The sequence below is a fragment of the Cupressus sempervirens genome, chromosome 3 (genome assembly GCF_028749045.1).
Source record: "Cupressus sempervirens isolate cs-2001-9-10 chromosome 3, ASM2874904v1, whole genome shotgun sequence".
Lineage (NCBI taxonomy): Eukaryota > Viridiplantae > Streptophyta > Pinopsida > Cupressales > Cupressaceae > Cupressus > Cupressus sempervirens.
In genome coordinates, this window is record NC_143120.1 from 44,566,797 (window position 1) to 44,638,885 (window position 72,089).

The 72,089-nt window shown below is 36.6% G+C and overlaps 1 protein-coding gene across 1 annotated transcript; it reads right to left on the reverse strand.

Moving 5' to 3' along the window:
• Positions 1 to 8,855: 8,855 nt before the first annotated feature.
• On the reverse strand, positions 8,856 to 47,071 carry LOC149564718 (isopentenyl-diphosphate Delta-isomerase I-like). The gene is made up of 6 exons (XM_089818265.1): positions 46,806 to 47,071; positions 35,663 to 35,718; positions 21,528 to 21,619; positions 9,875 to 9,977; positions 9,625 to 9,762; positions 8,856 to 9,419 (listed from the first exon to the last, which is right to left on the reverse strand). The coding sequence occupies exons 1-6, from the start codon at positions 47,018 to 47,020 to the stop codon at positions 9,169 to 9,171; spliced, it is 855 nt and encodes a 284-aa protein (XP_089674391.1). The 5' UTR covers positions 47,021 to 47,071; the 3' UTR covers positions 8,856 to 9,168.
• Between the last annotated feature and the right edge of the window lie 25,018 nt (positions 47,072 to 72,089).

The window sequence follows — 72,089 nt, forward strand, 5'->3', positions numbered from 1 at the left end:
CCATCCTCCACCTTCCCCAAAACTTTCTGCCAATCCCCAATAACCCCCTAGCCAAAGAGCCAGCAGCCATATTGGTCAATGTTGTTGTCTGTCTTGTTTTTTCCATTTTTTTGTGTAATCTCTAGTTACAAGGTTATATTTTTTCTAGGGGATTCCTTTTTCCTTGACTACATCAATTTGGCTTACTAATGGATGCTTCTCTTTGATTTAGAACACTTGTAGGCTTTTTAAACTTGTTTTGTCCCTTCCAAATCTTTTCCTTTATGGCTTTAGATCCACGTTGTATCTCTTTTCAATTGTATTTATATGCTTCAAATATCCCTCTTTGCATTGAAAACTCTAACATTTATGGCATCAAATTACCTTATTGTCTAAGGAAAAAACTTATTGTTCTCATATAGTGATGCTAAATCTTATGACTTTAGATGTTGATGCTTAAATTCGTTTACTTGAAAATAATGATTTATGATAATCTTTGCACCTTTCTCCCTTTAGCTTTTAGTATTCATTTGTGTATGTTGGTGCTATTGAATATATATGTATCTATGATATACTGATTTTTTTCACTAATGTTCTAGAGCCTTCACTTTACATGCTATTGTTGGCAACTGGATGTTTCTTTTTGTATTTATATATGAGTTGCTATTGTAGAATATCTAAAGATAGTGAATCAAATAGAATGAATCTTTTGTAAATATTCTGTGTGGTGATATTGATAACCTCATGCTTATAGCAACACCATATTTATACCTTGATCTTAGTATTAATGTTGTTGAGTTATTTTTTCAATACATATTTCGTGGGATTACTTTATTTATTTATTACCATTTTTTGGCAAGTGAGTGTTAGGTGAGTGATTGGATGCTGTGATTGATGGAAACATATCTCAATTTATTGATTGCTTGGATTGACAATCCATTTTGTTGTGATAAGTATGTCAAAAATGCCCAAGTCCAAGAAGGAAATGTAGGATACAATCAAACAATTTTGGTCAACAATGACAACAAAATTAGCAAATGAGGCTACAACTTTGGGAACATGGTTTATAAAGTATGTATAAGCTATTGGTATGTATTATCATGTTATTATGATGAATAACACATATTTTGGTGATGTGAAGCAAAGCATGTCCAATATTACAAAGTTTCAAGACAATTTATGAGATTGGGTATTTTGGCTAAGCAAATTGAATTGCCATGTCAATTAAATTGCTTAGCAATAATGGGATGACATGTAAGGACTTAACTCTTGGAAATTGTGGTCCAATTTTTTATTTTGGTAATTGTAAGACATATTTTGTGTAGGGTTAGTACAGTCGACTGATTTAATAAATCATAAGGGTATAAAGGAAAGATCTTTTGGCATGCTAGCATATATAGATGGAATGTGATGTGATGTTGATGTAATGTGTGAGCCTTGATGTTGAATTACAAATTAGAGCAAATGCAAGATTCAGTGGAACTTGTAATCACTCAAAAATGGTTTAATAAACTATAAGCTCCCTTTTTAGCATTTTTAAATCTCTATGCTAGACTACATCTTATGCTTGACCAATCTTGCATTATTTATCAATCATTTATCTGTTAGAGTAAATAATTAATTATTAATTATTTATTCTACTTACTTAAACCTACTTAGGTTAATGCATTTATTTAATATTTAGTAGTTAATTAGTGTAATGATGAGTTGCTGACAACACGGGAGTTTGTTCCCTTCTAGCATGTTCCACTTTTTTGTAGATGCTTGGTTGTCAACCTTATCTTCTACCACTTTCCAGCTTGTTCTATAAGCTTCCATGAGGCCTTTATATTTAGGCTCTCTCATTGTATTTTCTCAACTCATTGTAAATACAATTTCATTGTTTTGCAATATGTTCTCTCTCATGTCCGTTTAGGGTTTTTCCAAGCTCTACCTCTTCCTTCTTGGTTTCCCTTCGACGGGTTATTTGCATGTAGGTGATCTTGGTGTTTTATGGAGTTGGATTTCATCAACTCTTACATGGTATCAAAGCCTCCTTGTTGCTGCTTGGTTGAAGGTTTTTTGAAGCCACAATTCAAAGACACAAACCCTAATTTGTTTGTGCTTTTTTCTCCAATCCGGGGGAAGAGCATTTTTTCGAAGCACTTTGGGCCCAAACAGACATTGCCATTGGATCCAGAAGGCCATTTACAGTCAGGATTCATATAAAACTTTTTTATTTTGGAGACAGAGCCTCCTGTTCGGGGGGCTTCTGTACAGTCGTACGGACGATTTTGTGGCAAAAAAATAAATAAATAAAAGAACGTTGTCAAGCGGCCACCCGCACTCCACTTGCCACCCACCACAGCCGACTGAGCCGTCGTAGGGCAACCTTGGCCCAGCTGCCGTTGGCAGACTACCTCGCCACCACCAACCCACCTCCACAGCCGATGGTGCCCCAAAACTCTTAGCTCTACCGGTGATCTTCGCCCGCTCCCCACTCTGGGTCTGCCTGCTCTGTCAGCGTGTACTTCTGCCTGCATGTTAGCTTCTACACTGCCGCATGGAGGGTTCTTGCACAGTCTGCGTGTGACATGTGGCAGGGCTACCACGTGGCATCTTTTTTGCATTAACGATTGGCAAGCCATCAATTTTAAGATAGCTTTTTGCTGACATCACACTACATCACCACCAACACCTCTTCAAGGTCATTTTGGACCTACCTTTGATTTTTTGGCCATAACTTGCGCATACGGAAGTATTTTTCCGATTCGAAAGAAGCACCAGAAAGCTAGTTCTAAGGCAGAGACATTGGTGCAAGTATTTTCAGGTTTTGATTCAGTTTTATTGTCTTTTTTTAGTTGAAGTTTGAAGTTGTTTTTTTGACTTCAGCATGCATATCTTTTGCATCCCATGTTAGTTTTTTGAAAATGTTATATTTTTGGAAAGCTGGTTTTGTCACCTTTTCAAAAATGTGGTTTTTTTCCTTTGATTCTAGCCCATGCTCTTTCTATCATATTTTTGGTGTTTCTGCTCTATGGTGGATATCTTAGGTGTTTCAGGTCCGAAGATCATTTTCCTGGCATGGTTTCTTTTGTTTTAGGCTGTATTTTCTTTTGTGTCAGCTTTTTCCCTTTTCTGATCATTGTAGACATCATTTGTAAGCACTTTTTGTATACGCACTGAGATAAAGTGTCACTCTTGCATTTCGGGTTTATGAACATTATTTTTTGAGACAGTTGTACTTGCACTATTTTTATAAAGCACCATAGGGGGATAGTTGTTGCCATTTTTTGGTCTTCTTCCTTTGTCAAGTGAGTGTCCCTTCCACGACATTAGTCCCATGTAGCGTCAATGTGACCGTGTCTTTATAGGTGTTTGTACCTCTTCCTCTCTCGTCGTCTTGGTTCTGTTTGCAGAGGATTTTGGCCCACCTTCTCAGTTGCCTGTCATCTCACCCCATCTACATTAAGGGGGGGTTATGTTGTTGTTCTAATGCATCCTTGGTTTGATAGTTCGATAGTGTGAGCTATGTATTCAGTGGTTGATCCTATATATGAGGCGATTGCAGTTGTTGGCTACCTATACATTTTGGTGAGATGGATCATCTACCATATAGACACGCTCGGTTCATGCCTTCTTCCATGGAGGTTCTTCATATCAGCAATTTCTTTCTGATGGTAGATTTTGCAACTTCTTCATGCTTCAATGATGTCCTTCATAATCACTCCTTGTTCCTATTTTATGGGAACATTCCCCTAGTTGGAGGCTTCTTCAGTTCTTCACTAGGTTCTTAGCTCTTTTTGGAGGAGAGTTTTTCCAATGTGGTTTTCTCTCTTTCCCCATTTTCAAAGGTTGCATCTCTTTGCATTATACATGGGTACCTAACATGGCCTTGTTGACGGGACCCATTCTACATTTTCATCTTAGTTTTGTGAGCTTAAAGCATTTCCCTAAGTTGCACTTGGGGGGCGGGGGTGTTAGAGTAAATAATTAATTATTAATTATTTATTCTATTTACTTAAGCTTACTTAGGTTAATGAATTTATTTAATATTTAGTAGTTAATTGTTATGGTGATGAGTTGCTAACAACACGGGAGTTTGTTCCCTTCTAGCATGTTCCACCTTTTTTGTGGATGCTTGGTTGTCAACCTTATCTTCTACCACTTTCTAGCTTGTTCTACAAACTTCCATGAGTCCTTTATATTCAAGCTCTCTCGTTGTATTTTTTTAACTCATTATCATTCTCATTGTAAATACAATTTCATTGTTTTGCGATATGTTCTCTCTCATGTCCGTTTAAGGTTTTTCCAAACTCCACCTCTTCCTTCTTGGTTTCCCTTCAATAGGTTATTTGCATACAGGTGATCTTGGTGAGTTGTGGAGTTGGATTTCATCAACTCCTACATTATCTTTGATTAAATCATATCATTTAATCGTCTATTTGATTTTATCCTAAAGTTTGACCACCTTATTCTAAGTCTTTATTTAATTAAATGAACTTGCTCTATTTTAATTAAATAAAATCCCTTTTATCCTATGTGCATACATGAAAAAGGAATTTCCTAATTTTAAAAAAAAAAAAAAAAAAATCAATTTTGTCTACACATTAAATGTGCACTTTCCAAGGTGAGTGGATTCTCTTTTGCCACTTAATCTCCTCCACTCATTTTTCCTCTTATACATAGACTTTGATTTTACCTCTTGAGAATCTTGAGCTCAAAGTCCAAATAGGAATATTTCTCCACCATTATTTTGCCTCTTAATCTCCAACCGTCCAAATCACTTTAAAAGAAGGCTCTCGCCTCACTCCCATCATCTTTGGAGTTCCTGTTATTGTAGTTGCTTTGATTTTTTATTTCTTGAGCACTTTCTTTGTACTTGCATTCTTGCATCTTAGACTAGTATTTTCTTTATTGCAATTAGCTTAGATCACATAGCTTAATTCAGAAGATTTGTAATCTTGGTCTTGTTAGCTTAGATTTTCTTTCCTTGTACTTGCACTTTCATTCTTAGCTATTTTGCATTGCATTTTCATTTAAAGTTCTTGGATACAAGCATTTTTGCTCTTATTACTTGAATCTTCCATTCTATGGTGCACCATACAAGGGTCTCCATCATTTGGTTCATTTAAGAGCCACCATCACTTTGATTCTTGAATGTCATGGATGGGAAGCTATAAGCCACCATTCAAGACTCTATCTCCATTGGATATCTTGGATATAAAGGTTTATAAAAATGTGTCTACTTTTGAACATACATTTTTAGAGCCCACCGTGGGGCTGGAAACAAGTTTCTAACTCCATTTCTTTGCATTTTCAGATTTTATTGTCGCAAGTCTGTCATTTTTATTTTTTCAGGCTGAAATATCATATGATGTTTTTTTATGTGGAGGGCGATATTTCTTTCTATTGCGGACGATATTTTGCAGTTTCTGCATTATCATATGTTTGTAGCCTAACATAATATTGTTTTGGTCTAATTCTTTTGTCGCCTAGCTTCTAGAATAATATCATATGATATTTTGGTGAGCTATAGTTTGCCGTATAGACTTGCTGATTTGCATATTCTGAATCTGGTAGCTTAATTTGCTTTGATCTAACTTGCATTTCTAAATTTATAGTTGTGGTTTTGCAGGAACCACTTGTCAAAGTACTGCAGTACCAAGATTTCTAATAAGTGGTTTTGTAGTTTGCCTTGAAGATATAAATAAACATTGTGTTTGTGTTTGTGCTTTAGTTTTCATTTCATTTCCTAGGCACTTAATAACTCATGAGTAAGGGTTCATATTGATGGCAGGAGAGTATGCTCGTCTTTCTAAGACAATCACAAATCTCGACTCATTGATGTGAATCAAGAAAGTGAATGGAGAGGTCACTCTTAAGGCCTTAATTAACCCTTGTTTGGTGTTTTTGGGAGAAGCATTTGGAGTAGGAGAGTATGTTCTTTGCCTCTTTGAAGAAATTTTAGCCTCCTTATGTTATCAATTTTTTGTTCATCTCCTTGTGAGATTGTCTATCTTTAGAGGGTCTGTCATTGTGGGAATAATCTCACAGGAATGACCTAAGTGGGAACAAGCAACCCCGACTACTCCAACCCACTATAATCACAAAGCCATTGGAAAAGACTATAGTCTTGGAGGGACATAGTAGGCAATGACTAAGCTGGTCAATTTCATTTAACTTCAGCCATGTATCCTAAGACACAAGAGAAACAAGCAGAAATGATGGGAGTTTCACACTATTCAACTGTAGGCAATCTTTTGTATGCTATGGCGAGCACTTGCCCAGACTTTGCCCATGCAATGGGAGTGGTAAATAGAATTATGAATAACCCAAGTAAACCACATTGAAATGTAGTCAAATGTATATTGAGGTATGTCAAAGGAACTTCCGATTTTGTGTTGCATTTTGGTTGCAAGTATGAATCATCAAAAAGTTTTACTAATTCTGATATAACTGAATTTAGACAATAGAAGACCCACTACTGTTATGCATTTACTTTTGCTGCTGAAGTAGCAATCAGTTAGTCGATTGCAACAGGTAGCATCTCTTTCTACAATAGAAGTTGAATATATGCTCTCACTGAAGGAGCAAAAGAGATGATTTGCTTGCACCATTTATCTGGTGATTTAGATTATCCTCATCATGATTCCCCCTTGTTTTGTGAAAGCAATAGTGCTATTCACTTAGCAAAGAACATTGCCTTTCATAGTCAGACTAAACATATTGAAGTATGGTTCCATTTCATTCAAAGCATGCTTGAAAAGGGCAAACATCAAGTTGAGAAGATGAACACCAAAGAGCATCCAGCTGATGCACTCACAGATTGTCTTGCAAAAGAAGTCTGAGTAATGATCGTCAAGAAGTAACAGTAGGGACACAAAAGAGGAAGGTGTCTGGCATTTCAGCAGTCCTTGGAATTCAAGTGGAAGTTTGTTGGGTGTCTGAAGCCCATCAGTCATCATTGTTTTTCCCTCCAATTACTGCGTCTCATCATTTCCTTTTGAGACTTTTTATATATTGATGTTTGGAGATGACTTATTCATTCTATGATCGATAGCTAGAGCAAGTTACTGTGACTTAAACAAAAACTCAAGAAATTATAAGAGACTTCTCCTACTAAAAGTGGATGTAGCCAACTTGGTGAACCACTTTAAATCTGTGTTTATCTGTCTTCACTCTGTTTTCTTTAGTTCTGATTTCTGTATCTTTTTTTTTTTTCACACTTCAGTTTCTTCCCAGTCAAAGCTCATCAACCCCTTCCAGCAAAGCAGCTTGTTTACTTGCAATACCAGATATGGATCATCTTGGTTTTAGCTTTGAATTTGAGTCTTCTTGGTAATTCGAATACAAGGATAAATTTGTTTTGGTTTTGGTTTTGGTTTTGGTCTTACCAAGAATTTAAGATTTGGAGTCTTAATTGATATAAAATCTAGTCTTTGTTGGAATAGCATGCACATAGGTGGAAGCGTACATACCATGTTTTAAGGTTGTTAATTATTCCAGGAAAACACATCATGTGGTGAATTAATGAATTATACAATAAGCCTTTGATAAATTGTAATAACTGAACCTTTTTTATTAGCACCACAATTACAGTTTGTTTGACAAGATGAAATTGCATTCTGCTTTCAAACAGCATATTTCATGGAGTAAACGGTCTGTGGAGAGAACTGTATATTGCAACATACTTGGTGATTTGGGAAAAGACTGTACTTTGTAGTGTATTTTAATGATTCTTTGTACAAAAATATGCACGTTTAGCCCTTTCGGATCCAAGAGTTCCAAAACAAAAAGGAAATGTTTTAAACAGATTATTTAAATTATGCACGATTGTATTTTAGTTGAATATAATCCTCTGCATTGTGATTCATCCAATTTGTTGCTCATACCAATCTTTTTCATATGAGGAATTCTGCCACGCATTCATATTATCCCTGGCAAATTTGGCCATTTTGTCTGTGAAGCATGCTTGGACTTTCTTTTTAGGTGTTTTTATGGGCTAGTCTCAGATCTTTCTTGGAATATTTATTAAAAACAGGGAAGTAGGCATGTCATCAATAGCAGAACCATTTTTCAAATGCTACCTTGTAAGCACAAGCCTATCTATTAGATAACAAATGTCTCTGCATCAAGACACAAAGGAAAATCATTTCATAATTTAAATTATATGACAGGTACCCCATACTTGTAGCATCCCTATTCCCTTGAAAGAAAGCGAAATGTGTAGCCAAGCATATTTGCTTTCAGAGAACTTGCAACAAACATTTTCCATGATGAGAATGGCTACCAAAGAAGATTAAACATAAGAATGGCTTTCTAAGGAGAGATGTTCAATTCACGATGCTTCATGTTTATAATCTTCTGTAAAATCATGAAAGAATTTTTTTCCAAGTTGCATACAGGACTTTTCATTGAGGAGAATTTTACAGTTCAAGATGACCTTCTAGATGGCTATCCAAAAACAAACATAAGCGTCGCTTTCAAAGGAGAGTCTTGATGTTTACATCAGAATGCTGCATATTTATAATAACCTTCGAGAAAAAAAGTGACAGAATTTGTTGTTATTGTACAGATGTTTCAAAATTGCATACAGGACTCATCAAAGGGGAATATTTTACAGTTTTCCAGATGATCTTCCCAAACTTTGTAAGTATATTGAATGTTTTAATCTATGACTTGTAAGTAAGCCGTCATACTTTTCTTGACAACACATGTTCCTGTCTCCCAGCAGTGTCAGCAAAGAGAGGACAACAAAAAGCTGCAGAAACTCAAACATATTATAGACATGCTCAGATTCTGTATGTATGTGGAAACAAGACCCTAATAAAAAAATCACAGGATAAGACTACAAAAACACATGCAAGAACCAGAAAACAGAAGTACAGAGTCCATTAGAAGAAACAAAGAAAATAACATTAGAAACCAGATCTGATTTTCAAGTTGCCTGTTATCCATGTTGCAAGACAATTGAATAATGGTCCATGTTGCAATAAAATTTCTTTGGAACACTGGATTTTAACCAGATCATGGACATGTGTACGTGACATATAAAAGTTTGCATTAGAAGACATTAAAGTGCCTCCAATTGAACCACGTCTGTCCTACAACATTTATTCATAACTTGGTCCTTAAATCAAAACATGTCACTACTCAAACTTGAGGATCATAAAAAATGTAGAAAGTCTTGCACATTTTACAGCGAAGCTATGTCAAGTTATGTATATTCATGTTGACTGCTTCTGCAAGAGTATTGTTTTCCACCTTCTCCCACCAATCAAACAAGAAATTGTCAACAACAAGACGAAACCAAGGGGAAAGCTTAATTCCATCTTCACCAGCATCTGCTTTCCTTACAATCTCTTTTAGCTGTTCTTTGTTCACATATTTTATGTCAGCAACCTCTTCTGGATTAGGATGCACGGTAACATCCCCAACAATAAAAACAAGGTAATCCACTGCAATTAAAAAGGAAGAATAGTAAATAGGAATAAATATTTCAATATAAATAACAAATTTGGCACATAAGTCATTAAGATTCTATGGCCACGATATAAAAATGCAAATGTTGGAACTGCTCACTCTGTACAGAACGGAAGGAATTATTTGAAAATGAAAAAACAAATTCCACAAGAAATTGAGAAAAATGAAGTTTCTCCATACATTCATGCTCCCCCCACTTGCCATCAGAAGGGGCCTTGTAGAGTATGCGACCAAGGGGCACAAATTGGTCGACAGGGACATCTGTTGCTGCAATTCCTAATTCATCATAAAGCTTTCTCTGGGCAGCATTTTTTACCCCTGTGTATCAGTGACAAGCATCAGCTGCTTCTGCCTTGTGCCACTATCAAATTATTGACAACATTATTAAACAAGCAACACAACTAGAAATAAATGTGACAATTAACAATACCTAAAGTGTTCTCCTCGATGAGCTCAGACTCCCGGTAAAGAGGATGACTACAGCAAGTATTTGTCCATACTGAAGGGAATGTCACCTTTGTGGCAGAACGTTGCTGCAAATCACCAGGTAGAGGTCAACAATAATAAATGTTTTCAGCAGTTACCAAGAGTCTTAACAATGCAACGATTACTTAATTGTATCAACATACAACTCTGTTTCAACTCTAAGCATGAGAGAAAATTTGTCTCAAAGGCTCATACATCAACATATTGTTTACAGTTCTCTTGGTGTAAAATTACTAGCTTCCTTCTAGTTTATCATAGAGATCAGAGTTTTGTGCTTTGGTTTAGTTGGAGCTCAGTTCCCTGATTCGACATAATGAAGGATAATACAAGGATCGTTGAGAAGGTTCAATCTCATCATAAGCACTACACCATGCAAAGAATCACTTATAATTTTGTTCCAGCAATGTCATGAATAATACTCCAAAGCACCTTATTACAGTGATGGTTGTAACATGAAACTACTTTACAAAATTCCAATGCAGCAATCACTGGTATTGAAGCAAGCAGATACACATCAATTGCACCTTCAAAATAGAAACAATCAGATTGCAACTTCCAAATTAGAAAATTATTCTTTAATTGAAGCATAGATAGGCTACAGACATAGCACCAAAGTTGCCAGGCACAAAACTTCTCTCAGATGCTGCAAGCTTCTGTTTTGCATCCATTAATTTATACACAATACAAGCAGCAGCTTCCAGGATCTTTCTAGTTCTTTAACAGGCTGCAGTTTATCTTGGAGGCAAGAGCAGAACGGTAATCTTCCTAAGTATTTTAGTGAGAATAAAGAACACATGGACAAGTTGTGAGTGGTTAGAAGCATTATAAAACTATTGTGAACCAATAAGCACCAGGGATGTTTAAAAATCAAATTATTGAGAAACTGGGGCCATGGTAAATTGGTTAGTGTCTACAGTCTGAGCACAGAATCATTATTTATCAGGTACAAAAAAACATATTGTCAGCCCAAAAACACAAACTGTGTTTACAAACCAAGGTAAGCACTTCAATCTTAAATATCAAAAGATAGAAGTGAACTTCTCAGTAAATTGAATTTCTGCACTTATTGACAGGTAAGCATACAAAATACAAGGAGATCAAAGTTCAAAAGAACCAAGTTCCTGATTTTAAGAACCAACACATAGCAATCAAAGAGGAGACATTTCAATGCAAAGTAACAGATTGCTTAAAGAGTTATCCTTCTCACAGAATTAAAAAATAATATCACAACCATAAGAGCTAATTCAATGCAATGGAGGCATGGTGGCATTAATGATACCTGATTTGAAAAGCCGCTTGGATCTTATATTTGTTATCCAAGAAAAAGAGTAAAATGCACAAATTTTATCCTGAAAAGATTTGTCAGCAATTTACCACCCAGCTGTACAGTGAAATGGGAAATTGCATGGTATTCTATAAACTGCAGTCAAATGGTACTAAAATATTTAACACAAAACGTGATAACAATTGAGGAATGGCAGAGGAATATAACTATGGGCAGAACTTGAATGAATTGAATGAATGAACAAGATGTTTATTTATAGTTTACAGAGATGATGTTTCCATTACAAAACTATTGTTGAATTAGAAACATTCTAATAACAAAAGAATCATTATAATTAGAAAAAATCTAATATTGACAAGATTTACAATATTGACCATTAAATAATAATAAACAAGCTTTTACAGATGTTATTCTAATACCCTCTCTTAATGGTCAATTTGTCTACTACACCAAGGAGCCCCCTAAACAAACTTCTTTGGAAGTAGGGACTTGGAGAGAATATCTGCAGTCTGGTCCATTGTAGGAACATACTGCGAATCCACAGATCCATCTTCAGCCAGTTGGCAGATGAAGGCCCTATTTGAGACATTTGAATGTTTGAAAGTATCCTTTGAAGACAAACTGCCTCACGAGCTGCTTTGACTGTTCCCTGATATTCATCTTTTGTCATGGTAAGAGATATGACTTGTTACTTCTTACTAGTCCAAGTGATAGCACTTGTGCCCAAACTGCAGGCATACCCAGAAGTGGACTTTATGTCATCAACAGAACCTCCCCAATCCAAATCTGTGTACTTGATGAATCTGGGATTTTTGGTTCATCCATAGAGAATACCAAAGTTTGATGTGCACTTGACATAGCACAGGGTGTGCAGCCCAATAATCTGAAGTAGGAGTTGTCGTGAAGAGGGATATGTAACTCACTGAAAAGATCAAATCAAGTCTAGTGGCTGTGAGATAAATTAAACTGCCCGCTAGTTGCCTGAATGTGGGTTCATTGTCAATTGGAAAGCCAGATGTGGTTGATAATTTTAGATCAAATTCGTATAGATGCAAGTTTTCAGTCCTGCATTCTGAATTTGTCTAGCAGAGCTCCTGCATACATAGACTAAGAGACGAAGATACCATGAAATTGTCATCAAACCTCAATACCTAGGCATTAGTGCAGAAGCCCAAGGTCGGTCATGTCAAAAGACTGAAATAAATTTCGATTGATTCCATAAACTAAAGATGCCAAATTGTCAATGATTGTCAGATCATCAACATATATAACCAAATGGATGATATCATCGCCAATGTATTGACATACAAATTTGAGTCTGAAGGACTCCTCTCGAAACCTTTATTTGTGAGGTACTCATCAACTTTCATGTACCATGCTCAAGGAGCCTATTTTTGGCCAGAGTGCTTTCAGCAGTTAAAGTACCTAGTGTTCTTTACTGGCAACTTTGAATTCAGGAGGTTGTGTCATATAGAAATGTTCCTATAACTCCCCATTCTGGAAAGCACTCTTGATGTCCATTTGATGGACCTTCCAGCCACACTAAGTTGTCTTGGCTAGGACTAATCTAATGGTGCTCGTCTTTGTTGTGGAAGCAAAGATCTCCTCGTAACCTATTCCTTTATGCTAAGAGAAGTCTTTGGCAACAAGACGAGCCTTGTACTTATCTAAAGTACCATAAGCCTTGTATTCAATCTTATAGACCCATCTGCATTCAATGGGTTTCTTCCTTGGAGGAAGATCTTATAGAATCCAAATGTTAATTTTTCAAAAAGCTATGGTGCTCAGTGTCCATAGCTTTTCCCACTCAAGTATCCCTTTTGCTTTTGTGTATGTTTGAGGCTCATACACTATGAATGTTGGCCATGAGAACAAAATTTGTAAAAAGGTTTACTGTTCTTCCGAGCAGTTTTACCATCGAGGTGCTCATCATCATGAAGATCACCAATCATCTTAGCGCACCATTTAGGCCGAAGAGTAGAAGTGACAACATCAAATGCAAGAGGTGCAATAGGATCAAGTTCATCAAACAGAAGATTGGATGAATCTTGAGGAAAATTAGGTGGTGCATCTGCAAGTCTAGGTGACCCCACAAGAGAAGGAACTAGTGAAGGTGCAAGAATAGGAACAACTAAAGCCCTCCTATTAGGTGAACCTAAATGGAAGACGGACAACCAAGTCTTGAGCCTCAAGAGGTTGATCTTCGGAATTCAAAATGAGAAGAGAGGGTTGAAATGGCCCTTGTTCCTCATCAAAGACTACATCATGACTAAAGATGAAACGATTTGTCTCGATGTCAACAAGTTAATAGGCTTTGTGATTATCATTGTAGTAAGTTAGTATGCTTTTTTGGCTCTTAGCATCCAACTTGGTGCACTTAGCATCAGGGATCTAGACAAAAGAAGTGGAGTCAAAAAAATTGAGATGATTGATTCTGGGCTTACAACCTTGACTAGGCCTCTTTTGAAGTCTTCTTCTTGACAACTACTGTAGGTGAGTAGTTGAGAAGATAGACACCAGTGTAGATTGCTTCAGCCCAACATTTCTTTGGAACACTCTTGTGTTCAAGCATAGAGCTGGCCATTTGAGTGATCATGTAGTTTCTCCGCTTAATGCCACCATTTTGCTAAGGGATATAGGGTGTTGTTAACTGCCATTTTATGCCATGTTGTTCATAGAAATGAAAGAAGATGAAGGACAAAATTCACCCCCATTGTCAATTCTAAGAGTAACAATATGTTGACCAAACTCTCTTTCTACAAATGCTTTGAACTTTTGAAACAAAACAAACAACTCTATTTTTTTATGAAGGAAATACGCCCACATTTTATGACTGGAATTGTCAACAAAATGTAAGAAATACTTGGACCCAATAATAGTAGTCGTAGGACCACAAATATCAGCATGGACCAGTTGTAATACCTTAGAAGCTCTCTAGGAGTCATCATCTAAAAATGGAGTTCGATGTTGCATCCCAACCTAACATGCTCTGTAAGTTTCAAGGTTATGGGCTTGAATCTTCGATAGTCCAATGACAAGATCTTCCTAAACAAGCTAAGAAAGATAGGGCACATTTACCCACACCATTGATGCCAAAGTGTACTAATTGAGGAGTGATTGGCTGCCATGGCAAGCTTTGGAGAATCACCGAAGTCAATAAGTCAGAAAGACTATGATCCTCAAGACCCACAATGATAGTCGACTGAGTCTCCTGATCAATGATATTGCACTAATGTGAACTAAAGGTCATGTCTAGCCAAGGAGGATGTCTCAAAATTTGACTAATTGAGAGAAAGTTGGATTTAAATCCTAGAGCATAATACACACCGAGGAAAATCAACTAGTTTTCTCCTTGCAAACTAAATATGTATATTGCCCTTTCCAACAACAATGTACTCTTCCTCCAAAAATAATTGAATCTGGGAATAGATGAAAATCTATGAATCAATCCCAACGATGAGTGAAGTGGCATGATGCACCTAAATCAATGCACCAGGCAGAAGACTTTAACATGATTTGCCAGTATTTTAACGATGAAGTTAAGTGGCGGGATGCACCTAAATCAATGCACCAAGCAGAAGACTTAACATGATTTGCGGGTATTTTAACCATGAAGGTGTTGATTCCCGAAACCGCAGATTCGGAATCCAAGAGCCTGCCATTTCTCTAATAGGATTCTGCAATCAATTCTGACCAACAAATGAGAATCACCTTAATTCCCCTGCACTTCAAGCTCCGCTACACCTAGGCGGATATACCTTCTCCTCAAACCTGATCACTTGGTTCAGAGTTTTTCTAAAGCGAATTTAAGCTTTTGGACAGTTCTTTAGCTGACAAGGTCCTCAAACTCAATTAAAATAAAATTGAATGCTAAGTGCTTGAATTGAATGTTTTGTATAAGGTCTTGTTAATAATGGATTTGATGCTTGTAGAAAGGATGTTAAAAAAATTTTGACTTCAAATATAAATCTAGTAGACCAGTGCTAACTTATTTGGGCAACAGAGTCAACTTCAGTGAATTTTCATGTACAGCTCTATAAGGTTCTTATGCACTTGAACTATCAACAATTTAACAATCAAGATGAGATAGACCAAATATTATGCAATCTTAAATTAGTCCAGACTGAATTTTAACTCCTTTGGTAGGGAGGCAAACTAGACATAGATACGGAAACAACTATATATTCCACAATATTTGTGATGATCCAATTTAAAATACTAAATGACCATGTCCACTTATCTGACATTAAAATTGCTTACCACTTATCTGACATTAAAATTGCTTAGAGAATTTTAAAATAATAATTATGAAGGACGATTCACCTACAATTTTTAAATCTCCATGTCTTCAAAAATAAACAACAGGCCTTTTATTTTATTATTAAAATAAAATTATTGAATTTATATTACAAAGTCATATTATAGCCCTTATTCCTCCATACAAGTAGATATAAAATAATCCTTGAGATATGTTTTTTGAAGATGCCTTGTGTTTTCAAGTAAAAGAATCTCTTATTTATAAGAAGGCAAAAGGATGAAAGGTTGCCTCTAAGCAACATACCGCTCCATAGTAAATAATTGATTGATAATTATATTAATCCGGGCTCTTAAACTTAGTTTATAATATAATCTATACTTTGTTTTGAGTCCAGAAACCAAAATGTTTAATTTGCGAGCACTCTTTTATTATTGAGTGAACATAATCGAATTCCCTGTGTTCAGTAATGGATATAGACATCAGTCGAACACCGTGGAATAGTTTTGAAGTCGCACATACTCTCCATCAATGTGTTTTCAGGCTGGTGCCATATGCAAATTATTGTTGTGTAACATCCTCGTAATTCATTTTGCAATCAACTTCATACTTTGTCCTTAATTCGGGGCTCTTTATTGCCTTGGTATTTAAAGTGGTTCACCATATCCAACTTCATACATATTACTATCGGTTTGAGTGCATTTCCCTGCACCTAGGGCTTTGAATTGCAATCGATAAGGTGTGAAGACATCATCATCGTGCACTCCATACCTACACAAGCCCATTGTGTCTGGAGTATTTGATACCCAAATTCAAACCTTTGCATCATTATTCATATGTATTTCTGAATTGTGTTGTGTATGGGCATTAGGTGTGAGTTCAATGAATATTTGATCGTTCTTTCGATGACAATATCGCACCAACACATGCAAATAGTCGAGCCTTCATATATAACGACTTCAATATCTTCTCATAAATGTTAGGTTTTTGTTGTTGTAATAACCGGATTTTAATGTATCTATTATAACTCTCCAACATTGCATATATTAATCACTGTTTCTATGCCTTTTCACTGCTCATGGCTATTTTACCTGTGACATTTATAAAACTCAGGAGTTGCACAATGTGGTCCTGTAGTCAACTCCAGAATATTTTGGTTACTACTCTCGAAAAAGTCCATGTCCATACTTATCAGCATTCCAAGTATTTACCAAGTTGCTATGGCACTCATAAATACCCAGGAACAAGCTATTCATTGATGCTTCTGTGGATTATTTGTTTATCTTTCCAATTGTGTTTTTCAGAAATTTGGCTGGGAGTGAAATGCTACAGGTGAGACTTGTTTTAACAAGTAAATGGCATAATGGACAGTTTGATGTTAAGTATATCTGTTGGTAGCAAGTTTCTTATAATTGAATGTGTAGGTCCAAGCTTGACACACTTAGAAATGCGAATATTGTCCCTGCTGATATCTTTATTCTGCAAACCTACAAATACATACATATACATATATTGTATCTGCAAGGATATTTATATTGTGTACTCCTTCTGTAACCACCCAATGCCTTTTGCTTAACAAAGGGTCCACCAAATGATCAAATGAGTCTCATAGGTTTTGTTTATAATCTATGTATAAAAGATCACCAGGTAAAAGAAACACATTGTGCTTGAAATTCTATATATTGAACCTGTCCACTCTCTCGAGGTATCAAAAGCACCAACTTATTATGTTCATTCACTCTCCAAAAATGGAGACTCAAATTTAGGTTCCATCAGAAGGCATAAAAGGTAGACTCACTATGCTTAATGTGCTTTGCGACATTTTCTTTAGGCTGTGAACCACTTTGCTTGGCCTGTGCAGGCAAGCGTTTATGACATTCAAGTTTCATATGACCAAACTTATGGCAGAAGTTGCAATGAGTGTTCCTCCGCTTTGAGTCTGTTGATGTTGGAGCTAGGAATGTTTGTGGAGCAGTGAATGTTTGTTGAGAAGACTAAGAAGGAGAGATGCCTGCGAAGGTTTATTCTCTGGAAAATGAACTAGTACCACTGCCAAAATGTTATTTTCAGTGATCTTTTTGTAAAAGCATTGTATAAAGATCGAAAAACCTCAAGTCAATATTAGTTGAAGCAATGTTGAGAGTCTCAACAAAGTGCTCATAGGAAGCCAATAGACTTTTTAGGGTGATCATCACAATGTCTTCTTCCATTTTGTGTCCAATTACTTCTAACTGATCTCGAATGTCCTTGATTTTATTGAGATGATCCAGCAAGGACACCTGTTTATCCATAATGATTGTAAAGGGCATGCTTTTTTAAAAGAACATGGATCTTAGCAGAGGTTTCATGTGATTCCTTTAGATGCAACCAAATTTTTGCAATTGTTTTGCTAGAAGAAACCTATGGCAGTTGATCATCAGTGACTAAAGAGTTTAATGAGCATAACAACTTCCTGATTTTGCTCATCAAATTTGTCTTGCTCCTTGCCTTCATCTGCAGGACAATTAGCCTTGCCCAAATTAATTTTGTCAAGACATCTATATTCAAAGATCATCACCATACGCTACTTCTAGGTATTGTAGTTTTAGTCATTGAATTTCGTACTTCCCTCAAGCATAATATTTGTCAGAGATGCTATTGTAGAAAACTAAGGTCAAAGGTGGTTGACCAAATGGCGACACTTATATCAGGGTAGAATATGATCAATGCATGAAAATCGCTTATTGAACAGACTGAGGGAAAAAACAGGCACAGGTTTTAAGGCTAAACATCAAACTTTTGGGCACAAATCCCACTACAAGAATTTCATAAGACCAAAAAAGTACATAAAAAATTTAACAAGAATTTGTAAATGAATTATGAAGATGACCCAAAAACAAGGGGTTTTAATAAAAAGCCTAACTAGCGGGGACTTGAAGGTCGACAATTGCAAAAAAAAACTTGAACAAAAGGCACACAAACTATTGCAAGCCATAAATATGGACAGTGGCGCAAAAAGAATCCACAAAACATTCGAGGGTTGCAAAGATGGCAACCAAACAATGGTCGTCAAAGTAGAAACAAATCATGCCCGCAAATAAAATTTGAGAAAACGACAACTCCCCATCAACTCGCAAAAAGGCGAACAAAAGACCAAGAAAAGGCAAAAAATATTGTGTTGATGTCAATAAAAGAAAACTCCTTGATTGACAATTGTTCCACGTAGAAAAAGTTAAAACGCGGGAAAAGTAATCCTAACAATTGCAGAGGACCAAAAATTTGTAGTTTTGACAGATCGTGTCCATAGAGAGTTGTGTGAGCTTGAAAACGACGTCATTTGCAAAAAAGACTAAGGGTATGGTTGTTTAGGTTAAAAACCAAGGACTTTGAAAGGAAATGAGCCACAAAAAACCCTTATTGTGAACAAAAATGCCCACGAGTCGCAGACCAAAACAATTCCAAAAAAGGCATTTATATGGACACAAAACCTTCACCAGTCTCCTGCGAATCTCTAACACATTACTCCCAAAAGATGCACTAGCCTTGCCACTTTTGTTCCTATTATTTTATCTGCCCTCAAATCTCTTGTTCGTCTTCTCTTCAATCTCCAATGTCATCTAATAAGCATCTCCAATGGTTGTCATTTGCACTGTAATTAACTCCTCTTGAATACTAGGTCTTAAACCAAAAATGTACCTAGCAACCTTCTCTTTATCAAATTTAAAATGAGAAGTGCTAATCATGGTCCGATAGAACTCTTCAATATACTCTTGTACTGACTTGTCATCTTGCTTCAACCCCTACATCTTCTTGAACATTTCCAATTCATAATCCATCAAAATGATTGTTTTTTCAACTTTTCAACCATTTGATCCCACTTAGTGATCTTTTCCTTTCCTCTCTTATTTCTTTCCAATTGAACTTGTCTCCACCAAACAATTGTATGTCCTTTAAGCTTGGTTTTTAAAAAACAAACCTGATCAGGATCCTACACTTCTTCATACTCCAAGTATTCTTCCATCTCATTAATCCAATCAACCAATTCTTCTAGCCTAAGGCTATCAACAAATGTAGAAACTTCAACTTTCGGTCTCTTTCCTATCTTAGACATAGCTTTCAGAAATATGGCCTCTTACAGATCTTTGACGTCTTCTATAGCTTTTTCAAATTCGTTTTCTTCCTTAGATTCTTCATCACTGTCTTGACCAACTTGTGATGCAGTTCTACTTAGTAATTCATCTTGTAAGGCTTGTACTTGTCTCTACAAAGCCCTAAAACCCTCACCAATAACACCTCTAACTCTTCTCAAAGGCATCTCTAATCTCTTCAAATTTCATGAGCAAATCCTTTGACTTGTGGGTCAGATCCACTCCCTACCACCCCACAACAAATCAATTCAAGATGTTGCCCCCGGAAAATCCTATCTACCTTCCAAGGAATGAACCTTGCTTTGATATCACTTGATGCAACTCAAGAATAGAGAATCCCCAAACGAGATGTCCAAACCTCACAACGAAGAATAACCAAACACAAACAACAAGGATACAATCAATGAACAACAATTGGTTATCTGAATGCAATCGAATTACATCAATTTGACATCAAATAAGTCAAGTTCTAAGGCCTTCCCAGTTGCAGCCCAATACAAAGAACACCAAACTCACATCACTCTCACTACTTGTCAAGACCTAGAGCTAACCTTTCTCTCTATAGCTCCTTCTCCTCTTACTCTCACAACTTAAATGGAACAAACCCTAAAGAGCTTTCCCAATATTAGGAAAATGTGTTACAACAAATAGAACAAACCCTAAGGATAAAGATCAGTGGTTGATCCACTGAGCACATAGAGATGTGTGAATCAAGAAATTGGTCCACACATGATCCAAGAATCACCATGAAGAGCCTCAAACCATCGCACACACAAATCGCACAATGAAATTCTACTAATCCGTCAACGTGCCAACGAAACGCTGCCTAAGAGAAAAACAATGATAACTCTTCAAATAGGAATCCAAATGATGTGTGATCATGAAAGAATGATCCAAATTAGGTCCTCAATAAGCTACCAATAATGCACACACAACGATGCAAGCACGGACGCATAATCTTCCAGCCAATAAAAGAAAACATAAATTGTTTTTGGGTCATGCAAGATTGTTAGATACCCAAGGATGCTCCAACATCAATTCCATGTCTTCTATGATTGGAATTCACATATAATTGAAGTATTTTGAAATGATGAAGATTACATAGAGATATATTTGTATGTTGGCATTGTGTTCATTTGGTGAATGCAAGATTCAAGTTGTGGATCACATAATTAAGTAACTGTTTATTTGACAAACATTAACATTAATATGTTGCAATTGTTATTTTATGGAAAAATCTAGGGCAAATTAAGAAGGGGACATTAAATGTTGGCATAAAATTGATGAGACTAACTTTCATGCCAATCATGTAGTGCTATATTGGGTGACTTCAATAGGACTGTATGTTATTTTTAGTTGTGTATTGAAAGGGAAAAATCAATTGTCAAAACTTAAAATTAAGTCTATGCAGTTCATCTCGTGAGCTGAATTTATTGAGAGATTTCAAAGTAACCTCTCAATTCAATATATCCTGAAGTAGGAGAGGGGAAAATTTGGTATTTCAATTCCAATTTCTCTACGATATGCATAAATGTTGTATTTTTAAAATAATTAAATTCCATCAGTGAAGAATGATCAGATGATAATATCTGGTCCATGTGGCATTCAAATTTAAAATACTCCTCAGTATGATCCTATGAACTGTAAGTCTGTAACAACATACTTGTAAAGTAGTAGTGATGTATAATACTAGCAAATAATGGAGTCTTGTATGACATGTCCTCCCATAATTTGAGAATAACTACAAAGTGTTGAAGACAGGTCAGCTGATTCTGTAAGTACCAAGCCCACACAAAGATAATAATAAAACCTTTAAAAACATCTTAAAACAGCTAGATTCTTAGAAGAATTATGATCCGGTATTTCTCCTCCAACAAGTACATAACAAGATCTCAATTGCTGTGACTTCAAGGATTAGCTATTCTCATACCTGAAGGAGCAATTCATATTTTGTATTAAACAGAAAGACACTGAAAGCTCTATGCAATAAGTTCTCTGACTCTATTTTCTCCATCAAGTGACCTGTTGATTCATGGCCAAGAAATCAGTTCATAATAAACTTCAGCACATCAAAACATCAATAATCTTGAGCAAATAGAAGACACTTCATGCTAGTCCAGCAAGATTTTTCAAGTAATGTGGAAAATTTCCATTTTATTTAGTGTTTAAAAGTAAAATAAATAAATGAAAGAAAGTACATTTATATTCATTACTGGCCCAAAATTGTCAATGCAATTAATAAATATGGCATTTATGAAAGAAGAGGAGGGGAGCTGCACACCAGAACCAACTATGAACAAAGAACAAGAAATAAAGAATGCTGCAAAGCAAATTAAATTCTCTAGCAATGATTTCATCGTTTGTTCCAGTGACAGTGAGCTTCATGTTATGGGATTTATATTAGAAGAATCAAACTACCAAACTGAAAGGGATGCATTGCAGACGTCAGGTTTACAGGTAGGCTTCTATGTCTTGAATTGAGAGAAATTCATTACAACTTACAAATATCAAACAACATGTTTCTCATCATTCAGAAGAGATGCAAGCATCAACTGATCATAAACACAAACAGATAGGTGCATTTCAAAGGAAAATCATTCTTGTAAGTAATTTTATGTTTTTCCCAAAACATTGTTTTGATCAGCAAGAATCAGTTACAAAATTTTCAGAAACTAACCAAGTTGCAATTCTCACTCAGCACTCTCACCTCCATAATGTGAAGATGATTCATTTGAGATGTGCAAATCCAAGTTACAATAAAGCTTTAACACATATAGAACTTAATACAGATGAATTACTTTTCTAATTTCAAGATGATATTACTCATTTGTAAGGGATGTAAAGAAGACCTCCTATGCATCAATTGAGAATCGACGAAAAGGATATGTGGTACACCCAAACAGCATTCCACACAATGGAACATGCACTTTTGTCATTTCAAGATGATATTGATCATTTGTAAGGGATACAAAGAGGACCTCATATGCATCAATTGAAAATCAACAAAAAGGATATGTGGTACACCCAAACAGCATTCCCGACAAGGAACATGCAATAAAATTCTCTGTCTTTCCAGTTAATTTATGCACCTGCCAGCTTCATTAACATTATGAATAGCTTCTTCAAGTACTTCCTGCATTAGTTTATTTTAGCCTTTCTTGATGATGTCTTAAATGACTCCCCAAAACCAGAAGCATTAGAAGTGTTTACATATTGTTTTGAGAAAATACAAAGTTTGGAAAGCTGGACAAGTTTTCATTCTTTCAGGATCAGATCCAGCTAAAGATCAAAGCAATACTTGCATGGCCAACCTCTAAAATGTACCAAATGTTAAATCTGTAACATTGATAACCATACTGGTCTGACTGTGCAGATCGCACAAGCATTATATGCATGAAATGCCTTATCTAGACATGATCAGCGGCTTCTTGAGATAACTATGGTTAAGTATTAACTTAACTAAACTTAGTTAAGTTTGCCTTCAAACCTTTGTCTTCTTTAAATCGCTGATTATGAGAATGCAAAGTGGGCTGACCTAGGAAGGGTGATGTCCCTTAGAGGGACTTGCCCTTTGGTTGATGTATTAATATACAGTGTGGTTGAAGTTTAGGGACATACAAAATTACAATAGTCTGCTCCTTGATCACTACTGCCCTAGATGAATACTTGCAGAATAGAAAACATTTTCTGAATTATATTTTTCAATTCAATCCAGTCTAAACATTGGAGATCATAAGAGCAAGCATAAGGATTGAACATATAATCCAAATCTGATCTATAACAGAATTTGCAGAAATTTTACATGGTATCAGAGCTCTGGTAGTCGAACCTAGGCCTGCAAATTAAACGATCAGACTTGATATATCTAGCATCATTCTTCTATCTTCAACGGCATACACAATGAGACCCACAATCAGACCCAAGGACAGGTTTGATGGGAAAGAACACTTCAATGCTTGGAAATTCATAACCATGATGATTCTTGAAGAAAATGATTTGAAACAGTTTGTTGATTCAGCATCCAAACAACCTGTTATTGAACCTAATAAAACTATCTGGAGTAAAGGAAACAGGAAAGCCATGCAGATCATATTAGATGGAGTGAAAAATGAAATAGTACCCATGCTAACGAAACATCAAACAACATTTCATATGATGAATGCATTATTAAATGCATATGAGGTCAAAAATGCAACTAGAGTCCTCACACTAAAAAGGAAACTAAATCATATACAGATAAAGAAGGGAGAATCAATGAATTCTTACTTCCTAAGGGTTGTCAATCTAAGAGATGAACTTGCAAGTATAGGAACCATAATTGATGACAAGGAACTAACACTGATGGCTATAGATGGATTACCAGATTCATGGGAAACGTTCACACGAGGAGTAAGTGCTAGAGACAATCTTCCTAACTTCAATAGACTTAAGGGAGATTGTCTTCAAGAAGAATACAGAAAACTTAAGAAAGGGGGAAAGTTGAAAACTGAAGATGAAGAATTTCATGTTCTCAACACAAATTCCTATAAAGGTAAGAAGAATCACTTCAAGAAGAAAAAGGGTAATCAAAAGAATGACAAACCTAAGAAAGATCTATCCAAAATAAAAAGCTTCAAATGTGAAAAATTTGGACACTATAGATCTAATTGCCTTGAGAATTCTAAGCAGCAAGTAAACTGTACAAACATTACTAGGAAAGAAGATAACTATGATCCTGAGAATCGTGTATTGTATTCGGCTCTATCAAATGAAGCCTCAAGAGAAGTATGGATGATTGATAGTGGATCATCTCGACATATTACAGGATACAAAGAAGCACTAGACTCTATATCAGAAAAAGTTAATGGCGAAGTCACCATCAATGATAATTCAGCACATTCCGTCAAAGGAATTGGAAATTGCACCCTAAAACTGAAGTCGGGTAGTGTTCTATATCTCAAAGGAGTACTCTATGTACCAAGAATAAAAAGAAACCTAATCTTTGTCACAACACTTAGAAGATGATGAACATAATATTGCATTCATGGACGGTAAAGTATTGACCTGGTCTAAGAATTCTTCATTTAAGAAATCAAAGTTGATTGTTCAAAGAAAGGGGTAATTGTATCAATTAAATACAAAATCTAGTCGACCTATTCAAGCGTTATTTCATAAAGCTGCTGATATAAATGAAATATGGCACAAAAGGTTAGGTCATCTAAATTTCAAAACCTTATCAACTATGGAAAAGATGGTAACTGGTTTATCTAAGTTGAATAAAGATCACTCAAGCATATGCAAAGGATGCGCTTTGGGTAAGAACACCAAAAGTCCATTTCATGATAGCATTAGAAACACTAACAATGTTTTGCAATTAATCCACTCAGATTTATGTGGACCTATGTTTCTTCCTTCTCTTGGAGGATTCTGGTACTATATACTTTTTATAAATGACTTCTCTGGGAAAACTTGGATTTACTTCTTAAAGTGTAAAGAATCAGAAGAAATCCTTAAGAGATTTAAAGAATCCAAAACCTTAATTGAAAACTTATCAGGACACAAAATTAAAACTCTTACAACTGATAATGGAGGGGAATACACTTCGAACTTATTTAAAGAATTTTGTAAAGAAGCAAGAATTAAAAGGGAGTATACCGTTCCTTATAACCCACAACAAAACAAGGTAGCAAAAAGAAAAAATAAAACAATTATAGAAGCAGCAAGAGCTATGATATTTGATCGATATTTAGAATATTATCTTTGGGCGGAAGCCTCTTGTGTTGTTGTCTATATTCAAAACAAAGTCCTCATTCCTACCTTAAAGATAAAACACCTGAAGAAATTTTTACTAAAGTTAAACCTAATATAAGTCATCTTAGGATTTTTGGGTGCACTATATATAGACATGTTCCTAAAGAAAAAAGAACCAAGTTAGAACCCTCTAGGAGGAAAGGTATTTTTGTTGGGTATAGTGAAACATCTAAAGCATATAGGATTATCATACGTGGTCAAGAAAACATTGAACTTAGTAGGGATGTAATATTTGAAGAAGATTTAGCATTCAAAAGAGCCCTAACTTTTGCAGATCCCTCTCCCTTACTTAGTTCTGAAGAAAATACTGAATCTGAGTTTTAGAGGGAGAACATTGAAGAAATTGAAGATGAAATTCAAAATCTAAATCTTGAGGAAACTCAAAATTCGAAAAAAAGACCACTTTGGGCCATTAAGACAATATAGGAAGCACAAGACTTCGCTACACCATCTAGAACCTCTAGAGAAAACAAAAACCCCAAAAGATTTTTTAGTTATACAACAAACATGAGTGATTTGTCTAAATCAGAACCGACCAATGTTTCAAATGCTAATAAATATACAGCTTGAAAGGATGCCATGACGAAAGAATACCAATCCATTATGAAGAATGATGTTTGGAAAATTGTTCCAAGACCTAAAGGAAAATCTGTTGTTTCTTCTAAATGGATATTTAAAATCAAGCATGCTACTGACGGTAGCATTGAAAAATATAAAGCCAGATTCGTAGCCAGAGGATTCTCTCAAAAAGAGGGAATTGATTATGAAGAAACCTTTGCTCTTGTTGCCAGATACACCTCTGTAAGAGCAATCCTAGCTATTGCAGCATCGAGAGATGGAAAGTACATCAAATGGATGTAAAAACAACATTTCTGAATGGAAAGATTACAGAAGAGGTATATTTGGAGCAACCTAAAGGATTTGAAACTCATAACCCTAAAAATTTTGTTTGCAGGCTCAAGAAAGCTCTCTATGAACTTGAACAGGCTCCAAGGGCATAGTATGAAAGAATTGATAAGTATCTCACCGGCTTAGGATTTTCCAAGAATGAAGCTCATCCAAATCTATATTATAAAAGGGATAAAGATGATATGGTAATTTTGATAATGTATGTTGATGATTTACTAATAACAGGTGATGATCATCTCATAGATCAATCCAAGAAAGCTCTAATCAAAGAATTTGAGATGAAATATTTAAGACTCCTTCATTAGTTCCTACGACTAGAGTATGGCAAAATTCTGATAGCATCATACTTAATCAAGGAAAGTATACATTAGACATCTTGAAGAGATTTGGAATGTGGAACTGCAAGCCTATGTCTTCTCCCATGGAGACTAATCTACATAAACTCAAGGAAGCAGTAGCAGAATCACCTTCCATAGATTCTACTCTTTACAAATAGATGATTGGGTCCCTTATGTACTTGGTAAATACAAGACCGGATATTTGCTATGTTGTTAATGCATTAAGTCAGTTTATGTGTTAGCCAAAGGAGATTCACCTAGTTGCAGTCAAACACATCATGAGATACTTACAAGGCACTCTTAACCTTGGGCTCAAGTATGAGAAAGTTGAATTGGACTTACATGGATACACAGACTCAGATTGGGTTGGAAGTGTTACTGACAGGAAAAGCACTTCAGGATGTTGTTTCAGTTTAGGTTCAGCAATGCTATCATAAATATGCAGAAAGCAGTCTTTAGTAACACAAAGTTCCACAGAAGCCGAATATATTGTAGCAGCGATGGCCTCTCGGGAAGCAGTTTGGCTTAGAAAGTTACTTGTGGGATTATTTGGTCAAGCCATGATTCCTACGATTATTCATTGTGATAATCAGAGTTCAATCAAGCTTTCTGTGAATCCAATTTTTTGTGTTAGGTCCAAGCATATTGAAATTCCTTACCATTATGTAAGAGATATGGTAGATAGGAATACTGTAAAATTAGAATACATTTGCACTGCAGATCAGACAACAGATATTCTTACCAAACCTCTCTCTCGAGTGAAGATAGATCACTTCAAAAAAAGACTTGGTATGGTTGAATTGTAATATATTTGTATTCTTTAAATTATTATTAAAATAATTTTTATTGTCAGGCTATTGACTATTATGGGCTCCACCATTTGTATTCATTATTTAAGAGGTGACGATCTCTGAGATAATGAACACTTGTATAAAAGACATTATGAGAGATGACGATCTCTTAGATAATGTGTTGAATAGTAGAGAACTACTATCAGATCTAGATGAGTTCAAAATCATTTGTGACATAGACATTTCTATGCCAATGAGTCACAACTTGGATAAAGGAAGAATTTATTCTTCGAACTTTATCCTATGTTCTGGTAGATCTTAACTCAGGATCATGTTGTGATATAGGATTGCCAGTACCTATGAGTCACAACCTGAATAAATGAAGAATTTAATCATTCTTCGGATTTTATCTTGTATATTGTATGCTTTGAAATACTGTTATCACTAGTATCAGTGATAAGTCATATCACATGTATAGTAATATGACATAGTATAATGTGTTCAAAGATACCACATGCTTAGAAAATTCAGATACAAAAAGAGTATCAATCTATGCTTATTCATCATAAATTGATGATGCTAGAGATGTTATCTCTCAGTATGATTATCAAGTTAAGAGGGAATATTAAATCTGTAACATTGATAACCATACTAGTCTAAATGTGCAAATCGAACAAGCATATTATTGCATGAAATGCCTTATCTAGACATGATCGGCAGCTTCTTGAGATAACTAACTTGACTTAAGTTTTTCTTCAAACCTCTATCTTCTTTAAATGGCCGATTATGAGAATGCAAAGAGGGCTGACCTAAGAAGGGTCATGTCCCTTAGAGGGACTTGCCCTTTGGTTGATGTATTAATATAGGGTGTGGTTGAAGTTTAAGGACACACAAAATTACAATAGTCAGCTCCTTGATCACTACTGCCGTAGATGAATACTTGCAGAAAACAAAACATTTTCTGAATTATATTTTTCAATTCAATCAAGTCTGAACATTAAAGATCATAAGAGCAAGCATAAGGATAGAAGGTATAATCCAAATCTGATCTATAACAGAATTTGTAGAAACTTTAAACCAAAGGTCAGGAGCTTATGGGTCCACTGGCTACTATTAAAGATCTAGGATCATGAGAAGTTAGTATATTCACTGCACTAAGTCACCATTCTCATTGACTAGTCAAGTTGACCGAGTATGTTACTTGAAGACATGCTTGTCCCTCCTAACATGATTTCAACTAGTTGCTGTTAATAATAAAGGATCGTCAACCAATTATTTTCAGATTAGAAATGGCTCAAACAGCTGATGGAGCAAAAGAATACCAAAAGTTGCTGTGTTCAGTATAAAGGCTGAATATATGACAAAAACACAAGCAATGAAGCAAGCAGTTTGGCAGAGGAAATTACTCAAAGTTTAGGATATGAGCAGCAATAACCTTAGTTACCGATTCATGAAACGAATACGATTTGGCCACGTGAATCAGATCCGTGGATTTGTAAATTTTTTTCTCAATTATGATTTGTGGAGGATTCGTGTGTGTGTGTGTGCTCGCGCGTGCACGCGCTAAAAAAATGGAGAAATATACATAATTCTAAAACTAAATCATTTCAAAGTATGAATCTATGATTCTAAATCATTTCATAGTATGAATCTATGATTTTGGTATGAATCTATGGTTCAAATCCATTATGATTATGATGCAGGAGCATCTTGCATTGGAAAATTATTGGAAAAAAAAAAAATTGAAAAAGAAAAAAAGGCAAAAAAAAAAAAAAAAAAAATTCTGGAGGAGAGAGAAAAGTGACGAAAATTAGAGGAGAAATAATAAAAATAAAAAAGAAAAAAGAACGGAAAAGAGGATTTTTATTTTCGAGGTGCATAAGTGGCATAAATGGAAAAAATACAAAAAATAGTTGACATTACATTAATCGAGGTGTGTAGGTGGCATCTTAGAAGCTTGTGGAAAGTTTCTTAAATCTTGCATTTAATATTTGTTGTAATCCATAAAGGAAATGTAATTTTCTAATTGGGCCACATGGTGGTGCTTAGTTGTAATTCTAGAAATTTATGGAAGTTTTAGAAGGTTGTGGATATTGTGTAGGAGGAATTCTAGAAGGTTGTGGATAAGTCATGCATAGGGTGGTAAGTGCCTATTTAAGCAAGGCATATGAGCATTTCTAATCAAACTCAATGAGTAGCTTGAGGAGTGGAAGCTCAAGGAGTAGCTTGAGGAGTGGAAGCTCAAGGAGAAGTTTGAGAAGTAGAAGCTAGAAGGTGTGAAAACTCTAAAGGTGTAGCTCTTCAAGTAGAAGTTATTGGTGAAGCTCTTGGTGTGAAGACTCTTATTTAGGATTTCTCTTATGTTAAAGAAGTCATATCATCTTGTGGGTGTTGCAAGGATTTTTCAAGTATAATAAAATTATTTGTGAAGCATTTTTTTTTCTTGGTCTCTATATTGTTGCTTTCTTGATTGTGAGTGGGTAAGGGTGGTGTGGCCCTTTATCAAGTGGTATCAGAGCAGGAGTTCCTGAGTGTACAAGCAGATCGTCGAAGTGTGAGGCAGTTTGTACCAGGACCTTGGTTGGGCAAAGTTTATCAGAGCTTGTGGATTGTAGATTCGTTGTCCTAGACTTGTGATGTGGTTCCTGATTGTTCGTGCGAGGTGGCAGGTTGCGATCTGACTTGCAAACGATTTGGTTGTCACAAGGAGCGTGGGAAGGATTTGTTGCAGAGGGTTTACGAAGATCTTGGGAGATGGCTCCAAGAGGATTGGACCCTAAGATGATTGCAAAAATCCATGATATAGTGGAGAGAAATTTTTCTAAGATGTTTGCTCGGTTGGATGCTAAAGCTAAGAAGGTCAAGGTGGAAGAGGATGGTTTTGCTGATCAGTTTGTGGAGCCTGATGCAGAACTTGCAGAGCAACTAGAGGTTGTTGCTGAAGATATTCCTAATGTTATTAATGTTAGGATCGAGGTTGGTTTTCATGATCAATTGGTTGAATCTGACATGGAGATTATGGAGCACTTGGAGGTGGATGATCGAGTTGTTGGAGGTGAGTTATGTATTGCAGAGCATCTTGTTGTGAGCAATGAGGTTGTTAGTGTTGAGAGTTTGGCATGTATTGATGGAGATCTACATGTTGGTGCTGATATGGAGTTTGTTGTTGCTAATGCGGGGTTTGTTGCTACTGGTGTGGATTCACTAGTTGTTGATGTGAATGGGAGTTTGCTAATGAAGCATTATGTTCAGTTTGTTCCTGGGAATGAGCATGTTAAATTGGATGGTTGAGATTCTAGTGTTTGATAGAGTAATGCAGATGTGGAGGATTTGCATGGTGGTTTTGTTGTCCCTATTGAGGTGGAAGCCTTTGGTGAAGATGAAGATGGTTGTAGATTTTTTTTTTGGCGTCCAAGTGTGGGACACACTTTTCTATCTACCGGGGGAGTCTGATGCAGGAGCATCTTGCATTGGAAAATTATTGGAAAAAAAAAAAATTCTAGAGGAGAGAGAAAAGTGACGAAAATTAGAGGAGAAATAATAAAAATAAAAAGGAGAAAAGAAAGGAAAAGAGGATTTTTATTTTCGAGGTGCATAAGTGGCATAAATGGAAAAAATACAAAAAATAGTTGACATTACATTAATCGAGGTGTGTAGGTGGCATCTTAGAAGCTTGTGGAAAGTTTCTTAAATCTTGCATTTAATATTTGTTGTAATCCATAAAGGAAATGTAATTTTCTAATTGGGCCACATGGTGGTGCTTAGTTGTAATTCTAGAAATTTATGGAAGTTTTAGAAGGTTGTGGATATTGTGTAGGAGGAATTCTAGAAGGTTGTGGATAAGTCATGCATAGGGTGGTAAGTGCCTATTTAAGCAAGGCATATGAGCATTTCTAATCAAACTCAATGAGTAGCTTGAGGAGTGGAAGCTCAAGGAGTAGCTTGAGGAGTGGAAGCTCAAGGAGAAGTTTGAGAAGTAGAAGCTAGAAGGTGTGAAAACTCTAAAGGTGTAGCTCTTCAAGTAGAAGTTATTGGTGAAGCTCTTGGTGTGAAGACTCTTATTTAGGATTTCTCTTATGTTGAAGAAGTCATATCATCTTGTGGGTGTTGCAAGGATTTTTCAAGTATAATAAAATTATTTGTGAAGCATTTTTTTTTCTTGGTCTCTATATTGTTGCTTTCTTGATTGTGAGTGGGTAAGGGTGGTGTGGCCCTTTATCAGATTATAAGAAAACAATCGAAAAATAATAATAATAATTCAGTTTTTCTTTTGGAGGGGGAAGAATCCGGACGAATCCAACCTCTGGGGCACGAATCCGGTAACAAAGGCAATAACCCATATTATATACTACAATACTTAAAGTTACATTACTCTGATAAGGGATCCCAAGGCACATGTGAGAACAAAAAATATAGACGTCCCATGCCACTTTCTTCATGAGAAAACTAAAGATGGATAGGAGTAGATGAGTGTTGTGGCACCAAAAGCATAGATGTTGACATGTTCACCAAAGGTCTCTTAAACCAACAACCAATAGATATTAGCTAAAGTGGGAATGTTGGAATAGCTAGCTGCCATCACAAGTTGTCTAGATTAGATAGAAAGTTAGTCAACAAGCACTAAATTATATGTGTTAGTGTAAATAATTAATTATTATCACACTTTACTTAAGTTTACTTAAGAATATGCATAGTCATCTGAGTTGTCTTGTTGACAACACAAGAGTCAGCACATGGTGTCTACAACATCTCTTTATGAGATACACTTATGTAAACTTATCCTCTCAATATTGCACAAAAACCTGTGCTCAATAGAGGATAATCCACTCTTAGTGGACAAGTGCTTAGTTGTGATGTTTATCTTTTTGCTGACTCTTAGTCATTCTAGTTGCCTTTATATACAAGACACTTCTAGTATGTAATTATCTCATATACAAATATCTCATATCCAATTATCAGATATCCATTATTATCTTGATCATCATTAGTCTCTCTTGTGCTATCTATTGAGCTTCTTGATCTTGGTGTTGAATTGTTGCCTTAGGCAAATTCTTACATGGTATCAAAACTATACCAAATTCTTACATGGTATCAGAGCCACGAGAGTTTCATTACATAGCCATTGGAGAGAATTTTTTTTTTGCAGGGCAAGATTAGAGCTTGGTGGTGCAAATTAGATATTGGCATTATATTCAGAAGGTCAAAAAACCCCCAAATTGACTTTTGTTTCATCAAAATTGGACATCTGAGGTGAAATCTAGAGTCATTTGATTTTTAAAGGTGTGATGGTGGTGATTCAAGAAAAATAATTATAGAGGTGATTTTCAAACAGCGATATCTCCCTCGTACATACTCCTTTTTTCGAATTTTTTTTTTTGTTTTGAGGTAGAATTTCGTGATCTTCACATTGGTGCAAGATGTTTGAGATCTCTGTTGTTGAATTTTTCTGCAACTCACAAATCCCAACTTTTGCAACTTCAAAGGCTTAGTTCGAGCTCATCTAGACACATATTCAAGTGCTATTTTCTTTTAGAGTGCATAATTTTTGTCTACTTTCTAGATCTGGGATCAGTATGGAGTAATTTTGAGTAGACATAGTACTTTCAAATTTTGGTCTCATTCTAGCCTATTGGCACTTGTAATTAATTAGATCCTTAAGAGGTCTTGTCTCTTATCTTGTTGAGTCATATGTAGCTTCATATTTTCAGTTGTAAATATCAAAAATCAGAGTTCTACTTTAGCCCTAAATTGGCAAGTGGACATTGTAATCGCACTAATATAAAGTGTCAAATCATGCATTAGGGGGGAGTTTCTTTGATTTTTTATTTTTTTGCATTTTGGGGGGTGCATACATTATTTGATCTCATGGAATCATGTCAAAAGTGTCACTTCGGTTTAAGATTCAAATTGACAAAAAGGAACTATAAAAAATGGAGTGCTTTGATGATTGATCATCTAGGCGAAGATAAGTGTTTCCTTATCTATATTTGAAGATATTTCCACCTAATACTAATTGGGGACATTTTTCTTTTCTTCTTTGCTTTATGTATAACAGTATGAGTAAGGAATCTTTTGCTCCTCTTAGTAAGGCAAGTAGTCCTCATGACGTTTGGATGTGTCTTTGGGAAGCATATGGAGATCCACAAGTCCCTTCATTACCAGAGGACATTCTACCTCCAGTCACTCTAGTTGTGGTACCTACAACTCTAGTTGAGATCATACCTCCTGATGCTCCTGTTGCTTCTACTGATCCAGTTCCAACTACATATGCTCTTGATTCAATGCAGCAGGAAACACCATGTTTTCCTATTCCAGCTTCATGAGATGACTTCCTTCCAGACATTGCAGTATTGTTTGTGGAGTCTTACATTGAAGATGTGGAAGACATTATTGATGACATCCATCTTCTCTTTGTTGAAGAGAATTCTTGTTCACTTGTTGCAAGGGAACACTTTGACCCTCAACCACTTGATCTTTCTTTTGAGATTGACATGATTGTGGACACTTCTTTTCAGCAGTTGGAGGACTCTTTTATGTCAAAGGAGACATATCAGTCTTTGGAGATTGTTTTCTAGTTTCCTCAGACATCATATCTTTTGAGGATTCTTCCTACTAGTTGGGGAGCATTCTCTAATACACCTATGGCACCACTTCTTCCTACAAGGAGGAACATCATTCAGTTTTCATGGTACAGCTTTTTCAGTCATCAAGGAGCTCCTTTCATGGATGTGCATTCACCATTGAGGGAAGGCTACATTGCTTCTCTTCCCATCTCTTCCTATAAGGATGATTCCTTGTCTTTGGAGTTTGATTCACTTTCATACATGGACACGTTACCTTGTTTGCCACCTTCTTTTGGGCATCCACCAGATTGGCTTGTGGCATCTACATTCATCAAGGGCTTGTCAACATATGAGCAAACTTCAAAGGCAGCATACATAGCATACTACATATGGATTCCTCATCCATCTTCCTATCCACAATAGGAAGTATACTTGCACCTATACTTGGTGTATCTTCTTCCTAAAGGGAGAAATGTCATTTGTAGGCATTGGATACTTTTTTGTCTTCATGACATCCTTGCGGGAGATTATTCAATATGGGGGGATACCATCATGTATTTTTTCTTATGGGGGATATATGCTTGTACATGCATGATGTATGGGGGGTCTTGATTACTCCATCTTTGCATGCATCTTCTACTACTTCATCTCTCTTTTTGGAGGAGGTTTTTCCCATGAGGTTTTCCCTCTTTCTCCGTTTCTAGAGAGATTGCATTGCATTGTATGTAGAGCATTGCATTTGTACATGGGTAGCTAACATGGCCTAGTAACCGGGACCCACATTGCATCTTGCATTTAGCTTTGTGAGCTCAAGTGCTAAGAGGGGGTGTTACTGTAAATAATTAATTATTAGTACACTTTACTTAACTTTACTTAGGAATATGCAGTCATCTAAGTTGTCTTGTTGACAACACAAGAGTTAGCAACTTATTTGAGCACATGGTGTCTACAACATCTCTTTATGAGATACACTTGTGTAAACTTATCCTCTCATCATAATAGAGGATAATCCACTCTTGGTAGGCATGTGCTTAGTTGTGATGTTTATCTCTTTGCTGACTCCTAGTCATTCTAGTTGCCTTTATATGCAAGGCACTTCTAGCATGTAATTATCTCATATCCAAATATCTCATATTCAATTATTGGATCTCCATTATTATCTTGATCATCATTACTCTATCTTGTGCTATCTATTGAACTTCTTGATCTTGGTGTTGAATACTTGCCTTAGGCAAATTCTTACATGGTATCAGAGCTATACCAAATTCTCACAATTTGCAATTTATTCAGTCCTGTTTCAATCAATAAAATCTAAATTTGTGCAGTCTTTAATCAGTTAATATACCCCTAGTCCATAGCATGTTTAGCGGAATCTAATTCTGTATATACCTCCACCTTACATGCATAAAACCAGTTGAAAAAAGAGGATTTTTTGCATCTTTTAATTTTGGCATTCTCTTCTCTGTATGCATTCCCATCACTGGTATGCAGGGATGTTTTCAATCAAAACTTCCAACTCAATCAAACAGACAAAAGAAATGCACAATCAAACAAAAAATCAAGACAGTAGAATTAAGTAAAATTTTACTATAAAACAACTTTATAAACACCACACATAACATTCCAAACACAAATTTTTTCAAAGGCACTAGAAGAACAGTGATGATTACTCACAATTGTATTTTGAGTCGTGCCCAATGACGTGATCCTCTTTATCCACCAAAATACACCTGTGTAAGGTTGTACGGTCATGTTTCTGGAAACTTCAGTATAATATTACATCATGAAAAAAAATCAGGAAAAGAACATCCTGCTTAAGGCAAGGAATATTACAAGAAGTTGGGTATATTCTATTGTCCAAAACATCTCCCAACAGTCTATTTAACTACTGTGACAATAAGAGCACGTTATATATCAAAAGACCTAGAAAATATTCTCTACAAAACATTCTATTGTATGTAAACCTGTACTGTTTATGATGCCTGTAATCAATACACCAGCAGAGGAAACAAGTGCATGCATGTCATAAAAAAGATTACAAATTTGAGTGAAGAAGAAATCACTAACTTATGCAAATTAAACTTTACTTTGCAAAATCCTAAAACAATAGATGTTAAATGTAAAATTGTAATTGGGCTTCCCTTAACAGAAATGGTGCTGCTTTTGATGATAATAAGCTGATAAACATGAGGCAAGAGCCTACAACACAACAGTAAACTATGAGCCTCTTATTTGGGAGGTCTTGGGTTTGAATCTACTCGAGTTAATAACTGCTACACCATGACAAACTAGGGACTTGTCCGTGCCATAACAACCCAAGGGCTTGCAACCTAATGCTTTCATCCACTTTCTTATTTGAGAATTAAGTGTTTCATAACCCCTTAGGTAGAAAAAAATTGTTCTAGACAATGGAGCCACTAGGTATGTACCTGTTAATTTGTTGGGAAACCTATAATGGTTGGGAATGAGGTGTTGACGTACAATACCAGATGTGTGTTAATGTTTTAAGAACTATATCACAATGATTTATGCATTGATGATTTATGCATTGATCCATTAAGGCCAATAGCCGTGTCATTTAATCAATTGCTCTGGTTTTGTTGCATGACTTCTTTAGACGCTGCTGCATTGCAATAGGAAAGATATAATCAAACCTTTGAGAGCTGATAAAGTAGGAAAGGAAATAACCAGTTACCATGGTATCATCAGACCAAACAAAAAGTCTACAGCTGGATATAAAGAGAGGGAATATAACTCGGCTTGAAAGCAAGCTAGAAAGTTAAACACCTGATTTCCAAGGTTGAGTGCAATTGAGTTATGTAGTTGAATCAGGTGTGCACCTGAGTGGGAATGATGCAGAGGTCGTGATGGAGCCTGGATATTTTTGCAAATTGTAGTCTCCACTCAAAACATTTTATCCGATCATTCATAGGAATGTTATGATATTCTTGAACATACACATGAAGACCTTGTGAGCCATTATGGTCCTTGTTGTGATATGGTTGCTGTCATGGTAGTAGCAAACTGGATAAGAAAAATGTGAACAGATTTCATGTACACCAATATATTTCTTGAAAAATAGATATTTGATGGCAAGCATCAAACTAAGAGACTTAAATACAGCCCAGCTGTAGATATCAAAGAAAGATTGTACAGCAGTAGGTATTAGAAGTTGCAGATGTTTTATTAAAGGATAGACAGAGTCAAATAAGCAGACTACTCATAACATTCAGCATCCCTTATGAGGAGTACATATATTCATCAGGGAGGCAACGATGAATCTCCAGACATTATATTAATAAAGGCAAGCTACAGAATATGCAGCATTGACATATACAGAGAATTGGGACCAACGTATTTTGAGACAGAGCCATATTGAATTGGAGACTATTGAGATCAAACAATACCATTTAGTTATTGAATATAAATAAAGGAACGTTATAACAACGTAATGAGCACTTGGACAGCATACACTTGTATTTGAGTCTATGCCACCTTCAGTATATCCAATGATAGTTAATGGGTCTGATAAGGGCATCCAATCATTGCAAGAAGAGAGCATTGATTAAAATCTGAATACATAAATTCATTCCCCAAACACGAACAACGGGAATCCATTTTGTCAAAGGAGCAGATAATTAAGTTGAGTAGTGACCTTGAAGCATGTGGTGTTATAAATTTGTGATTATTGAGTTACAATTGAAAGTGCAGACACGGAATTTTCAGTACAGGCAGAATCAGAAATTTCGATCTTCTAGAGACAAGTATTACGGATGTTGTTATTTTGCTTAGGATTTCTTCATTCTCAATTCAATATGTGTGTATTGCAAGTGATACAAAATGCAAAAATCAACCGGGGTGTGAGCAGCATTGATGTATTGCATCAAGGGCAATTCCATTCACAGGAACATGAACATGTTTTTCTCTCAGTTCTTTCCTTCTAGCATGTTCTCAGTACTGATGCATTTCAAACTTTCCCATTGGGTTTAGTTCTATCCTTCAGAAGTTCTATATATATAGTAATGATTATTTGAGCAGCTAAATAAATGGATCCATGGGTCTGTAGCTTTGTTTTCAGAATCCTGCCCAAGGAGCTCTTGCATAGATTGTCTGACGGAGGTGAAGAGAACAGGCTTGCAGGCTTGAAGTGTGTGGGACTGAGGAGTTTGATCTTAGGAACACTGTAGGATGTATCTAGCCTGTGAAAGGAAGGAGACTGGTGTATTCATCGTTTTGCAATCTGTTTGAGGCAGGCAAGATGTATTTTTCTCTAATTCTGGTAATATCTAATGTTTGGCGTGTCTATTGCAGGGTTAGGAAGCACATACGCGAGTGAAAGTGGGGAGATTGGCAAAAGACCTGAAGATGAATCAGATTTTGTTGGAACTGCTGGAGTGCTGAGATATGGACGGTTGAGTTACTATCAAAGCAAAGAGAATACGTGTGAAATGAGGGCTTGTATGAGATTTTAGGAACCTTCATCACACATCGACCAGACTCCAGACGTAGTCATATTGAGGATACTGGACTATCTATAGACGTAAATGATGAAAACACGGGTTGCACAGGCCACCGAGCATACACTCGAACAGGTTCACAGGAAAGCAGATCACGATTAGAAAAATACGAGTATGGTTCGTGAGTGCATCTCAGAGATTGGGAAGTGGCTTTCCACGCAAATTAGATAAGAGGCGAATTTGGCAAGTATTGGCAGATTAGTGTCTTCAAGCACCCAGGTCAATGGATGTAATGGCTTTGCAAATACTCCAGAGGGATGGCGAATGAGTGACTTGCAACGTCTGGACTAAGTACGAGGGAAATGTAAGGATATTTCTGCGGCAAACATGTTCACCCGAATAATGTTCAACCTGTACAAAAAACAAAAACCAGCAGATTAAAAAAAAAAAATAGTATCTCAGATCCAGCGGAAGGGGCAGCAAATACGCTAGGCTCCAGGCAAAACCATGGTTTTCTGATAAATGCGTAAGGATTTGAAGGCATTTGCAAATGTGAAGCGAAAGAGTTCAAAACTTCAAGCATAGTATTGTCAATGTCTCAAGATATAATACACCAAACTATCGATCATATTAGGTCTAGATTACATTAAGTATTTAATATTTGATATTGGTGGTTATTAGTTATGAAGGGGTGTGATGGTTAAATACACCCTTCTAAAACTTATAAATATGAGATGTAAAAGCCAAAGCGAAGGGAGAGACTTATGACATTATTGTTATTCATATTTTAATTTTTTTTTTTGCCTTGCGATGATGTATTATATTCTTTTAATTGACGAAGGAAATGACCTTTTGAACTAAGCCTCTGGATGGTGAATTATGGAATAAATTCTTGTGTGATGCTGGAGTTGAATTATATTGGATGGATCACCTGTAGGGAATGTCTCCAGTACGATTTTATTTCCGGATCAGTAAGAAGTATTTTTTCAATTTATTTGCATTAGAGTTTTAATTTTTTATTAAGTTGTGTCCTTTATAAACGTTTTTTATTATTTTCTATAAATATTTTAATATTTGGATAAGTGGACTGGATCATTATTGCATTTTAAATTTGATAAACGTAAATATTGTCAAATATTTTATTGTTTCCATATTTATGTCTAATTTGTCTTCAGGAGTTAAAGTGCATTTTAGACTAATTTAAATTGCTTTTATATAATTGATTCGTCGCGTCCGAATTATTAAATTTGTTTATAGTTAAAATATATTAAACTTTATAAAGTTGTACGTTTCAACTAATAATATTGACTCTATTGCCCATTTTATTAGGCACTGGTCTTTTATTTTTAATTCATAATCCGTACGCTGGCAAATATTTCATTTCTTGCCTTTGCGGAATTAATATATTCATCTGTTGCATTAATCTATATTTATTTTTATCTAAACATTATTTCAATCATTTACTTTTGTTCTCAGTTTAGAAATTGCAAGTTTAAAGTTTTCCTTAGTTCTTGCCATTTGGGAAACTTTTATTGTATTTGTGTTCTAATCGATCTGTTTTAAGCATTTTGGATCTAAGCATTTTGTCCAGGATTAGGTGCACCCGCCTCGGTCTTGCAGAGCCGGAAGTGCAGGGAACTCGGACTGTGTTGTTCAGTTCCATCAAGTTGGCCTTAACCAGTTGGATATCCCAGCATCGAGCAGGCAAGGCTCGTAGGATTCCAATCTGCGGTTTTGGGAACCAACAGATTGGCGACTCTACTAGGGAGAGTTGCAAAATAAACCCTAAGAATTTCTAATTGTAGACTAGTAAGAGTTAGATTCTATTTGATTTGTTATTTTGATTTGGATTAATAAGTTTTTTATATTTAATATTGTGCATTTTAATTTCTTTGAAAATTTCAATCTCATAATCATTTTATAAATCTAATTGCTTTGTGGAGATGGTATCTTGTAGAGCATTGTGTGTCTTCTTTAAATCTTTGACATAGGTGAGATATACTCTACTGGAAGGAAGAACTTAGATTCTTAAAGCTTATTCATGTCCTCCATTTGGAGGTGGCGACTCTATTGTATTGTGATTGGTACTTTGACAGAAGGAGTACCAGGATCGTCAGTGACTCTGCTGAGGGAGTAGACTCAGAAGGAAATTGTAAATGGTCTTTCAAATGCATCGATCATTTGAGAGAAAGCCTTTTATTCTAGATAACATTAGGCCATTAGATTTCAGCAATTTTGATTATGAATCTAGCAAGTTATCTCCAAGGCTTCCACAGTTGGTTCCAAAGTTCCATGGAGAATGAGATGAATCAGCAATTCGACATTTGGATGCATTCTGTACATTTGTAGGAGATTATGAGATTTGTGCGGAAGATCAGGTGATGAAATTGTTTGCAAGGACTTTGAAGGACAATGCAAGACAGGCATACGAACTAATACCCACACAATGTATTGCATCTTGGAAAGAATTTGAAGGATGGTTCCTATCTGAATTTGAGGATATAAGCCACGAAGAAGAGATGTGTTATGAACAATATGATGATCAAAGCTGCAACATGGAAGAGGATCCTGAGATGTCTTCACTTGACGCCTTTTACAATTTGGAAAGATATGAAGGCGAGACTTCAGCACATTTGTTTTTGAGAGTAATGAACACTTACCATGAGATTCCATCAAACATAAAACCTCCTCACAAGGAATTTTTAAACAAAATTGTTAAGTTGAGAATCTCGCCAAAGGAACCTGATGTAAAACTTCTTCTTCAGATATGGGATCAAGGTATTAAAGATGAAGCAAAGGATACCAAAGGTAAGCAAGAACATTGTGATTTTTTAGATTCAAGTGTTAAGGAAATTGAAGAAGAGTCTGATCATGATGAGACCAGTAAGGAATTAGAAAGTGAACAAAATGGAAATAATGAGAAGGATTCCCTCAGTGTGGATGAAATTTCAACCTTGTTAGACATGGAATATCAAAAGTATGTTGAAAAGGGTGGTAAAAATTTTCTTCCTGTATACAAAGAAAAGCATATTGATGAGATAATAGATGTGTCATTTAATGAACAAGAAAATCTGATTTCTACAAGTCCATATTACTTTCATGAGGAGGAAAATAATGAACCCCGAGGAGCATATAATTCTCATGAGGATGACATATTTGAAGATGTATATTGTTGTCAAAGTACAGAAAATAATCTATTTAGATACAATTTCAAAGAGATTTCAAATCCCATAAACGATGGGCTAGCGGAAGAGAATGAAGAATATGGCCCTTTTTCATTTTTAGATTTTGAAGGTAGTGTGAGCATACATGAAGAAGAAGATACATCTAGGAATGATCACAAAATCACTTCAGATCTCTTATGCAATGAGATAATGGAGAATCCGGACATAATATTTTGTGAAAGTGAAGTAGGACAGCATGAAGAAGTTTCAGATGAAGGTTCTTTTGAGGATATTCCCGAGGATGAAATTTCATATGGAGGACCTTATGGAGATGTGCCCAAGCATTCTATGTTTAGTCCATTGTTTGAAGAAGATCTTTCACGCAATCAAGTATATCAGCACTATAATGAAGATAGCATGCATGATAATAGTTTTGAAGTGGATAAAACTCAGGGTGTGCAACTAGAAGATGAAATATGTATTGACTCATCTTATGGTCAGCAAGTTCAAACATATCAGAATAATTCTGAAAATTCTCCAGCTGTCATGTGTGATCAGATTTTTGATAGAAAAGGAGTAATAGTTGCTGAATATGAACACTCTTCAAAGCCTCTTTCTTATGAGGAACATCATCTAGTGAATGGAGGTCAAGCAAATTGTACTAATCTGAGTGCTTGTATGACTGAGCAAGGGTGTGACTTAAGGAATTTATCAAAAGCTAAACGAGAGTTAAATACCAGGGATTAAATTCATAATAAGTATTGCCCTTGAGGACGCTGCATTTGACACAGGTAAGAAGTATGAGCAGCATGCTGATCAGGTAAGTATCCTTGAAAACCCTGTGGTAGTATTTGTTAACCATATGCTTAGGGACGAGTTTTTAAGTTTTTATCGTCTTTCTTTTGAAAATTTTTCTTTTACATATATTGATCAATTCAATAAAGCAAGAGATCAGGTTTTTGGATTAAATCATGTTGAAAACTATTTCTTCTCAAATGATATTTTGAACAAGAGGTGCATATGTCATGTGGTGATTATTTATTATTTTCTAACCAGTCAGATTTTATTAGGGAACAATGTAATACTACATTCAGCAGGTTCAAAGTATTGCAGGATCAGAATCGGGTATTCGATCGAGGAAAGAAGTGATGTTCATTTTTGGGGGGCCCTGGGCCACCCAATTTCACCTTGCATCATACTAAGCATGGGTGCACGGTCTGCTCCTCCAGAGAAAGTTGGAATCTCACTATGCCCACAAGGGGCATATGTCCCCAATCAGAGCCACTGATGGAGCCTGGATATTTTTGCAAATTGTAATCTCCACTCAAAACATTTTATCCGATCATTCATAGGAATGTTATGATATTCTTGAACATATACATGAAGACCTTGTGAGCCATTATGGTCCTTGTTGTGATATGGTTGCTGTCATGGTAGTAGCAAACTGGATAAGAAAAATGTGAACAGATTTCATGTACACCAATATATTTCTTGAAAAATAGATATTTGATGGCAAGCATCAAACTAAGAGACTTAAATACAGCCCAGCTGTAGATATCAAAGAAAGATTGTACAGCAGTAGGTATTAGAAGTTGCAGATGTTTTATTAAAGGATAGACAGAGTCAAATAAGCAGACTAATCATAACATTCAGCATCCCTTATGAGGAATACATATATTCATCGGGAAGGCAACAATGAATCTCCAGACATTATATTAATAAAGGCAAGCTACAGAATATGCAGCGTTGACATATACAGAGAATTGGGACCAACGTATTTTGAGACAAAGCCATATTGAATTGGAGACTATTGAGATCGAACAATACCATTTAGTTATTGAATATAAATAAAGGAACGTTATAACAACGTAATGAGCACTTGGACAGCATACACTCGTATTTGAGTCTATGCCACCTTCAGTATATCCAATGATAGTTAATGGGTCTGATAAGGGCATCCAATCATTGCAAGAAGAGAGCATCGATTGAAATCTGAATACATAAATTCATTCCCCAAACACAAACAACGGGAATCCATTTTGTCAGAGGAGCAGATAATTAAGTTGAGTAGTGACCTTGAAGCAAGTGGTGTTATAAATTTGTGATTATTGAGTTACAATTGGAAGTGCAGACACGGAATTTTCAGTACAGGCAGAATCAGAAATTTCGATCTTCTAGAGACAAGTATTACGGATGTTGTTATTTTGCTTAGGATTTCTTCATTCTCAATTCAATATGTGTGTATTGCAAAAATCAACCGGGGTGTGAGCAGCATTGATGTATTGCATCAAGGGCAATTCCATTCACAGGAACATGAACATGTTTTTGTCTCAGTTCTTTCCTTCTAGCATGTTCTCAGTACTGATGCATTTCAAACTTTCCCATCGGGTTTAGTTCTGTCCTTCAGAAGTTCTATATATATAGTAATGATTATTTGAGCAGCTAAATAAATGGATCCATGGGTCTGTAGCTTTGTTTTCAGAATCGTGCCCAAGGAGCTCTTGCATAGATTGTCTGACGGTGGTGAAGAGAACAGGTTTGCAGGCTTGAAGTGTGTGGGACTGAGGAGTTTGATCTTAGGAACACTGTAGGATGTATCCAGCCTGTGAAAGCAAGGAGACTGGTGTATTCATCGTTTTGCAATCTGTTTGAGGCAGGCAAGATGTATTTTTCTCTAATTCTGGTCATATCTAATGTTTGGCGTGTCTATTGCAGGGTTAGGAAGCACATACGCGAGTGAAAGTGGGGAGATTGGCAAAAGACCTGAAGATGAATCAGATTTTGTTGGAACTGCTGGAGTGCCGAGATATGGACGGTTGAGTTACTATCAAAGCAAAGAGAATACGTGTGAAATGAGGGCTTGTATGAGATTTTAGGAACCTTCATCACACATCGACCAGACTCCAGACGTAGTCATATTGAGGATACTGGACTATCTATAGACGTAAATGATGAAAACACGGGTTGCACAGGCCGCCGAGCATACACTCGAACAGGTTCACAGGAAAGCAGATCACGATTAGAAAAATACGAGTATGGTTTGTGAGTGCATCTCAGAGATTGGGAAGTGGCTTTCCACGCAAATTAGATAAGAGGTTTGGCAAGTATTGGCAAATTAGTGTCTTCAAGCACCCAGGTCAATGGATGCAATGGCTTTGCAAATACTCCAGAGGGATGGCGAATGAGTGACTTGCAACGTCTAGACTAAGTACGAGGGAAATGTAAGGATATTTCTGCGGCAAACATGTTCACCCGAATAATGTTCAACCTGTACAAAAAACAAAAACCAGCAGATAAAAAAAAAAAAAAATAGTATCTCAAATCCAGCGGAAGGGGCAGAGCAAATACACTAGGCTGTAGGCAAAACCATGGTTTTCTGATAAATGCATAAGGATTTGAAGGCATTTGCAAATGTGAAGCGAAAGAGTTCAAAACTTCAAGCATAGTATTGTCAATGTCTCAAGATATAATACACCAAACTATCGATCATATTAGGTCTAGATTACATTAAGTATTTAATATTTAATATTGGTGGTTATTAGTTATGAAGGGGTGTGAGGGTTAAATACACCATTCTAAAACTTATAAATATGAGATGTAAAAGCCAAAGGGAAGGGAGAGACTTATGACATTATTGTTATTCATATTTTAGTTTTTTTTTTGCCTTGCGATGATGTATTATATTCTTTTAATTGACAAAGGAAATGACCTTTTGAACTAAGCCTCTGAATGGTGAATTATGGAATAAATTCTTGTGCGATTCTAGAGTTGAATTATATTGGATGGATCACCTGTAGGGAATGTCTCCAGTACGATTTTATTTCCGAATCAATGAGAAGTATTTTTTCAATTTATTTGCATTAGAGTTTTAATTTTTTATTAAGTTGTGTCCTTTATAAACATTTTTTATTATTTTCTATAAATATTTTAATATTTGGATAAGTGGACTGGATCGTTATTGCATTTTAAATTTGATAAACGTAAATATTGTGAAATATTTTATTGTTTCCATATTTATGTCTAATTTGTCTCCACAGGAGTTAAAGTGCATTTTAGACTAATTTAAATTGCTTTTATATAATTGATTCGTCGCGTCCGAATTATTAAATTTGTTTATAGTTAAAATATATTAAACTTTATAAAGTTGTACATTTCAACTAATAATATTGACTCTATTGCCCATTTTATTAGGCACTGGTCTTTTATTTTTAATTCATAATCCGTACGCTGGCAAATGTTTCATTTCTTGCCTTTGCGGAATTAATATATTCATCTATTGCATTAATCTATATTTATTTTTATCTAAACATTATTTCAATCATTTACTTTTGTTCTCAGTTTAGAAATTGCAAATTTAAAGTTTTCCTATAGTTCTTGCCATTTGGGAAACTTTATTGTATTTGTGTTCTAATCAATCTGTTTTAAGCATTTTGGATCTAAGCATTTTGTCCACGATTAGGTGCACCCGCCTCGATCTTGCAGAGCCGGAAGTGCAGGGAACTCGAACTGTGTTGTTCAGTTCCGTCAAGTTGGCCTTAACCAATTGGATATCCCAGCATCGAGCAGGCAAGGCTCGTACGATTACAATATGCGGTTTTGGGAACCAACAGGTCGTAAACGCACAAATTCAAATGTAGGGCAGCGCCTTGCTTGAACGATATTCGGAGTAATTAGTAGCTGCAAAATTGATCTCCTTGTGGGTTTGTCCCAGGGATCGCATACACCAAACTGGCATTCAAATGAACGCAAAAACCCTATCATTACTTTTATCTTCATAAATACCAAAACCCAAACAAAGCTAGCACATGTAACTGTATTTCCACAAGAGTTGACGGTATACCAGATATGTGTGAACAGGAAAACCTAAAACTTTATCATTTACACTTTTATCCTGGCCTTGCATTGGCTTTGAAAGCTGCGCCCCATTCTATTTAGGGCATTTTACGCCTCAAACTCTATGTAGTAGTTGGATCGGCAATAATAAAATTGTCAATGTTAATCGGATGAGATATTTGAAAACGCTGGAGTCACATATTTTTCCAAAATTTCTAACATTCGAACTATTTTTCTATAATCTCAAGTAAACTTCTAAATTTTAATCTCAAATACACAGTGGGGCATAATACCCTTTTTGGGCATCCGCAGTCAAATCAGATACAAGTATAAATACTCAAAAGAAAAGAAGAGAGTGGTTACTCGTCATCGAACATGAGGCGCCTCTGAACATCGCTCATATTTTCCGCTTCCATGGTGGGAGTTGTAGCCGAGCTACCGATCGCCTTTCCAGAAATGTGGCGGCTCTTGCTGAGAGTGGTGAAGAGGGGCTTGGCTTTCAGTGATGAAGCACTCCTTGATAGGGGCAGAGACACTGATAGCCTTGCCCTACCCAATACAATTGAGTGGCGAAGCATTGTGAATCACTCCTTTTAACATCGGCTTTCTAATTAGGTGCTAAATCGAATAAATTCTGATATGCGCATGTGATATATTTATAATCGGTTTAATCTCAAGTGAATCTCATTCAACGGTCTCGTGCACATGCCCAAGATTCTTTGCTTTGTCTGGATGCAATACAGGTCAAGCTCGGCGTGCCTGTTTAACCAACATAAAATTAGAGTCTTGTAATGGGTGTATCATTGATTCTAGTCAAGTTAAACGTGCCTGAATCATTAACACAATAAATTTTTGAGTAGAAAAATAAAAATTATGACTTCATTGTCTCGTGTGGTTGCATTTCAATTAATTGCCTAAATTTTCGTAACATAAGTTTTTATATGTAAATCATGAAATAAGTTTTTATATGTAAATCATGAAATAAATATAAGGATGATTTGCAACTTTATATTTGTCTATAGTAAAGAAGAGGAAGAAAAGACTATTTGAAAAAGATTGGAAGGAATTAGGTGGATCAATTGGAAGAAATTAGGTGGATCAAGCAATAATTATATTATTTTTATTTTTTATATATTTATAATATCAATTATAGTAAATTGTTAATAAGTCTCTATTTAACAGTAAATTGTTAATAAGTCTCTATTTAACAGTAAATTGGAATAACTTTTAATGAGTGTAAGGTTTAATATTCTAAGGGATGAGGCTAAATTTGTGTTGCAAGAGAATTTAACGAGATGGATACCCCTTATTAGTCAAACATTGATGTTTATCGATAGCTAAAATGACTTTTTGGATTAAGACCCTTTTTTTCGAAAAATAATAATAGTAAATCTATTAGTATAAGAGAAGATTTTAAATTTACCCTCATGTCTAATCATGCACATGCACAGACATGTGTGTGTGTGTGCGCACACACACACACACACACGTGTGCACTCACACAAGTGATCTCATAACAATGTGCTTTATTTTTAAGTTGGAATACACACATGCACACGTGTGTGCACACACACACACACATATACATATAGGTTAGAATACACACATGCACACATGCGTGCGTACACACACATATACATATAGGTTAGAATACACACATGCACACGTGCATGCACACACACACATATACATATATGAGTGGTCTACAATTGTGTGTTTAGTTGTTAGATCTATTGTCTGGAAGATAAAATATAGACACCGATCCATAGTCACATTGATTGTAAATTAGAAATAAAGTTTCAGAATATGTAATTAGAATATAGGTCATACCTTAGGGATACTATTTAGGGGCTATGCTCCCTTTAGGAGATATAAGTAGAGAAGATAAATATATTCACCATAATAGACAAGATATAGAGGAGATATAGATGAAGAGTGGATAAGATATGCATAGCGGGAATATAAATGATGTAATGATTTTGTTTTGATATATGAGTATGGATGAGTTGAATCTTTAGCTTATTATATGTATATTTAATATATAGTTTGGCTTTACAACACATCATCTTTAATGTCTCCTTAATCCCTTAATAGGACCAAGTCCAGAGTTAAGAGACTAATGTTAGAAATTTGTTCAGCACTCCCCTTGAGAATTGTGACAAGGGCTTGATTGCTTCTTGTGTACTACAAGTTGAGTGGTTGTATTGGACATTAACAGACCAAACTTTTGGTGTAACAAAAACCCACTCTAACAAGTGGTGTCAGAGCTCGGTCACAAGTTTGAATCTTTAGACCCTCGGGTAATGTTGAGGGGGAGATTGTTTGAAATTTGTTCAATACTCCCTTCGAGAATCGTAACAAGGGCTTAACCACCTCTTGTGCACTATAAGTTAAGTGGTTGTATCGGGAATTAACATATCATCCTTTTGTTGCAACTGTATGCGTGAAAATGCGGGCTATGCTAACACACACACTTCAACATGGTCCTTATTTGCGGATTCATCCCAGAATGAACATTGGATTGTTCATCCGAAAATCAGCTGGCAAGGTGACCTGTTGCCTTCTATCTAAAGGGATTTTGCTTGTTAGATATCCTCAAATTTAAGGTGTTAAGCAACCAGACCCTCTAAGAACGAAGGATTTAAAAAAAATGTGACTAATCTATATGATATGCAAGTAATCTAGATGAAGTGCAAGCAATTAATCTAGGAAATAGAAGGCATTAATCTAAATGTATGCATTGTTATTTTAAATGAGAATTTAAATGCAATAACAATATGAAAGATAGAAAGTTGAGTACTCAATTCGACAGCAATTCAATACTATTCAAATTCCAACCTCTGTAATGAGGAAATGAGGGTCTCTTAAATAGACTTTCTTGGAATCTATCAACAGTTGAGATCGATTTCAAGCAACGATCAGGATTGAAAATGAAGTTCAGTCATAAAGGAAGATTCCCAAATCAAAGGGAGTTAACTGGCTCAAATCTGAGAGTAAGAGTCAGTCACTCAAATAGACTTTGGTGTAAAAGCAAGTGATCTGGGTCACTTCTAATTTGATCAACAGTGAACTGGGAATTTCCTTTTTCAACTGAAGAGAGATTTTGGAGAGATATTTAATTTAATAAAATGAGATATGCTCTCATAATTACCTTTTTCATTTAATTAAATAATTCTATTTAATTAATTAGAGGCACTTTTCTTATTTAATTAAATAACTTCATTTAATTAATTAGGAATGACTTCCCATTTAATTAAATGACTTTGCTTAATTAATTAGAAGTAGCTTCTCCATTTAATTAAATAATTTTGTTTAATTAATTAAAATAGGCATATTTATTAAATTTAATAAATTTAATTCCATAGTACATTGGCCTTAGGATATAATGTAATTTAATTAAAGTATAAGTACTTAATAATTAAATTAAATTTTAATCAATAGGTTTAATGTGACTAATATGAGTAAATACTATAGGAATTAAATAATAAGCATGATGAATGCAGATTAGGGTTTTCTGCATCTGACAATTAAGTCAAGTAGCAAGTAGCAGAGTAAGAATTTGCCTAGTGAAATAGGACTTAAGATTGATCAGAAATACACCAGAATTGGTATCATGGCAATGACCCAATTTTGGGGTATTATGTTTTGCCCCTCTTTGAATGAATGTGCGAGCAACACGTTCAATTCAAAGAAAAATCAGAAAGCGTGATGCGAAGATGAGATTGGTTCTGAAGTTGATGACACGGAGACCAATTGATAAGCTTTTAAGGACCACTTCTAGAATAGAGCTTAATCCTAAGGGATCCAAGTAGAGCACTTAGATACCTAAGATTGATAGCATTTAAAAGACTATCTCCAGAACGGAGCGTAATCTTTAAGGATCCAAATAGAACGTCTAGATACCTAAAATTGATAAGCATTTAAAAGGTTTCTTCAAAACGAAGTTTGACCTTTAAGGATCCAAATATAACACCTAGATACCTGAGATTGAAAGCATTTAGAAGACTATCTCCAAAACGGAGCATAACCTTCAAGGATCTAGATAGAACACCTAGATACCCAAGAGTGATAAGCATTTAGAAGATTATCTCCAAAATGGAGCTTAACCTTCAAGGATCCAGGTAGAACACCTAGATACCTGAGATTGAAAGCATTTAGAAGACTATCTCCAAAACGGAGCTTAACCTTCAAGGATCCAGATAGAACACCTAGATACCCAAGAGTGAAAAAAAAAGATAACAAGGTCCAATCATGAGTCATAGAATCATCCCCAAAACGAGGCTTGATCCTTAGGAGTCGGGGTTTAGACTGTCCCAATACCTGTCCATCGAACTCTAAGAAGAGTTGTTATAAGGTTGATCAATTGATGAAAAGATAAGATAGATAGCAAAGATGCCAGATAGAAGGGAACAAGATGCCCTGAGTGATGAGATGCCCTGAATGATGAGGACATAAGATGGGAACGAGATGCCTCGAGCAATAAGTATAGGATGATGTAATCATCATGCCCCCTCAGGAGCGAAATCGAAAGATGACACACCAGAAATATGATATGAAGCAGTATATCATGAGATATAGAAGAAATTTGAGAATTAACAAACTGTAGAAGAGATTAGAACGATCTGAAGAAAAGAGAAGAGATCATAACGATCTAAAGAAAATTCAGAGTTGTTATGTAATGATTGCAAGGTCTGAAAGACCAAGTTTGACCAAAAGTTAATCAGATTTAGCCATAGTTAACTTGAGTTGACTATTTCCAAAATGGATTTTGAAAATATGGAGAATGTAGAGTTGAAAGGATGCCAAGAATCACAAAGTATCATAAAGATTTGGGCTGCACAAGCGTTCGATCACATCGGTCTCCAAAATTTTAAAATGCATTTTTGAGGCTCTTAGGTGTGTCAGATTTTGAATTCGATCACAAAAATAGATTCAAAATGGTCAAATTAGCCAAGGGTGTGATTTTTGCGCAAATCCGAGCACTTTGAAAAATTTGGTCAACAACTATATAAGGGCCTGAGGCGTCATTTTCAATTCATTTGTGCTTTTTGTCTTCTCTTGATTTGAGCTCTGAGAGAGACATGGCAGTGAATGTGAGATATCATCGATTTGAGTGCTCCAGACGACATAGCTAACTAGCAGACTACGAACCACTAGTGAGTCATCGATTCCCTTCCTTCATACTTTCGCTTTCACGTATTTTGATGTCATTTATTGTATTTATTAGCATGTTTTAGGATTGTTCAATCAGTCTTTGCATGAGACCTATCTCTTTTCGTACAAAGAAACAGGGTGCGTTGTTTCTTCACGCGCGATGGGGAGGATCTTCGCGCGAGAGACACTATGTCTCACGCGAAGAACAAGATTCTTTGTGCGAGGCGATTCGTTTCTCGTGCAAACAACTCTTTCCTCACGCAGATAGCTCTTTTTTCATGCAATGACGTGATTCTTTGTGCGAAGAAAGAATGTTTTCACATGAAATTAGGAAAACTTCGCGCGAGATTTCACGAATTTCGCGCGAAATCCCGTGACAATCATGTTTAAAAGTTTTATTTTCGTGCTCAAATTTTGCATTTTAATTTATTTTGATGCATCGTTTCGACTTGATATTGATTGTTTCGTGTGTCGCTTCTTGTTGTGCGTGCAAGAGGTCTTTGGTGATGTTGCATTCAGATCGCATTACCCCCCATATGGAGAGTTATTGCGGAGTCTCGATGACGCTGATTGAGCACACATTGCGCAATTGGGTTTGTCTTCACTATGTTGGATTTCAGCCGTGATGGTGAATCACGGCCTTCTCATTGCTTTGGTAGAGCGTTTTCATTCAGAGACGAACACATTTCATTTGCCAGTGGGCGAGGTGTAGTGCCTACCCTCGTTCACATCTTTTCTGAACCTATTGTTGCTATTATTATCAGACTATGATGGACTATTTTTATGTTAATGGATTAGTGGTATTGTTTTGACACTATCAGACATTATGTTATGGATTCAGTGGTTATGTGATGAGATCATTTAGACTTTACATTTCATGCATACATGATGATCATTATATTGTTTTCAGTTATTGTTGATGATTATTTAGATGGTTTATTATCTCATGTGTTTTATTATGGATACTTACCCCATACTTGCATGTGTATGGTGTGTGTGTTTTCTTATTGTATGGCGTTTCTGATGTGGTTAAGGAAGGGAGTCGTAGTCACCTGCTTAGTCGGGCTCTACACGATGCACCACTTCCTGCCATTGTCTGTTTAGCTTAGCATTATATATATTGTATGTACATGCATGGTTTTTCTGCAGGTTGCAGGTACTGGGTATCGACTTCCCTGAATTGCCAGGATGAGCGTACCCTATTATACTATCTCAATGATAAGAGAAGGGAGATAAATTCTCAATTCCAAATCCCAAACCTTTAAGCCAATTGTCCTAGTGAGGTAGGACAAGTATCTGGATATTTTACCCACCGAATGTGTCGGATGACATAATTCGTGATTTTAACCCTTTAGACTGATTTTGTGTGATTTGCTCTATGATGGGTTTTCATATTTTATCTTGGAGGTCTATGGTGAATTTTCTATTAATTAAGTCTTAATAAATAGATTTAATTAATAAATTAATTATTTGAGAAGAATTAATATAAAATATCATGTTATTTGATATTTTGATTATAATTAATTAAATGAGAATTAATTGAGGAAAAAAGAATTAAATAAAAGAAAATTAGAAATTAAAATTAATAATAATAATAAAGTAATAAATAAATAATAGTAATAAAAGTTATAAAAAATTAAAATGAAAGTTATAAATATTTAAATAGAAATTATATAAAAGTGAATTGGAGTTATAAGCTTGCATGGAAGTTAACGCACTTTTCTATCTCTCATGTGTCAACAACACGGAGGTTAGTGCATCAATTAAGCACATGGTGTCTACAACCCTATGGCTCATCTAGAAGGTTGGAAAAGACCCATGCTTAGTTGGTGACACCTTCTAGCTGTTTCTAGAGGCATTCTAGATGTTTCTTGAGAGCTCTTTATATTTAGGCATTCCTAGAAGCTTAGACATAGCGTTTGGAGTGCAATTGGAGCATTGGAGGATTCGAGAATTCTGAAGAAGGGAGCTTGCTCTGCGGGTTTTCTGAGGAAAAGCGAATTAGCATTAGAATCCGGGTAGATTCTTGTGATTTTACTTATGCTATTTCCGCATCATGCATTCTCTGTCTTCTTCGTGTCTTCCATATGTCTTCTGAGGATTTTCATATTTTTATTGTATGCATTCTCAATATGGGTAGTTTAATTTATTTGAGAATTTTAGATGCATAGATCTGAAAAGAACACGGGGCTAGGGTTGAGATTCATAGTCAAACCCATTAGATTAATTATTGGAAAATTTGGAGATCAAAGGTTTATGAAAAAATTCTGAAATTGAAATTTATATATATTTTTTGTCAATTTGCATACACATACGCATATATATATATATATATATATATATATATATATATATATATATATATATATATATATATATATATATATATATATATATATATATATATCTCATGTGTCAACAACACGGAGGTTAGTGCATCAATTAAGCACATGGTGTCTACAACCCTATGGCTCATCTAGAAGGTTGGAAAAGACCCATGCTTAGTTGGTGACACCTTCTAGCTGTTTCTAGAGGCATTCTAGATGTTTCCTGAGAGCTCTTTATATTTAGGCATTCCTAGAAGCTTAGACATAGCGTTTGGAGTGCAATTGGAGCATTGGAGGATTCGAGAATTCTGAAGAAGGGAGCTTGCTCTGCGGGTTTTCTGAGGAAAAGCGAATTAGCATTAGAATCCAGGTAGATTCTTGTGATTTTACTTATGCTATTTCCGCATCATGCATTCTCTGTCTTCTTCATGTCTTCCATATGTCTTCTGAGGATTTTCATATTTTTATTGTATGCATTCTCAATATGGGTAGTTTAATTTATTTGAGAATTTTAGATGCATAGATCTGAAAAGAACACGGGGCTAGGGTTGAGATTCATAGTCAAACCCATTAGATTAATTATTGGAAAATTTGGAGATCAAAGGTTTATGAAAAAATTCTGAAATTGAAATTTATATATATTTTTTGTCAATTTGCATACACATACGCATATATATATATATATATATATATATATATATATATATATATATATATATATATATATATATATATATATATATATATATAGATATATATATGTATACATATGCTATGATATTTTTAATTTTGCATGTATTTACACACACACACACACACATATATATACATATGTATATATCATATATATTTGTTAAAAAATGAATAATATATCCTTAGTCGAAAATGTTTTAAGAAACGTTAAAATCAAATCGCAAAACCCGAATGGAAATCATGTAAGCAATTTTTTTTTTTAAAATATACATATTATGCATTAAGTAGGGGGGGGGGAGACGAGACCTGCGCCCCCACTGCGGTCGCAGTGTACTGCCGTCGTAGGTACTGCGATGGCAAGGGTACGCAGTACCCGCTAACGTTGCAGGCCCTGCGACCGCAGGGTCCTGCGTATCGGCGGTTGCTACGATATATATATATCTATGTGTGTGTGTGTGTGTGTGTGTGTGTGTGTGTGTGTGTGTTTATAACATTTTCCATATGAATGAAGTCGTTTTTAATTGTTATTAAAATTATATGTGTTAAATGGTATTAATCGAATTTGTTAATTCGATTTTGTATAATGTAATATTAATTTATATATGTATATATATATATATATATATATATATATATATATATATATATATATATATATTATATAATATGTAAATATGATTAATAATAATTTGGTGTATAATTGTATAATTGATAAATGATTCATTTCTTTTACAATGGTTTAAATTAATTGTTTTATTAAGTATATGAAATTTAATTGTTAGTTTGGTGGGGGATGTTTTGAATCAAAGTTTATAATTGAAAAATGGATTTTAAAGAATACTTGTATTCATCCAAAATGTATAAATGTTCCTCCAATTCTTTCTCTAAACTTGGAAACGTAAACCGAGACTTTTTGCATTTAAATTTAAGTTGTAAATTTAGCAAAACCAAAACATGTGTTTGCATTGTGTATTTTTTATGCTATTGTTTTGAGTTTTGGGTTGACTAGTGTTGACCAGTTATAGGACGTTTACCAGAGGCTTGGGGGATTATGTGATTGTGATGTCATGATGATGTTTTAATCTCGGTCTTTATAAACCCAACCATGGTTATGTGATGGAATGCTCTATGTATTGGATGTGATTACTGATTGTTATAGTTGAGATTCTTATGTATGAGACACTTGACTTAACCATTATTTTTGGTCATCGATCAGTTATCCTTGGTTATTTTCTAGTCGCCATGATGAGACTGTAATGTGGATTTATTCTTGATGATGTCATCTTGTGACATGTTTGACTCAACCATTTTTGGAGTCTTCGATCAGTATGATTGAGATATATTTTGGTTATTGAGAACCATTGGATTCTATATTAGTGATACTTCAGTTGCCAATAGAGAGCTGTTGTGTTCATGATTTTCTATGGAAGTTTGCTCATGGAGATTTGATGCTTTTATGCATATTTGATGATTTTATTATGGATTATCTTTTGTGATTTTGAGATTTATGATTCCATGAGCTTAGGGTAGGATATCTGCATGTAGTGACGGGAAGTGGCTTGCAATGGGGGTCGGGGCCCTAAGAGGCTGCCAGGGTAACTCATTGTAAGTTGGATTAATAAGTGATAACATTCACACCTAATACTAACTGAATGAACCTAAAAAGATAAGTGTTTTGTTCTCGCACATGCCTTGAGTGCTTGTACAGGCTAGGATGGGAGTAGTGAGAACGCATGGTTGCGACCTTGCATTCCGTAGTATGCCTCGTCAGTATGAGAGGATACTAGTGGCCGCATGAGATCAATATGGACCCGTGGAGTTTAGCTAACTGCCAGGGTAACTTGTATGTGATAAATGCGATGACACTTTTTCGCTTGCATAGTAGGTTCCTACATGTCATTGTGTGCCTCTGGGGATTAGATGTCGGATTTTGTGTTTGGAACCTTTGAGTTAGTATACTTTTAGGATTCCTGGACTTATAGAGATTTATGCTATGTGATTTTTGATAGCCTACTTGGGACTTGAGATTATCTCCTCAGCACGGTGGGAGTGGACCACTTAAGTACCACGCGGTCGGGTGGTAGTGTATTTTCCACTCTTATCATTTGAGATTTATTGAGACATCGTGGCTGATGCGTCCTTCATGATGGTAGATATGTATCCTTTCATTGATGTTTTAGCGTATGTTAGATGATGTTATCTTATGCTTATATTTGCATGTTAGATTACTTCTGCATACGATATGGTATATGTTAGGAGTGACATTCCTACTATGTTAATACCGATGATCTCTTCGGTGATTTGGAATGTTACGCACAGAGGGATGGCTAGGATCCACGATGGTCTAATGATGCTATTAACGGTTGGAAGGAACTGTGTACTTAGTTTATTATATTTGATCTTTATGATGGATGTATATGTCTTCTATGATGATGTATCATGTGATTATCATTACTTTGATGTATCATGGATTAGAATAGGATGATGTACCATATTTTCATGTATGTATATTCTTTTGAGCTTTTCATACCCTGTGACATGTACAGAGGATGAATAAGCATTTGAAATGTAATGAATAAACATTGGACTTATCATTATTATTTCATGTGGATGTTGTACTAGATGGATTCATGTATGTTAGATTTTTTTTAGATGTTATTCAACGTTAAGGGATCTTAAAGAATGTAATCTATTATGTATGTTATGTTTACTTTTAGATGGACATTGCTATTGCTTCTGTATGGTGCATGAGTTATATGTGGTATTTACTTTCATGTAAAAAAAAATGTTACCAATCTTAGTGAAATTCTAGGTTAATTCTTTGGATCCCTTGGCGGGGCATTACACGAGATGACTATCACTCCAGAGGACATCTAGAGGATCTTGCGGATTCCCTTTCATGGCGCCTGGGTCATCTATGATATAGTGCCTCAAGCAGGGACAAAGGCACTATCCATTATTTTTGAGAGAGACCTACCGAGGGGCAGGGCCATCAATTGGGATGAGCTGATGCACATCTATGGACCGACGCACAGGCTGGCATCTGTGCTGGTTATATTTTTGAGTTGTTTCTTATGTCCTGACAGAGGACAGCATGGCTTGGAGTGCAGGTGGGGAGTCATGCTCTGTAGGATGCTAGAGGCACCAAAGATCTTTGGGTGGGGTCAGTGCATGTTGGCTCACCTTTTTCACGAGATGCACGAGGTTGTCTTCCACGAGAAGAAGACCATGGCAGCTGGAGTATATGTGTTGCAGATCTGGGCCTGGGAGCATCTTCTCGTATGCAGGCTAACTTTTGAGGATGCTAGAGAGCCCATGGAGCCGTATATATGCAGATATCGAGGGCACATTACCCAGGTCCACCTGGGTAAGACTGAGCACTGGCAGACACATCTTGATGACCTTGTGTCCATTGTATGGCAACCCTGGAGAGAGATAGAGGACTAGGATGATGCCCCTAGAGAGCTACCATGGATGTTCAGTTCTCGACCTCTGGCAAGCAGGACTACATTAGTTATTGAGAGATTTGTGATATTACGAGTGTGGCGGCAGTATGGCCGACCCCAGGACATTTCTCTTGAGTACTGTGCCTATGTTAGGCTGTAGAAGGACGTTCAGCAGGGATGGCCAACACAGATGGATCCAAGGCAGTCCATGATAGATATTCGTAGCCTAGCTGCAGTTCTGTGGGACTACCTGCCAGAGGTAGTAGATGCAGGGATGACGCCTACATATCAGGCATTTTTGATTAGCCATCCGTTCCCGCATTTTACAGATCCACTGGGGATGGCAGGGCAAGGACAGAGGTAGGTGCCCCAGCAACAATAGGCACAGCCACAACCACCAAGTCAGCCACAGCAACAGTCACGGGTCTGACATCGGGTACAGTAGATGCAGATTCCCCCACGTCAGATGGGATCAGACCCAAGTGCCAGGGGTAGTGGGACAAGACACAGTCGGCGACAGAGACAGAGGACTAAGGAGCAAGCTCCACAGCAGCAGGTGCCACCACAGCGGTAGGAACCTAAGATGCTTGATGAGGACATGGAAAATTAGCCTATAGCTAGGGTATAAGACATGGTATGGCAGTACCGAGAGCGGGTCCGTCAGGCCTCCCGACAGTTGGGGGACCTGCAGATTTCAGTCGCAGTATGAGACACACAGCTGGTAGAGAGACAGCGGGATATAGATCGATGGAGAGAGCACACCGAGACTACGGAGCGAAGATTAGAGCTGGCACAGGATGAGGTCCGCTTCCAGTCAACTTGGGCAACATACTATTATTTTGCATATACGAGTGCAGTACCTGATGAGACACTTCAAGTTCAGCACTTTTCTCAGTATGCCCAAGAGTCTAGAGGCGCACGACCTCTTATTAGACCATATATGCCACCGCCGCCTCCACCACCTGCTGCTCCTGCTCCTCCTGGAGGCGAGGGTACGAGACAGAGTTAGACGCTATGTGCCTGACTGTGATTTTGATCTCTGGCTATGTATCGACTGGTGTGCCAACACCACATGTATCATTTTTGATCGATTGCGCTCAAGTAGTGCCCATTTTTTGTACTGATTCATTCTTTAGATATATATATATGAGATCTTGAGCCGTTTATCCTTGTGTACATGTCATTTTATGTTTTTGCTTTACTTTGATGTACATGAGATGTATGTTGTACTTGGATAGAATGCATATGTATGGACTGACATCTTACGTAGTGTTGCATGTTTTTGCTTGATAGTGATAGGTATTCCATTGAGGAGCGTGAATTGACGAACCAAACGCTTGTGCAATCATGGAGGAACCTGATACATGTGGAGATGCCCCCAATATTTCATCACAAAGGGTAGGAACAGAATGACCATCAAATTGCATGCTTATGCAAGTGAAGAATGTAATGCAAGACTAGGTGAAATGGAACCCTAGGTCTGTTTACCAAGCCTCAACATTTAATCATCACCAGATATAGAACAAAGCTCGTAGGTCATACAATTCCCACTGACATTGTAATCATGGAAATATGAATATAACATATGTTATTGGTTTGTCGAGATTAAATGTAAGAATTCGAGGCACAAGAAGCCAAAATGACCAGAACATTTGTCCTTTTTAATGTAGCAAGTTAACATAAGCATCAAAGCATAAACTCTAAGATGACCTGAATGTTGTTTGCGTACAAACATGCCAGACACACGGGAGATCCATCTTATGCTAAGTATTCAATATTTATTCTGTCCACAACGACCCTTGCGTTCATAACCTGAGACAGAAGTGTGCTATATATACTCGCAGTGACCCGTACATTCACTTAGTAGGACGAGTATCAATATTTACTATAGCATGAAGAGTTCACTCCAAAAAACAAGAAGAAGTACCAACATTATTGACATATTCATATAAAAGGAGTCGAGGTACACACGACCATCCAATATGAGATGGAGGCTCTTATAGTGGACACCCCTCTTATAAGAATATGCCAACTAAATTGGAACTAAATCGCAAACAAAAAACAAAGAAAAGATCATGCCCCCAGTCATTACTTCTCTAGTCGAAGATGACATCATCGAGTTGCTCGAGGAGATATGATAAAGCAAAACAAAGCAAACAAAGAAAGAGCTCAACATATCCAAACAAGTATATCATTTTTGAGTTTAATGTTTTTGGGATTGATGTCAAATGTCAGTGTCCAGAACATGTTTGAAAGAAATCTCTTCAGTAAGGTGACGATAGTAGGTAGACGTAGTCAAAATGACTGGTGACTGAGGTCAAAGAGGAATCTTCACGATGAAGAACCTAAGAAGGACTGAGTGACAGTAGACAAACATAGCTAGGACAACTGGTGACTGACGCAAGAGAGATTTTTCATAAAGGAATCTGGAGACATGACCTTAGCGACAGTAGGTAGACACAACTGAAACAATTGGTGACTTTTGTGAAAGAGATTCTATGAGGAGAATCTTGAAAAGAGTGACACTAGCGACAGTAGGTAGATGCAGTGAGGACCACTGGTGACTGTCGCAAAGGAGATTCTATGAGGAGAATCTCAAAAATAGTGACACTAAGGGGGAATGCCCCCCGAGCTGTGACAAGACTCAATCCATGGATACATGAGCAGAAAGCAAGAAAAGTAGGAAAGCGAAAGCATGAAAGCAACTGTATAGAATAGCCAAAAGATGCACTGCAAGATGGAGCGTTGTGAACAAAAGGTGCCTATTTACCAAGTTTTCACCTTCTTGGCAGGATTTCCTTTTTTTGCTACCATGATGCCTATTTCCAGGTTTTCACCAATGGCACCTTTCTTGTTTTTCAATTTTTTTGTATTTTTCTCTTTTTTTAAAATTTTAAGGCACCTATTGCTAGGTTTTCACCAGGGTAACAATTTTTTCAAGACTTTTTCTGATTTTTAGTTTTTTTTCAGGATATATAGATATGTACAAAGAGCTTGTTGAGATTAAATCAATTGTAAAACCGCTTCAAGTGGAGAGTGTTGACATGCTCTTTAAGCACTTCTCCTTCAGTTGTGGAAAGCTGATAGGCACCAGATCCATATACTGCAGTAATGATATATGGACCGAGCCAATTTGGTTCAAACTTTCCTTTTTGTACTCGATGTTGTTGATTCTTGGGGTTCTCTCTCAGGACGAGATCACCCAGCTGGAAGTCACGTGGCTTGACCCTCTAATTGTAGCTTTTGGCCATTCTTTGTTGATATGCTCACAGATGATCACATGCCACTTGTCATCGTTCATCTAATAATACAAGCTCTTGAAGCCGAGCCATCCTATAGTCATCATCAGTGATAAGACCTTTCATAGAGATTCTCAAAGTAGGAATCTCGATCTCTATTGGAAGCACAACATCCGCCCCATACACCAACGCAAAGGGAGTCATGCCCGTTGGAGTTCAGATGCTTGTTCTATATGCCTACAGAGTTGGATTGATTTAGAGATGCCAGTCTCTCCCTGACTTACTGACTGTGCGATGAAGAATTTTAAGGATCACCTTATTGGATGCCTCAGCTTGGCCATTACCCTGGGGGTAATAAATGGAAGACCAATATTGTGTGATTTTGAATTTCTTGCACAGTTCCTTGAGGTCTTTATTCTTGAATTGTCCTCTATTGTCAGTAATGATTGAGGACAGTACACCATATCTGCAGATGATGTAGTTTGTGATGAAAAGTGCTACAGTTTTGCCATCAGCAATTGTGAGAGGTACTGCCTCTACCCACTTCATGAAATAATCTGTAGCCGTGATAATGAACTTATGTCCATTAGAGGAGGTTGGGTGGATCTGTCCCAACAAATCGAAGGCCCATTGTTGAAATGGACATGTTGTAGTAAAGGGAATAAGCTCTCTGGCTAGAGCGTAGATGAGATTCCCATATAACTGACACTGCTTGCAGGACCTAGCATACTTGATAGCTTCTTGCTCCATTTTGGGCCAGTAGTAACCAGTGTGAAGGAGTTTGCAAGCTAGTGTCAGGCCATTGGAATGAGATCCGCAAATGCCCTCATGAACGTCAATTAGTGCGCATTTGGACTCTTCGAGTTCTAAACACCTAAGGAGTGTTTAGTCGAGACCTCTCCTATACAGATCGTCAGCAATAATGACATAATGTGAAGCATTACAAATTAGGTAACGTTTCTCATTCCGGGTCAGACCTTCTGAAATGGTTTGATTATGAAGGTAGGAATAGATGTGATGTTAGCGGGATGATTCTTGTCCTATAATAGAACAGATCATCCTGGAATCAAGGGTGTCATAGGCTGGGTAGTGTAACGCTTCCACCAAGAACTCATGTCGGAGATCATTTTCTGGCATTTGTAGCAGGGAGGCCAGAGTGGCCATGGCATCAGCCACTTTATTATTTGCTCATGGAACTTGTTGGAAGGTGATGTGTGCAAAATACTTCTTCAAGTCATCAACCATGCACTTGTAAGGAATTAGTTTCTCATCCTTTGTTTGATACACATCATTTACTTGGTTGATAACAAGCTGAGAGTCACCAAAGATGTCTAACTGATCCACTCTCCATTCAGCTGCAATTTTCATGCCATTGATCAAAGCCTCATATTCAGCAATGTTATTTGCACAAGGAAACAAAATCTTGTATGCTTTGGGAAATGAGTATCTCTGTGGTGTAATAAAGAGTAATCCAGCACCTGATCCCTGTTGTGTGAAGGACCCATCGAACAACATAACCCATGTATGGTGCGTGAGTGTCAGAATTGACTCATCTGGGAAATCAATGTTCATTGGTAGAAGACTCTGTATGGGTGCCTCAGCCAGCTGGTCTGCAATTGCCTATCCCTTTATAGCCTTGCGTTCAACATATTGGATGTCAAACTCACTGAGTATCATGACCCATTTAGCCAATCTTCCCGTGAGAGTTGCCTTAGTGAGCAAGTACTTTAGTGGATCTATTTTAGCCACAAGTCGTGTAGTGTGGGCAAGCATGTAGTGTCTCAACTTCTGGGAAGAAAAGACAACTGCCAAGCAAGCTTTCTCAATAATGCTATAGTTCTTCTCATAAGAAACTAGTGTTCAACTCAAGTAGTAAATAGCTCTTTCTTTGTTGTCTTTATCTTCTTGAGCCAACAGGATTCCCAAAGATGTTTCAGTGGCTGAAATGTATAAAAGCAAAGGCTTCCCATGAATAGGAGGCATAAGAATTGCAGGATTGACAAGATATTGTTTGATCTATATTAAGCTTTGCTCACAATCCTGGCTCCAATTGAATTTCACACCCTTATGTAAGGTCTTTGTGAAGGGTTGTGATCTATCTGCCAATTGTGAAATAAACCTGCGAATAGATTGAAGCCTTCCCTGTAGTCCTCTCATCTGACTAATGTTTCGAGGTGGTGGCATGTCCATTATCACTTGTACTTTCTCTGAATCTACTTCAATTCCTTTTACAGAAACAATGTATCCCAGCAACTTCCTTGATGTGACACCAAATGCGCATTTCTTAGGATTGAGCCGAAGACTGAATTTTTCTATACGATCTAGGATGGGTCCCACATCTTGCAGATGAGTATTGCGTTTAGTGCTTTTGACCAAGGTATCATCGACGTAGTCCTCCATGGTTCTATGCATCATGTCATGGAAAATTGTAGTAACAACCCGCTGATATGTAGCACCAGCATTCTTCAAACCAAATGGCATCACATTCCAAAAAAATGTTCCCCATGCACATGTGAAAGCCATTTTCTCCTAATCTTCTGGCACAATTTTTATTCGATTGTGTCCATAAAAACCATCCATAAGTGAGTACATCTCATAGCCAGTCGTCATGTCCACGATCATATCAATATTAGGGAGCAGAAAGTCATCTTTAGGACATGCCAAGTTAAGATCACGAAAGTCTGTACAAACCCTGATAGATTTATTGTGCTTGGAAATAGGAACAATATTGGATATCCATTCAGCATAATTAATTGCACAGATGAAACCAGCCTTTAGAAGTTTCTCCAATTCTGCTTTGACGAGCAATGCAACATGAGGGTGCATTTTTCGAAGCTTCTGTTTAACTGGTTTGATGCCTAGTGCTATGGACAAGTGATGCATGATAAGATCAGGATCTAATCCTGGCATGTCAGAATATGTCCAAGCAAAATTTCTTTTCTTTTTTTTGAAAAAGGCAATGAATTGTTCCTTCTCTTCAGGGGACAGTGACTACGCTAGATGTATCATATGAGGATGTTCTTTTGTGCCCAAGTTAATTGGCTGCGTCGGCTCTATTAACACTGATGATCGCTCCTGAAAGTTACTAGGAAGGACATCAAATATCTCATCCGCGATTGCCTTAGAGAGGTTTTCACCCTTGGATACGTCTTTTATTTTTACTTTTTTGGGATCCGACACTGCCACAATGTGGTTTTCACCATTGGACCTCTTGCATTTTTTTTTTAATTGTATGACTGAGATATTTGATGTCGGCCTTAGTCATCTCGATACTCTGCTCATTGGTGGAAGATGTTACAAGTTCGATAGCGTTTAGGTAACAGGCGAGAGCAGAATGTGGGGACTTCGTTAGATGCATTGGGGTTCCAGTCTATAAGCTCAAGATGTGTGAGTGAGAGAGTAGTGGCTGGTTCAATTGCGTTCACAATATAGTCATTAAGTGCGTGGACCAGCAATTCGAGACCTATGGTGACTTCGTCCACAGGGGTGTTCAAACACCTCAGAATATGAATGTCAGTAAGTGACGACTCTAGGACACTAGTTGGATCGGACCCATGTGACCTAACCCTAGACATTTCACCCACTTCGATTTGGTTTTCCTAGACATGCACTTCATCAATGTCTTTATCAATAGTAGCTTCTGAAAGAGAGTCAAATTCATATTCATGAGAATCAGTGCTACATGGCGAGAGATTATAGAACTCCCCAACAGTGATAGGGACATACTTGCCTTCATCCTTTGGATTCTTACATAAATACTCAATATGGCATGACTGACTAGATTCTCCCTTTTCTGAATGATATTTGAGTTACTTAGTATTGTCCTCAGAAGAATCACTAGTATCATCCATAGTGTTAACACGTGCCACAAAGTCATTTGGCTCAGCAAAGAATTTAGCGAGATCATAAGGGATAGGATGAGGATAGGAATCCTCATCATCAAATTCTTCCTCTTGAGTATCTAACTCAGCTTGTGACTCATTTTCAGATGAACTCTCAGGTTTGGGGATGAATTTATTTAATCCCAAATGGAAAGGGACCTTCTTAAACCCTAGGCCAGTTGTATCACAGTTGCTTCGAGCTCTTGCTTTGATAGGATCAATTAGGCCATTGTAATTGCACCCAATAGGGCCAGTTCCCTTATAACCAAAACACTTCATAAGCCTAAGACCAGGTCCATATTTCTTAGGGGTGATTTCTCGAGCTTGTTCTGTTAGGTCCACTGGAGCCTCTTCTCTGTAAAGCCATGCAGTAATGGCTCTATTTTCACTTTCATCTTCTAAGGGAATTGTAGCCTTGACAAAAGTGCCATTATACTTGGTCTGAGGTGTCAGCACAAATGACTTCTTTACTTCTGAGGGTCTCCCATAATGTCGAGGAGACTCTGGGAGAGATGTCAATGACAACACTGGTTCAATGTGGTACTCTCCCATACCAGTTTCTTTCAGTTTGAATGACTGCTCAATTTGTTTTAGTTTATTGTCGTGATAATCAGTAGAGTCACGGTTAGTAGGGACGAAAGTTTTAGCATCTTTGAGCATATTCTAGGTGTAGCTAGTAGTGGCAGGAATAGTAACTTTGGAGCCATGAAATGGGAACTTGATGCATTTGTGGTAAGTGAATGGCACAGCGCGCATCTCATGTATCTATGGCCATCCCAACAAAATGTTGTAAGCCAAGGGAATGTCAAGCACTTGACAGGTGACATCCCTCTCTATAGGACCGACACAAATGGATAAAACCACAAGGCCTAGAGACTTTTGTTCCACTTCGTCATATGCTTTGATAGTGATCTTTCGTCAAGGATCAATAGAGTCCTCAGAATAATTCAATTGTCTAAGCAGAACAACAGAGACAATATTTAGGCCAGCACCATTATCAATGAGTACCTGATGAACACGTGTTTGATGGATCATAATCTCGATGTGTAGAGGTTGATTATGTGGGTGACTCAATGAGTTGTCATCTTCCTTAGAAAAATTCATAAGGTATGGCGAGGTTAGGTGACCTACCATGGATTGAAATCGCTCAAGATCAAGATCTTGAGGAACATTTGCCTTAGTGAGGGCTTTATCTCGAATCTGCCTGTGAGCAGGCGAGATTTTAAGTAGCTCAAAGATAGAAATTTGAGCATTAGTTCGTTTTAGTTGATCAAGAACACTATAACTGGTTGAGGTCAAGTTTGTTGTGGGTTTTGTACCTTTGCCAGATGGACCAGCAAGGGCTTTGTCTTTGTGTTGTTCAAGATCTGACGTAGGAGGTGCATGGTCTTTGAGCACCAACTTGGCGTGAGAGCAAGTAACATCGTTAGCACAGTGTTTTGAAGGCGTATTATCCATTTTATCGAAAGTAGGGCCCCTCAAGACAAATGGTGTCTTGGGTTTGTCGTTATCTTGCTTGGCCTTAATGGTAATAACGTCACAATATTCAGAATCCATAGGTTCAACCATGTGAATGACATTGTCATCATTTGAATATGTATAGTTGACCTTGTTGTAGGGTTGTGGTTTCGAAGTCTCTCATTTTTCATAAGCTAGGAAAGGTTCTTTGAACGCCTTGTGATCCGAGTTTTTGTTATGTCCATCTACCACAAGATCACCAACATCAATCATGTCCTAGACTTTATGGTGCAAGTTTATACAATTGCTAGTTTTGTGTCCCTTGTTTTGGTGATACTCACAGAATGAGGTCTCATTCCACCATGGTGGACGTGGTTGTGGATCATAGGGACGAGGGTTATCCATTGGTGAAATAAGCTTATGTTGTAGCAATGTTTTGTAAACCACATCCAAAGGTTCTCCCAAAGGCCTATATTCTCGCTTGGGGCGTGTTGTCCAAGAGTTTCTCTGTTTGTTCCCAGACGTCTTATTGTCAAGAGGATGTTTCTCAGTGTTTTTGGCTGCTTTGAGGCCATTTGTGAGATTAAATGCAGCTTTAGCAGGTTTGGGTGTAACATTATCAACAACTCCATCATGTACAATTTCTCGGTTCTTGTTGACATGTTTGGTTTTATCCCTGTTGGAAGTAGAACCTTGTTTTATGTCTCTCTGAAGAGTGAGGTCACCTTTCTTGACCATAAATTCTTTGATATGGATAGCCTGTGTAATCATATCTTCAAAGGTACGTGGACCTTGTAGTTGGACTCTATACCTGAAATCAGGTAAGAGGTTATCAGTGAAAATGTCAAGCTTCTCTGTTTTTGGGATTTTACAGGAATACTTAGTGTATAGTTGTCTCCACCTTTGGAGGAAAGTAAGGAAAGGTTCACCAACCTTCTATTTAAGGTTGCATAGATCTCGAATATTGACAGGGTGTTGTATGTTATGAGAATATTGTTGAACAAAGAGATTGGTAATTTTGTCAAACATCTTGATACTAGGAGGTAAATGTGAGAACCATTCCAAAGCCTAACCACCTAGGCTTCTAGGGAATAAATGCATGAGGTAGGTTTGATTGTGTATAAACTCCATAGATAAAGCACCAAAGTCTCGCAAGTGATCTTGGGGATTAGTAGTACCAAAGCACTTGTCATATTTGGGCAATTCTATGCCTCGTGGGAAAGGTGACATGTTTATGCTTTTGTCAAATGGAAATGGACAAAGAGCGTCCAATGTGTATGTCTTTGTGGGTTTCTCTTTCTCATGCATCATCTAAGCCAATTGATCTTGCATAATTTTCAATTCTTTATGGAGTTTAGAGCTCTCAGTTTCTTCTTTAGTTTTGACAATGGTTTCTACATTGAAATGAGAAGGTAACTTTGCTCCCTCTTAGGCAAGTTTGAGAAAGTATTTTTCTTTCTCTTCGTTAAGTAGGATTCCCATGACCTTTTGGAAGTTTTTGTCTCTTCGACATTTTTCTATGTGTTTAGGGAGTATTTCCACCTCTTCCTATTCCTCATCGGTGTCATAGTCTTTCTCTTTCTCTTTGTCATTCCTAGGTGGTTCTTGATGTCGACTATGACTACTATGTTCAAGTTCACGATTAGTCATTATAGGAACGTGTTCAGTTTCAGTGTGTTGTGTTTCAAAAGGTCCTCTGAAAAAAGGATCAGACATCGTGTTTGGTAATGTAGGACCTCTTCCTGTCTTAGTATCCTCTTGGTACAAAGGATTCCTAACTTGTTGCAGGTTTATGGAAAATGTTTGCTGAGTTCAAGGTGACCTGGCAGGTGAGGGGGGTCGTGAAGATGCCTCACTAGCCGAACTAGATACAGATTGTGTAACGAAAGGTAAGCGACCTCTACTGCGATTACAACCCCTAGCATGATCACATCTAAGTCTAAGAGGATAAAACATGTTGCCACTTCTGGTTGCAATAGTCATAGACAAGGACAAAAAGCTATAACCTGGACAAGGACTACACTAAGATTGAGTCTCAAAAAGGATGAGATAATAGCAAGAATGTTGTCCACCAAGTTACAAATGGTCTGATTTAAAGGCTAGAACAGCCAGAGATTATGACCAACGTGACACGAGGTATGACAAGCATTAAGAAACGAAGACAAAAGGTAACTTAAAGACGAGACTAGTCAAAGTACAAGACACAAGTCTTCAGCTAAGCGAAGTGTCACTATTTTAGGACTATTTGCAGACAGAGAGTGATAAAAGGATGTAGAAAAAGATAGCGTGCAAATCGCAGATAGCTAAAATAGACCCAAATTGGTAATGCTGACACAAAGTCTCGCACGAGAAACCTTTACAGGCTGCGCGAATAAGTTTTACAAGCCGCGCGAAGAAGTTTTCTAACTCGCGTGAAGGTCAGTGACAGTGTTTTAATTTCGCGCGAGAAAGTTCACAGGGTCATGCGAAGACTCATGAAAAAAGTTTAATTTTGCGTGAGGACAAAATGATTTTGCGTGAGGACCATATGATTTCGTGCAAGACTGAAAAATTTTTCGCGCAAGAAGGCAGACCAATTTTACAACAGCGACTGAATTTGACAAGGCTTTTGGACTTTTCGAATAGATTGGGCAAATTTATCAAACAGATTTGATTGGATAGACAGCAAGTTTGACCTAGTAAGATGTTTGGACAATGTTTTGAGTTCGCAATTTCAGGCAAAGTGTTCAAAGAAGACAGTGGGAAGCAAGCAGTAGTCAAAAATAGTCCTGCCGAGGACAAGGCAACTCGACAAGATAGGGGAGTCTTGACTTTTGTTTGTTGTAAAAGGGTTTGGACTTTGTTGATGACTCGATAACAAACACGCTTTATCTCTAGAAAGAAAAATTGGTAGAGAAGGCAAAACCTTTGTCCCACATCTTATGCACATGCGTGTACCTCACACAACCGTGTCACCCCCTAGAGGGCGCCCATGTTTTTGGTATATTCAAAGGACTCAATAGTATAGGCTGAACGAGTGCCCTTGTGGTAGGGGATGAGTGCGCATACCAGCTTCAAACATCCAGTAGCATGCCTATGGTGAGTTCTACAGGAGAGATTCTTCCCCCTCCTTGCACAAAGATTATGCCTCCTTTTGGAGGTGAACCAGGTAGCTTCTAACTAAGAGGTTTTTACTTGGCTTCTATTTGAATTAATCCCTGGTGGCTCTACAAGTGTAGTTGAGGCCAACAACCCACACCAGCATCTGAAAGTGCACACTACTTGCTTAGCAAGCCAGGGGCCAGCGTTGACTAGTGCATAGACAGAGCTTCCCCTTGATATGCAATATCAAGAATTAAGGGGAAGAAATTAATCCGGCTTTGGAGTCTTTCGCTCTACAAAGCATCTTGATTATAGTGAGTTGGAATCTTTGGCAAAAGGAGTGTGCTCACTTGGGTCGTTCCCGGGGGTTGGATCACTCCAGCAGGCCTTTTAAAGGATAAACACAGACTGGTGGTTTAGATCTAAGGGTCCGAGTTTGTGATTTCCCTCAAGGGGAAAGAGCATAATCCTCTACCTTATTTCCTCACCCAAACACGCCAACTGACTTGGCTTAATCAATCCAAACTCATTCTTCCTTAAAGATTTTGATTCCCTAAAAGGAAATCATTGTCTTATCATAAAAGAGAATAAGCGTTGGAGAACCACCAAGCTGCTTGCCTCCCTTGGAATATCGTCTTTCGAAAGCGTCTAGGTTTCTGATTCACTCTCGGTCATGACCTCTGAGAAGTGAAGAGCATATTCCCCTATTCTTCCGTCTTGCATCCTAAGAAGTTCACAAGCCCTAGTTAATCTAATTTTGAAAGCAAGAAAGGAAGACACACATTGTTTTGTGGGTTTGAAAATATTGATCTTTGACAAGCGTATCTTTGACATCATCCTGCAAGCAAACCGTTAGTCTATTTTTGAGTGAGTTTTAAAAGGAATCTTCAGCAATACATTCTACAAATAATGGTTAAGCTACAAGAAATCTAGAGAAACAGATCAAGACAAGTACGTTAGCAAAATCAAATAAGCTGAAGATCGAAAATGCTAAAAAACAAAGCTGTTGTTACAAGATCTTGCCGAGATCTCTGACAGAGCTGTGTGAAATTGTTTTAGGCTCACGCGAAATTTTGTTATGACCTGTGCGAAGAAAATAGGTGCCGCGTGAAGTTTCGCATGCTCAAGCACTTTCTTGCGCGACACACAGAGTATCTTCGCGCGAAGATTCATAATCCTCATGCAAAAATAAACAGTCTTGTGCAAAGATTCTCGATTTTGTACGAAATTGTATGGATAGAGAACTTAAATTTGATTTTAAAAATGCAGAGAAGCCCTGAGAAATTGATTTTATCGGGCCCCACGGTGGGCACCAAAAATGTATGCGTGAAAATGCAGGCTATGCTAACACACACACACTTCAACATGGTCCTTATTTGCGGATTCATCCCGGAATGAACATTGGATTGTTCATTCAAAAATTAGCCGGCAAGGCGACCTGTTGCCTTCTATCTAAAGGGATTTTGCTTGTTAGATATCCTCAGATTTGAGGTGTTAAGCAATTAGACCCTCTAAGAACGAAGGATTTAAAAGAAAATGCGACTAATCTATATGATATGCAAGTAATCTAGATGAAGTGCAAGTAATTAATCTAGGAAATAGAAGGCATTAATGTAAATGTATGCAATGTTATTTTAAATGAGAATTTAAATTCAATAACAATATGAAAGCTAGAAAGTTGAGTACTCAATTCGACAGCAATTCAATACTATTCAAATTCCAACCTCCTTAATGAGGAAATGAGGGTCTTTTAAATAGACTTTCCTGGAATCCATCAACGGTTGAGATCAATTTCAATCAACGATCAAGATTGAAAATGAAGTTCAGTCATAAAGGAAGATTCCCAAATCAAAGGGAGTTAAGTGGCTCAGATCTGAGTGTAAGAGTCAGTCAACTCAGATAGACTTTAGTATAAAAGCAAGTAATTTGGGTCACTTCTAATTTGATCAGCAGTGAATTGGGAATTTCCTTTTTCAATTGAAGAGAGATTTTGGAGAGATATTTAATTTAATAAAATGAGACATGCTCTCATAATTACCTTTTTCATTTAATTAAATAATTCTATTCAATTAATTAGAGGCACTTTTCTTATTTAATTAAATAACTTCATTTAATTAATTAGGAATGACTTCCCATTTAATTAAATGACTTTGCTTAATTAATTAGAAGTAGCTTCTCCATTTAATTAAATAATTTTGTTTAATTAATTAAAATAGGCATATTTATTAAATTAAATAAATTTAATTCCATAGTACATTAGCCTTAGGATATAATTTAATTTAATTAAAGTATAAGTACTTAATAATTAAATTAAATATTAATCAATAGGTTTAATGTGACTAATATGAGTAAATACTATAGGAATTAA

Bases quoted from the DNA above. Each gene is read 5' to 3' on its own strand.
- LOC149564718 (XM_089818265.1), bottom strand. From the start codon at position 47,020: ATGCTTCGCCACTCAATTGTATTGGGTAGGGCAAGGCTATCAGTGTCT. The intron at 35,719-46,805 runs GTAACCACTCTC...AACCTTACACAG, and splicing joins CGCCTCATGTTCGATGACGA to GTGTATTTTGGTGGATAAAG. The intron at 9,978-21,527 runs GTATGAGAATAG...GGTGATTTGCAG, and splicing joins AATATGAATTGCTCCTTCAG to CAACGTTCTGCCACAAAGGT.